Here is a 72,089-nt window from a genome sequence, read left to right as displayed (position 1 = left end):
GTGTCACAAATCACCAAAACAAATTGGAAGCTCTTGAGAGAATAAGAACACTTGTAGAAATCAGCTCACTCTTATGCTCACACACACTAGTGCCAATTCTAGAACCAAGGACTACTTTATATAGTATGGAGGATTAGGGATAAACCCTAATACCCCTGACTCTTCATTTACTTAGGATCCATGGGTTAAAAGCTCCATGGATTATCCATGGACTCCATATACTCTTAGCCCACCCTGAATAAATCTTAGCCCAATCCATGTATAAATAAGAGTCCATATTTAATTAGCTCCATTTTGATCACTAAATTAATTCTAAATTAATTCTTGATCAATACTAATTAAATAATTATGATATCATATTAATATATTATAACCAATAATATATTAATATATTATAAACATCTTATTCTCAAAAGTATATCCAAACAAGTTGTTAGGTGGAGTGCAACCCAAATGGACCATGCCGGGTCGGGTCAAGCTAATACCAAATATAGTTACGGACTTAGACACCGTATCCAACATTCTCCCACTTGGATAAGTCTGATAACTATAGTTGCAAGTATAACTTCAGGAACCAACCAACAATCGTAGCTCTTTAAAACTCTGTTGAACTATGAAGCGGCATTTTAGATAAGTGATCACATATTCCTCTGTTCCCAAGATATCAGCTGGAAAAACACATGGAACATGGTCTGACTTATTGTCCAACATTTGTTTCTCGATCTCTGATTTGTCTGACATAGAACTAAATTGAACACATCAATTAGGTTCTGACCGGGCCCGACACATAAGTCAAAACCTAATCATCAAGGGGCCTAGATATCGCTTCTATTACTAGAAGGAACAGATAAACTTCGAATCATATGCTTGTACTAACTACTTGTTGAATTATGCACAAAAGCACATTTTATGACATCAAGTTACTGATGTGTTTTCGTACAATCAATGGATAACCAACTCATAGTCAAGAACTCATATCTCTAGGTTTGAAGACATATATGATGTTATCGTCTCGCGATCACTCAAGATAAATTCCATGAAGTGATACTAGCGAGTGTGGGTTTAATCCAATACTCAGGACTTATGAGCACTTATGAATGTTGTGGCAACCATTTCTATGTCTAATGCACCTTAGACAAATCTTACAAGACAAATTCATGACAGTCTTGATTCATATCTAGCTACTTCCGACATATGAACGACTGTGGAGAGTTTGAATAAAATAATTATTATGGAAGTCAAAACATGCAAAATCGAAACAATAATAAACCATCAACATAGGATAGTTACACTTTACTCATAAATAAATAACAACTTTTATTTAATCATCAAATGTCAATTACATTTTACAAGTTTCAGAAATCTAATTATTAAAATTAATATTGTCCCTCAGCCCGATGCTTCTTGCATGCTGCAAATGCCTAACCCTAGTCAGTCCCTTCGTGAGGGGATATGCAGGGTTCTCTTCTGACGATACCCTCTTTGCCACGAGGAGTCCTTCTTCTATCTTGTGTCTTATGAAGTGGTATTTTCTGTCAATGTGTCTGGATTTACCGTGATCTTTTGGCTCCTTGGCTAAGTCAACCACACTATTGCTATCACAGAAAATCTCCATAGGCTCTTGTATAGCTGGCATAACTCCAAGGTCTCCAATGAAGTTCTTCAGCCATATCGCCTCCTTCGCCGCTTCACTCGCTGTTATGTACTCTGATTCACAAGTAGAATCAGCTACTGCCTCCTGTTTGGAACTTTTCCAAGTAATTGCTCCTCCATTTAGGGTAAAGACCCAGCCTGACTGAGAGTGGAAATTATCCCTGTTAGTCTGAAAGCTAGCATCACTATACCCAATTACTCTCAAGTCATCACTCCCACCAAGGGTAAGGACCCAATCCTTAGTCCTCTGTAGGTACTTGAGAATATTCTTTACCACAGTCCAGTGTGCCATGCCCGGATTTCCCTGAAATCTGCTAACCATGCTCAAAGCAAAGGCTACATCAGGGCGAGTACAAGTCATAGCATACATGATCGAGCCAACAGCGGAAGCATATGGAAATCGACTCATCTACGCTATCTGAGCCTCTGTACTCGGACTTTGAGTCTTACTCAGCTTGGTATTGTGTTGGATCGGCAAGTCCCCTTTCTTGGAATTCTGCATATTGAATCTTTTCAACACCTTATCCTAGTAGGTACTCTAACTAAGTCCAATTCGTCTCTTACTCTTGTCTCTCATTATCCTTATACCTAGGATATAGGCAGCTTCTCCAAGGTCCTTCATAGAGAAACACTTCCCAAGCCAGGACTTAACCTCCTGCAAAGTTAGGATGTCATTTCCTACGAGTTGTATGTCATCCACATACAACACCAGAAAGCTAACTACACTCCCACTAGCCCTAACATACACACAGGACTCATCTTCGCTCCTCGAAAAGCCAAACTATTTGACTTTTTCATCGAAGCAAAGATTCCATCTACAAGATGCTTGTTTCAATCCATAAATGGATTTATCAAGCTTACACACCCTATTAGGGTACGTTGCATCAACAAAACCCTCTGGATGATCCATGTAAACATCCTCAGCCAACTTTCCATTAAGGAAAGTGGTTTTGACATCCATTTGCCATATTTCATAATCATGGAATGCAGCTATGGCCATCAAAACTCTAATAGACTTAATCTTTGCTACTGGTGAAAAGGTCTCATCATAGTAAACTCTCGGAATTTGAGTAAAGCCCTTTGCCACCAGTCTTGCTTTGTAGGTGTGTACCTTCCCATCCATGTCGGTCTTCTTTTTGAAGATCCATTTGCACGCAACTGTCTTACGACCTGGTACATTGTCAACCAAGTTCCATACTTGATTATCATACATGGACTGAATCTCGCTGTCCATAGCCTCCTTCCATTTAGCAGACTCAGGGCTTGCCATGGCTTCCCTATAATTATTAGGTTCATCCAAATCTATTAGTATACTATCACTAATAAATGTATCACCTTCAGTGGTAATGTGATAACCATAATAAAATTCAGGTGTGTTCCTAACTCTAGTGGAATGCCTCATAGGTACGGACTCATCTATCGTCTCAACAACAGTTTCCTCCTCAGGTTGGTTGATATTGTTTGAGGTTCCTTCACCACTTGACTCTTGAATCTCTTCAAGGTCAATTTGCCTCCCATTGTTTCCTTGGCTTATGAATTCTCTCTTACGAAAGACTCCCCTTCATGCTACAAAGACCACATTTTCACTAGGCCTGTAGAAAAGGTAACCAAAGGATCTTTATGGATAGCCGATGAAAATACACCTCTCACTTCGACGTTCAAACTTGTCATGAGACTCGCGCCTCACAAAAGCTTCGCAACCCCAAATCTTGATGTGGTCTAGATTGGGAACTTTCCCAGTCCACATTTCGTGAGGTGTTTTGGTAACCTTCTTAGTAGGGACTAGATTGAGGATATGGGCGGTAGTCTCTAAGGCATACCCCCATAATGAGATTGGTAATGAAGCTCGACTCGTCATGGAACGAACCATGTCCAATAAGGTCCGATTGCGCCTCTTGGAAAAACCATTTAGCTGTTGTGAGACTATCCCACATTCCTTAAGATAGTCAAGGAACTCAATACTAAGATACTTTCCACCTCGATCGGATCGGAGCATCTTAATCTTCCTGCCCAACTGATTCTCGACTTCCTGCTTAAACTCTTTGAACTTTTCAAAGGTTTCTGACTTATGCTTTATTAAATAGATATATCCATATCTGCTATAATCATCAGTAAAAGTCACATAGTACCGATTAGCATCCCTTATGGCTGATTTGAAGGGTCCACACACATCTGTGTGTATGAGGTCCAACAAACCCTCACCCCTCTCACAAGTACCAGTGAAAGGTGACTTTGTCATTTTTCCAAGTAAACAAGACTCGCAACTATCATCCCACTTTAGGTTAAATGATTCCAAAACTCCAGCCTTCTGGAGTTGGCCTATGCGCTTCTTGTTAACATGTCCAAGACGACAATGCCACAAGGATGCTTTATCTAAGATCATCAAAGAATCAATATGATATACATTATTTCCTAAGTTTTCTACAATTGACACAGTTTCATATACACCATCACAAGTTAATGCTTTAAAATAAAACACATCATTATAAAAAGCATCAATAGCACCAATTTTATTATCAAATGAAAAGGTGAAGCCTTGTTTGTACAAACTATGAAGGGACATAATATTTCTTACCATTTCTGACGAGTAACAACACTTATTCAAATCTAAAGTTAACCCATTATTAAGCAATAAAGAATAAACTCCAATCTTGGTCACAGGTGATGCTTTCCTATTGCCCCTGATTAGGTTTATCTTCTTCACTACTTCTTAGGCCCTGCAAATCAGTACAAACGTGAATACCACAACATGTATCAAGCACGCAAGAGTTAGCATGTAATGAGTTACCAGACAATATAGTATAAATACCTGCATGGGTGGGTTTAACTTTCCCATCCTTCACATCCTACAAGTATTTGGGGCAGCTTCGCTTCCAGTGCCCCTTTTCATGGCAGTACAAGCATTGTGCTTCCTTTGGGTTTGAAGAAGGAGGAATGAGACCTTTCTTGGTCCCACTTGAGGAGGAGCCATCAAGGGACTTTCCCGTGGTACCCTTCAAAGGGTTCTTCCTCTTCTTCCCCTTTCCCAGCCCAATTTCCAGAACAAGGGCTTCTATAGGAGTAGGAGTAGAAGTAACATCTGACTTAGCTTTAAGGCCACTTTCAGCGATCCTTAATAGTCCTTGAAGTTTGCTAAGTGTAACTTCCTCCTTTTTCATATGATAAGTCATACGAAACTGATCATAACTTGGAGGTAAGGAATGGAGAATGATATGAATCGCCAAGTCCTTAGGGAAGTCCACATTCAGCTTTAGCAACCGGTCCACGAACCTTTGCATTTTTTGCAAGTGACCAGTGATGGGTTCACCATCCTTCATCCTGGCGGTTATCATGGAGGAGATGATTTCATACCTCTCTTGACGCTCTCTTTGATGGTACCTATCCATCAAATCCAGGTGCATCTCATAGGGGTAGAAATCTTCATAGGATTTCTGGAGTTCAGGAGTCATGGTAGCCAACATGATGCAGGACACTTTGGTAGCATCCCTCTCATGTGCAGTGTACTCTATAACCTCCTTAGGAGTAGCAGCGGACTCATTGATAACCTTAAGCACCTTATCAAGGACATATTCCTTGTTCTCATAGCGGGTAATCATCCTGATTTTTCTAATCCATTCATTGAAGTTAGACCCATCAAAAGTGACTTTCCCACACAAGTTCATGAGGGAAAAGGAGCCTGTAGGGTTTGAGCCAGTAGTGGTGTTGGAAGACATCTGAAAGAAAGAAGGACAAGTTTAATTAGATGAAGAATCCTTAATAAGTCACCCAACTTAAATATTAAGGCTAGGACCCCACAAAATATTTCATAACTTGGAAGAGGGATGCCGTAATCCAAGCGATGAAATATTTGAAGGTAGGTAAATGACGATTTACCAATTTCCATCATTATAAACGAAATAAATTATTAAGTTTTAATTGGATTTGAAACTGCTAGATCTTTGAGATACATTGAACTTTCAATGGCATGTTTGAATCTCGATTGTCCCCTCTCAAGTTTGTGATTGGGATGTCGAGGATCACAAACAAGGTGTGAATAACCATGCAAATTGACTTGGTACCCTTAATTTTAACACCTAATCGATGTGCCGGTTAACCACACGCACTCCACCGATCTATGATAAAACATAAGTCACCCTTTTCCACTCTTACTAGTCCTTGTTAGTGTGTCGGTTAACCACACATGCTCCACTAACGGCTTGGTAAGGTACAAAGTGTAATTTTATGGGTTAGCACCTATTTCACATTTTCCTAAAGTAACTAAGATTGGGAATTAACAAAGTTTTAGTTACTTTTTTATTTCATTATACTTTTAATGAGGATTAAGGTCCTATCCTACCCGTTTGGCTAACGACCCTCCACCAATCAAGGAAGCGGTGGGTGAGATTGGACACCCATTAAGCTGCCATTTTATAGGCAACATCCTTATACCCCCCCCCCCCCCTTATATACCGACTTCGTGAATGAGGCCTACTTGCGGTAAGACTGACTTATTCTTATACATATATATAATAATTAAACTTATAATATTATAGAAGTATAAGGGTTGAATTTTCAACTTTTAAAATTCCAAGGATCTATTTGGAATTAAATTATTAATGTATGAGACTTTACAAATTCCAATACTTGAGGGCAAGTATTGAAACTATTCAAGACTTTTCATTTCATAACTTATGAGTTTAAATGGTCCATAAAAAGAAGAGTCTTCATTTTATGTAACCTCTTATTCTTTAATGACATTTTTAAAGAAGTGACTTTTGGTTATCCATAACTTGACGATAAGTTATGGATTCCATCGTTAGCCATTAAGATCAAGAATTACACTACAAGGAAATTACACATAATTCCTATGATTTTCTAAAACTCTCAAGAACATGAACACTCATATCAAAATTTCAAGAACCATATTAACACATATAAAACATGGATTTTTGATATTAGCCATTGTAAATGGATTAGCATAAACATTACACCATCTAAAATAAGTTTTAAAACACCAAAACAGTTTAGGTTAATGTTTCTAGTCCATTTCCAGCAGCAAAAGTCGAAAAACTGCATTCTAGGGCTCCTACTCGTTGAGTGCAAGAATCTACTCGACGAGTAGGATGAGTTTGGTCATGGACTCGGCGAGTTCAAGCGTCAGAGTGCAAAATTTTCAAATTTTTCAACAAGTTTGCATCAAGAAAACAAGCCTAGGCTCTAATACCATTGTTGGGTTTTGACCATACTAACACTCCTATGGTGTACATGCAACCCTAGAAACCTTGGATCTATGTTTTCTCTAAAATACATGCAAATTTGATTTCTAAGGTTCACAACCTATCTAGCATGTTATGGGCTACTAGTAATACAAAACTTTAGTAGAATAACATACCTTTATTTTGTGGATGATTGCATGGAGTTTATGAGCCTAGCACCAATAGTGTGGATGCCTCAAGTGGTATCACAAATCACCAAAAGAAATTGGAAGCTCTTGAGAGAATAAGAACACTTGTAGAAATCGGCTCACTCTTATGCTCACACACACTAGTGCCAATTCTAGAACCAAGGACTCCTTTATATAGTATGGAGGATTAGGGTTAAACCCTAATACCCATGCCTCTTCATTTACCTAGGATCCATGGGTTAAAAGCTCAATGGATTATCCATGGACTCCATATACACTTAGCCCATCCTAAATAAATCTTAGCTTAATCCATATATATATAAATAAGAGTCCATATTTAATTAGCTCCATTTTGATCACTAAATTAATTCTAAATTAATTCTTGATCAATAATAATTAAATAGTTATGATATCATATTAATATATTATAACCAATAATATATTAATATATCATAAACATCTTATTCTCAAAAGTATATCCAAACAAGTTGTTAGGTGAAGTGCAACCCAAATGGACCATGCCGGGTCGTGTCCATCTAATACCAAATATAGTTACGGACTTAGACACCTTATTCAACAGAACTATGGAGCCTAACCATGAAGGGCTCCGACATAGTTTCCTATACCGCCAGATTCAGCGAGCTAGTGGCCCTATGTTCCAACATGGTTGTAACGACAAAATTTTCAAAACAATTTTTCATTTTTAAATCATATTTTCAATCACCTGAAACAATATTCAACAACCTTATCCAATTCCATCATAATAACAATCCCATAATCTCAAATGATCTCAAATACATAAATCCTCTCAGTGTGTATGAATCATGCCGGATCCTTCCCGCGATCCTCAATGGTACCTGAAATACATAACACAACACTATAAGCATAAATGCTTAGTGAGTTCCCCAAAATACGCATACAGTACATACGCCATTCCAGGCCATAACTCTATGGGACCTTCCGGTCCAAGTGTCTCAGGGGACTTCCGTCCCAAATCCCGGTAGACCTTCCGGTCCTACCCGTATCGACCTTCCGGTCTGTAACCTCCTGACCTTCCGGTCCATGTCCTCTCGACCTTCCAATCCATATCATCTTGACCTTCCGTTCTTTATCATACATAGCATACATATCACATATCAGCAGATAACACATATATCTCATAGCATATAAGACCTTCCGGTCACACATAGGTACCCTTCCAGGTACAGTATAGTGAGAAGACTCACCTCGGGTGACTCGGTAAATTCCCGGTCTATCCTCCGCCTAATCATATGGAATAAGCACTCTGATCAACACAGCTCTCAAGGGGAGACTAGATCCCTCTCTTAGCACTCTCAGAAGGGTAAAAGACCATTTTACCCCTCTCAAGGCTCATAAACCTTAAAGTTGACCAAACCCTAAAAGTCAACTCTCCGGGTTACGCTGCGTGTACCAAACCTGTATGTTTGGGCGTACCCGACAACCTCACAGAAATGGGGAACGCGACTCCTTACGCCGCACGTACTGGGATTACGCCCCGCGTAACTCCTAGTTTCAAACTCCTTAGCTCTTGGGGTCTTAAACAGTTAAGACACACGTCTAACTTTTAGATATGACCATTTCTAAGCCTCTTAATCCATAAAGTTGGTGACTTTAATCCATTGTATGGCTGGACAACTCACTAATACCCATAACATTCCATTTCCAACCCTAGAAAAGCTCATAACTCAAGCATGACCCCATAACAACCACCAAGTTGTGATTTTTATGGATCTATAACACAAATATCACTAGAATGGGACAGATCTAGGTCCATGGAGTCCCTTACACTCATAAAGTCTCCACCTTTGGGACTTTTAACCCTAGAAATGGTCCATGCAACAACAAACTAAAATAAAAGAGGAAAGTTTTGAACTTTATACCTCTAGATGAAGCTTCTTCCTATGAAGATCTCAGATCCAAACTTGCACTTCAAGCCCTAGCCTCCACAAGCTCCTCTCCTTCTTCTTCAGTAACACACCAAGGCGCTTTTAGCTCAAAACACTCATACACAAGCTTAAGGACGAAGGAAGGCTCTATTAGGGCTTCACTCTCTGATATGGTAGCTGAGGAATAAGCCTTAGCATCCTTTATATAGTGCACAAGCCAAATATTAGGGTTTGGATTTGGGCCCTCTACGCCCAACATAACCCTGGGTACGCCCAGCGTACCCAGGCGAGTATGTGTCCAAATTAAGCGCATGAGTACACGCAACGTACTCCATAGTACGCCCAACGTACTCATTTGCCACAAAATTCACTCAAGGGCTAAACTTGACAACTTTGAAAAAAGAGAAGGGTTAAATAGCTTACCTGAATTTCGAGATGTTATAATTCTCCCCCACTAGAAGCACACTTCGCCCTCGAAGTCTCATGCCAAAAACAACTCCGGATACTGCTCCCGCATCTCTAACTCTGGCTCCCAAGTCAGCTTGTACACCCTCCTATGCTGCCACTGGACCTGCACCAGAGGCACCTCCTTGTTTCTCAGAACCTTAACCTTCCAATCCAAGATCACGATCGGTCTCTCATCATAATTTAGACTCGCGTCCACGTGGATATCCTCCAACAACACCACTACCGACTCGTCGGCTATACACTTCCTCAGCTGAGACACGTGGAAGGTATCATGAATCTAGCTCAACTCCGCAGGTAGCTCCAAACGATATGCTACCCTTCCCAACCTCACGATCACCCTAAACGGTCTAATGTACCGGGGCCCCAACTTGCCCCTTTTCTTGAATCGCATCACTCCTTTCCAAGGAGACACCTTTAGGAGTACAAAATCTCCAACATGAAACTCAAGCTCGGATCGTTGCCTATCCGCGTAACTCTTCTGGCGACTCTGGGCCATTAGCAACCTCTGTCTAACCTGTTGTATCTGCTCCGTCGTCTGAAGGACTATCTCAGTGCTGCCCATCACTCGCTGCCCTACCTCTCCCCAACAGATGGGAGTCTGACACCTCCTCCCAGACAACAACTCGAAGGGAGGCATACTAATGCTCGAATGATGGTTGTTGTTATAAGAAAACTCAGCCAATGGCAGATACGTGTCCCAGCTCCATCCGAAGTACAACACACATGCCCGAAGCATATCCTCGAGTGTCTAAATTGTCCGCTCACTCTGACCGTCCGTCTGAGGGTGGTAAGCGTTACTTAAATGCAACCTGATGCCCAACTCCTCGTGGAACATCTTCCAGAACCTGGAAGTGAAACGTACATCCCGGTCTGATACAATCGAGATCAGCACTCCATGTCGTGATACCACCTCCCTCACATATAACTCTGCCAACCTCTCAGAAGAAGAGCTCTCACTGATAGCAAGAAAGTGAGTGCTCTTCGTTAGCCGGTCGACGGTCACCCAAATTGCGTCGACACCCCTCGCGGTCCTCGGCAACTTGGTGATGAAATCCATAGAAATATGTTCCCACTTCCATTAGGGAGCCTCAAGTGGCTGCAACATGCCATGAGGTCGTTGGTGCTCGACCTTAACCCTGCGACAGGTTAAGCACCTCTCAACAAATCATGCTACATCCCTCTTCATACATGGCCACCAATAATCCTTCATCAAATCCAAATACATCTTAGTGGCCCCGGGATGGATCGAAAATCTCGATCTATGCGCCTCCTCCATCAAAGTGGTGCGTGCCCCGCCTGCATACGACCCCCAAATCCGACCCTGAAGGGTCATAAGCTTGCGACTATCGGTAATGAACTCCGGGACCTACCCAATCACCCGCTCTCTCTTACGGTTCTCCGGTCTCATGGCCTCTGCCTGAGCCTCCCGAATGGTGTCCAACACCGGATTCATCACTGTCAACCGCGTACAAATGTCTCGAATTGGGGCGCTCTCCGTCCTACGGATCAGGGCATCAGCTACGACATTAGCCTTGCCCAAGTGGTACAGGATCTCACAATCGTAGTCCTTTACCACGTCCAACCATCTCCTCTGGCGCATATTCAAATTGGGCTGGTCCATCAAGTACTTCAAACTCTTGTGGTCCGTGTAGATGGTACACCGAACCCCATACAAATAGTGATGCCAAATCTTGAGGGCGAGCACCACTGCCCCCAACTCCAAGTCATGGGTGGGATACCTCGTCTCATGAGGCTTCAGCTGCCTCGATGCATACGCTATCACATGCCCCCTTCTGCATAAGTACTGCACCCAACCCCGATATTGATGCGTCACAATACACCACAAAATCCTCCATCCCTTCCGGGAGGGCTAGCACCAGGGCTTTGCACAATCTCTGGAAAAGTGCCTCAAACGAGGTCTGCTGCTCCAGACCCCATTAAAAAGCAACACCCTTCCGGGTCAACCTGGTGAGAGGCACGACAATCATGGAAAAATCCCTGATAAATCTCCGATAATAGCCGGCCAATCCTAGAAAATTTCTGATCTCTGTGGGTGATCTCGGCACCTCCCATCTCATAACCGCCTCAATCTTGGCCGGATCGACCAATATCCCATCCTGGTTAACGAGGTGTCCAAAGAACTGGACCTCTCATAAACAAAAATCACACTTGGAGAATTTGGCGAAAAGCCTCTCCGACCTCAATACCCCGAGAATCTCTCTCAGATGCTCCTCGTGCTGCTCTCTAGATCTCGAATACACCAAAATATCATCACTGAACACGATCACCAACCGATCCAACATCGGCCTATACACCCTGTTCATGAGATCCATGAATGCTGTCGATGCATTGGTGAGCCCAAAAGGCATTACCACGAACTCGTAATGCCCATAACAAGTTCTGAACAACGTCTTCTGGATATCTTCATCTCGAACTCTCATCTGATTATATCCCGACCACAGGTCTATCTTGGAGAACCAAGACGCCCCCTGCAACTGATCAAACAGATCGTCAATCCTCAGTAATGGATAACGGTTATTGACCGTCAACTTGTTCAACTCCCGGTAATCAATGCACATCTGGTGTGAACCATCCTTTTTCTTAACAAAAAGGATCGGCGCTCCCCATGGTGAGCTACTCGGTCTAATAAACCCCTTCCCCGGTAGCTCCTGAAGCTGCGAGGATAACTCCTGCATGTCTGGCAGCGCAAGACGATAAGGCGCCTTGGCGATAGGTGTTGCCCCCGGAACCAAATCGATACGGAACTATACCTGCCTCTCGAGAGTCACACCCGGAAAATCCTCAGGAAAAACAGTTGGGAAATCGCACACTATCGGAACCTCATCAATCGAACTTAGCCTCCCAGCGGCCACTCGTACGTCCATCACATAGGCTACAAACCCGTTGTAGCCCTGTTGCAAACTCCGCATCGCTCTGGCAGCCGAACAAAACGCTGACCCACATCGGGTACCCTTGCCATACACCGTAAGTACTCCCCACTAGGGTCTCATATCATCACCAACTGACGCTCATAGTCTATAACAGCCCCATATCGGCTCAACCAATCCATGCCCACTATGACACACACGTCCCCCATCGCAATCGGGACCAGATCTATCGGGAACTCCACACCAAAGATCTCGAGTATACATCCTCGAATCACATCCGTAGCATACATTTCTCGCTCGTTAGCTATAGAAACTCACAGAGGTCGACTCAGCTCCTCTCGTCAGATACTGATGTGCTGACTAAATGCCAAGGAAACAAATGAGCGACTCGCACCCGGGTTAAATAACACCAAAGCAGGGTACAGAATTCACAAGAAAAGTACCTATGCATATCATAATATAAGCACAACACCTCAAACTCAACATAAATAAATGAAAGAATACATACCAACCACGACATCAGGCGCTGCACGGACCTCCTCCGCTGTCAACTGGAAGGCTCTCCCGCAAGCTTTCGGTGCCTCGGCCTTCACTGGCCGAACCTCAGTAGCTTGCACAGCAGCCGGGGCAGATCCCTGCTGCGCTCCCTATGCTGTCCCCCGCAACTACGGACACTCGGCCTTCTGATGGCCCGTCTGGTTGCAATCAAAGCAAACCATGAATCCCTTGAGGCAATCCTTAGCTATATGCCCCTACTTTCCACATTTGTAGCAAGCACCTGATCGACAAACCCCGTCGTGTCCCTTGCCGCACTTTCCGCAAGTGCGGCCCTTCTGGACTCCAGATCTAGAATCAGTGGGCTTTGTGTGACATCCCCATTTTCACGGCCAGAAAAGACCGATTTGTTTATGCTTTGTTTTATAAATCAGAGTGATCGTTTAAAGAAAACGGTTGCGGAATTTGTTCCCAAAATAAAATATGATAACCATTTATCAAAACGTTTCTCAAAGAGAATGTATTTTCATTAAATAATAAAACCTCGGGATGTCATGTTCCGATACAGACCAAAAGCATAAACAATAATAAATAGACCTTACAACAGTTATTCATAACTACTGGCCTATAATCCAAAATCTCTCGTCAAGTCCACCAACTTATACTCTTGTGCCATTACCTGTAATGCAAAGAAAACTGAGTGGGTCAGGCTTGGGAGCCTGGTGAGCATATAGGGTTTTCAACCCACAATAATACAATTATTATATTCAACCATCAAACAATCAACTCAATTATTCATCCCTATTATGTTTCTTAGGATTTTACCCTAGGAATTCAACTACTCGTCATTCCTTCATTCCTAAGGATTGACCTAAGGGATTTACACAAACTTCCATTGCTACATAAGGCGCATCTGCCAACATTATCCTTTAAGCGCCTCTGCCAGGATTACGTCATACACTATGAGGCGCGATTGCCAGGTTTATGACATTCTCTTTTAGGCGCATCCGCCGACATTATCTTATAAGCGCATCTGCCAAGATTACCCTATAAGCGCATCCGCTATTATTATGACAATCTTTATTTTTGCGCATCTGCCAACAATATCCTATGAGCGCATCTGCTAGGATCACTCTATAAGCGCATCTGCTTTTATTATGACAATCTCTATTTGGCGCATCTGCCGACATTATCCTATAAGCGCATCTGCTAGGATTACGACATTCACTACTTGGTGCATCTACCGATATTATTCTACAGCACATCTGCTAGTCTTATGACATTCTTTAATTGGTGCATCTACCAATATCATTCTTAATCCTCTTTCATACCTCATCATTTCATCACATACCAACTATCTCATCTACCCATGTTCTACCCAACATATTTGTAGATCTAGAATACACATACAGTTTATCTCATTTTAAAACTATATAAAACATTCGTGCCATACTCATCTCAAATAAACAACAATATATAAACACATAGCACGTATTTTATACCAAATACTTCATATTTATGTGTTAGAAGAAAGTAACCATACACTCTGCCAAACGTACACTTAATACATTCAAACAATACTTGTATTATACCCGTGTTTATGAAAGGGACTATACATCCATCCATATAAACAACTTTATATTATCCACGTAGCACGTATTTCAACGAAAATACTTAATAATTATGCGTTAGAAGAAAAATAACTACACCCTCACACTTATAAACAACAATACTCTTAATACACTCAAACCAAACTCGTATTATTATTGTGTTTATGAAAGGTAGTATACACTCACTTGATCAGAAGATGATCGGACAGCACTACGACTTGCAGAAGTAGTAATCCACAGCAGATCTGGAAGATCTTCTCGAAAATCGAACTTCTCGCGGGCAGAGCTTCGACTCGGGAACCGCACTTTTCGGGATCTTCGGGATCTCGGGACTTGCCTCGGGGCTAGAGTATAATACCGGGGCTTCGGGATAGCTTCGGCACGAAAAACGATGCAAAAGACTAGAGAGAGGAGAAGAAAATGAACAACAAAGAAGGCTGTCTTCGGATCCTTTATATAGAGGCTGGAGCCTCGGAGTACGCGGGGCGTACAGGCGTACGCAGCGCGTACGCGTCCGAAATCGTCATTGCATGCGTCATCCGAAGTGTCGACACTATGCTGAGTACGCGGTAGCGTAACCTCGTACGCGGGGCGTACTCCGGATCACACCGGTGACTCGGCTTCGGATAATGCTTCCGATTTTGAATTAAAAATAAATATAAAATGATTAATAAACTTCGGAAATTCATAACTTCTTCATACGAACTCCGTTTTCGACGTTCTTTATATCCACGCGAAGGTGAGACCACGCTCTACAACTTTCGTTTAGACTCCGTCGGCTAATTTTGACTTTATTTTTATTAATTATTTTTAATAGGCCGCGACATAAACTTTCGTTATAAATTCATAACTTCTTCGTTTGACGTCCGTTCTCGCCTAACTTTTTATCGCTTCGATACCAACAATGAGATCTTCGATTCTCATTTAGATTGCTTCGGCTAAATACCGCTCTAACGTAAATTCACTTTTTACGTTGCATTGCGTCGTGCCGGTTCTGTCGCGAAACTTCGACGGGCCATAACTTCTTCGTTATAACTCGGATTTTGGCGTTCTTTATATGCACGGAAACCTTGTGACATATACTACAACTTGGTTAAGATTAATCCTTCTAGATAATCTTCCATCAAAAAGTCATTTTTGACGCTTATTGTTTCTAAATTGACTAGCCCTGATCTACGGGCGTTACAATTATCTCCCCCTTAGGATGATTACGTCCCGGAATCATCAACGAAATAGGATTCGCATACTGACTCCATAAGTTATCTTTCCATTCTAAGTAATAACCTTGATGCTCAACCCTGTATCTGCTCTTCGTACTATCTTGGACTTTCAATCATAACCTTCGAGTTACAAAATAAGTCCTTATTGCGAACTCTTTCTTCTTCTTAGGATAAATATATTCCTTTATCCAATGTAACAAACCGATGGGTCGTGCTCTATTGACCTCTCATCGCACGATGCGACGCTTAGACTCGGTCTTTAATAAAGTTAAATTCCAGAATGGAATATACCTTCCTTCATATTCTAATGCGATATAATCACATTTCAGCATGTAGCATTTTTGCCTACAAACTTCTTTTAACAACGAGAGCGACACTATCAATCGCATTAACTTCAACCTTCTGACTTAAGTCAGATGTTACATCTAACTCGGTCCTCTAGACCACGTACATACTCCTCGCCGTCGAACTCAAATTAAACATGACCACTAGGGTCGGAACAAGAACCATCTTACTAGTCATCACCGAAACAATGGTAATGACATACCAGAATAAAATGGAATCAATCACTAGTTTCTTGGTAACCTTGCGACTTTCCCTGATCCAAGTGCGAGTCCTGTGCTTCCGGTAGTATATGCATCTACTACCTTTCACACCTACTCATACTCGTCCCAAGTATTGCCTCGTAGTCGACCAAGTCACCATGCAAGAAAATCAGACAATCATTCAACACATCAGTTAACAAAACTAGGGTTTGTATTAATTCCTTGAAACGGTTACACAAAAGTTCAAGTTCACCCTATACTATGCCTCTAATAGGCTACACCACATGTTACTTTTCATAACGCTACTTTATAACTTGATCTTTAGATATAAGATCCTTATTCCTGATTCCTTGCATTGCCATCTGCTTCATCAAGGATCATTTGAAATGCTCTTGCCTTTAGCTTTGGCGGCGCCTCTAGCCTTGCTGTTTGATTTTTTCCTTGGGCAGTCTTGCTTGAAGTGCCCCTCTTCGTTACATTCGTAACACACCTTTTTGTTGAAAATACATTCATCGGCGTAATGCCCATGCTTTCCACACTTGAAACATGTCACTTCCACGCCACATTTTCCTGAGTGCTTCTTCTTGCACTTATCGCACCATCGTGCCTCATCCCTTCCTCCTCCTCCAGACTTCGAGGATTTTCTTTTCTCATTAGAACCTGAAGTTCCTTCTAACTTTCTCTTCTCACCAACTTCAACCTTACTGTCAGTCCTCCCCTTGATCATATTCTCAACAGACTTGGCAGCCCAAATAGCTGCCTCTAGAGTAGGTGCCTGACGCACTGGCACCGCATACTCCCAAGGGAGTCCCTTGGCATACCGATCGACTTTTGTCAGTTCGTCTGGAACGATGCGTAAAGCAAACTCCATCTTGTCTGTGAAAGCATTAGTGTATTCATCCACTGACATGCTGCCTTTCTTCAATATCAGAAACTTATTCTCCAACTCCAATAGATTTTGAGCAGAGCAGAACTTGCGCTTGAATTGCACCAAGAACTCTGCCCAGGTCAGTTGCAGTGGCTCATTAGGACTTAGGATCTTCCCCAAAGTGTTCCACCAACGAACAGCCCCACCCCTGAACTGACGCACTGCATAGGTAGTCTGCAACTTGCCTCTGCAGCCACAAGTCATGAAGGCTAGCTCCATTTCCGATATCCAATCCATAACTCCGATCGGATCTTCCTTTCCAGTGAAGGTCGATGGTTTGCAAGTCAGAAAATCCTTATACTTGCATCCCATTCCATCGTTCCTTCCATTCTGGTTGTTTTGCCTAACTATCGGTGGGTTGGCTTGACCAACAGACCCACTGAAGTTTCCACCTTCCGAGTGCCCTTCATTTAATTCAGGCTCTTCCAATCGAATTGACAGTTCTTCACGATTCTGCTGAAGCAACCGTCTAGTCTCATCCATCTGACGATCCAACATCGTCTGAATCATCATTTGCACACCAGCCATGGTTATTGGCTCAGGTGCTGCTGCTACGACAGGTATTTGCTCAATCACTGGTGGTTGATTCCTGTTTTCATCAGCATTTCCAACTCCACTTCTTGTTCTCACCATTTTTGATCTACACACCAAATAAGGTGAAATTATATCCTCAATCACGATAGATATTCACATCGCCCTTATCACTCCGAAACGTTTACATGCTAGTTCTAATATCGTAGACGTACGCTTAGAATCCTAAACACATAAGGTTTCCAGATCCGATCGGCAACAGACCATAGATCCGAACAAATAATAGCATCAATTTAGCTATCACACAAAACATTTAGCACATAAAAGCATTTTAGGCATCATTCCTAAAATGAACTAGTGCTTGTGTCAATTTAGGTGTACTACCTAACATATTTTAGACACACTCCTCACAATCATTACTTAGCATTCTAAGTTTAAGTCTAGAAATTTCCTACAAATTCCTAGTTCGCTTAAACTAATGCTCTGATACCAACTGTGACATCCCCATTTTCACGGCCAGAAAAGACCGATTTGTTTATGCTTTGTTTTATAAATCAGAGTGATCGTTTAAAGAAAACGGTTGCGGAATTTGTTCCCAAAATAAAATATGATAACCATTTATCAAAACGTTTCTCAAAGAGAATGTATTTTCATTAAATAATAAAACCTCGGGATGTCATGTTCCGATACAGACCAAAAGCATAAACAATAATAAATAGACCTTACAACAGTTATTCATAACTACTGGCCTATAATCCAAAATCTCTCGTCAAGTCCACCAACTTATACTCTTGTGCCATTACCTGTAATGCAAAGAAAACTGAGTGGGTCAGGCTTGGGAGCCTGGTGAGCATATAGGGTTTTCAACCCACAATAATACAATTATTATATTCAACCATCAAACAATCAACTCAATTATTCATCCCTATTATGTTTCTTAGGATTTTACCCTAGGAATTCAACTACTCGTCATTCCTTCATTCCTAAGGATTGACCTAAGGGATTTACACAAACTTCCATTGCTACATAAGGCGCATCTGCCAACATTATCCTTTAAGCGCCTCTGCCAGGATTACGTCATACACTATGAGGCGCGATTGCCAGGTTTATGACATTCTCTTTTAGGCGCATCCGCCGACATTATCTTATAAGCGCATCTGCCAAGATTACCCTATAAGCGCATCCGCTATTATTATGACAATCTTTATTTTTGCGCATCTGCCAACAATATCCTATGAGCGCATCTGCTAGGATCACTCTATAAGCGCATCTGCTTTTATTATGACAATCTCTATTTGGCGCATCTGCCGACATTATCCTATAAGCGCATCTGCTAGGATTACGACATTCACTACTTGGTGCATCTACCGATATTATTCTACAGCACATCTGCTAGTCTTATGACATTCTTTAATTGGTGCATCTACCAATATCATTCTTAATCCTCTTTCATACCTCATCATTTCATCACATACCAACTATCTCATCTACCCATGTTCTACCCAACATATTTGTAGATCTAGAATACACATACAGTTTATCTCATTTTAAAACTATATAAAACATTCGTGCCATACTCATCTCAAATAAACAACAATATATAAACACATAGCACGTATTTTATACCAAATACTTCATATTTATGTGTTAGAAGAAAGTAACCATACACTCTGCCAAACGTACACTTAATACATTCAAACAATACTTGTATTATACCCGTGTTTATGAAAGGGACTATACATCCATCCATATAAACAACTTTATATTATCCACGTAGCACGTATTTCAACGAAAATACTTAATAATTATGCGTTAGAAGAAAAATAACTACACCCTCACACTTATAAACAACAATACTCTTAATACACTCAAACCAAACTCGTATTATTATTGTGTTTATGAAAGGTAGTATACACTCACTTGATCAGAAGATGATCGGACAGCACTACGACTTGCAGAAGTAGTAATCCACAGCAGATCTGGAAGATCTTCTCGAAAATCGAACTTCTCGCGGGCAGAGCTTCGACTCGGGAACCGCACTTTTCGGGATCTTCGGGATCTCGGGACTTGCCTCGGGGCTAGAGTATAATACCGGGGCTTCGGGATAGCTTCGGCACGAAAAACGATGCAAAAGACTAGAGAGAGGAGAAGAAAATGAACAACAAAGAAGGCTGTCTTCGGATCCTTTATATAGAGGCTGGAGCCTCGGAGTACGCGGGGCGTACAGGCGTACGCAGCGCGTACGCGTCCGAAATCGTCATTGCATGCGTCATCCGAAGTGTCGACACTATGCTGAGTACGCGGTAGCGTAACCTCGTACGCGGGGCGTACTCCGGATCACACCGGTGACTCGGCTTCGGATAATGCTTCCGATTTTGAATTAAAAATAAATATAAAATGATTAATAAACTTCGGAAATTCATAACTTCTTCATACGAACTCCGTTTTCGACGTTCTTTATATCCACGCGAAGGTGAGACCACGCTCTACAACTTTCGTTTAGACTCCGTCGGCTAATTTTGACTTTATTTTTATTAATTATTTTTAATAGGCCGCGACATAAACTTTCGTTATAAATTCATAACTTCTTCGTTTGACGTCCGTTCTCGCCTAACTTTTTATCGCTTCGATACCAACAATGAGATCTTCGATTCTCATTTAGATTGCTTCGGCTAAATACCGCTCTAACGTAAATTCACTTTTTACGTTGCATTGCGTCGTGCCGGTTCTGTCGCGAAACTTCGACGGGCCATAACTTCTTCGTTATAACTCGGATTTTGGCGTTCTTTATATGCACGGAAACCTTGTGACATATACTACAACTTGGTTAAGATTAATCCTTCTAGATAATCTTCCATCAAAAAGTCATTTTTGACGCTTATTGTTTCTAAATTGACTAGCCCTGATCTACGGGCGTTACACTTTGCCCGCATGGCTGTCGGCTGAGACTGTGCCGGCCGCCGATCCATCCCCTGAGACTCAACCTCCTCCCTGGCCTGGGTCTCCAACTCAATCTCCCTCTTCCGGGCATTTGCCTGAAGCTCAAAAAATGTCCGGTAAGTTGAGTTCGACACGAAATCCCGAATATCCTTCCTCAGAATGCTCAAGTATCGGCTCATGCGTGCCTGCTCGGTAGACACCTGCTCATGGTAGAACATCTCCCTCTCATGAAACTTCCTGGTAATCACAGTGACCGAATCAGTACCCTCCTTGAGGGTCAAGAACTCCTGAGCCAACCGCTCCATCTCCAATGGGGGAACATACTCGTCTCTAAACATGGTGGTGAACCTCTCCCAGGTCACCTCATAAATCTCCGCAAGAGTGAAGCTCTCCGTTACGAACTTCCACTAATCCTTCGATCCTAAGCGAAGCTAGTTCAGCGCGAACCGTATCCGCAGATGCTCCAGACATGAACACATGTAGAAGCATCCCTTGATATTATAAATCTATCTTATCACAGCTATCGGATACTGCATCCCATCAAACTCTGGTGGCTTCGTGTTGCTGAACTCCCGAAACAACAACGAGTCACCTCCCTGAGGCCTGGCAGCAGCAACAGCTGCAGTAGCTGCAGCAACCGCAGCCTCAGTCACTGTTGTGTACCATTCATCTAAAGTCTCAATCAATGTGGTCTTCATAGACCCAAACATCTCTGGAATCTTGGATCGGATGGCAGCAGCCACCTCCTCATGAATCAACATGCGGATCTCCAAATCGCTAACACCACTACTTTCAGGTGTGTGGCGTGTCCCAACCATGATGTCTCTTTGAAATACAAAATAAAATATCAAAGACCCTCTCGATCATACTCACACTTGATAACACATCCCTACTTGTTCCCTAGTACCCTAAGGATTCTTACTTGGACTGCACACTGATACGGTGTCTTCAGTAGTATGGTCCCTTATACTACCGTCCACACCGCATCAGTATTCACCCCAAGTCTTCTTCCTTGGATCTCAGTTCACAATTACTCTACATCTTGCTAGAATAGGTTACCCTTCGGTAAACCTCTCATAAGCTCCTCACTGCTACCTACTCACATTCAAGCATCTAATAGCAGCATAAATCTTCCTAGGCTAAGGCATCACAAATCAGGCCACTCTAGTCCTAATATGAATACCTAGCCCACTCTAGCATGCATATCATATTATAACATATCTCATAACACATAATAAAAGGGTATTTTGGGAAATCACCGTTCGGGTGCTGACTAATCGTACACACTGCTCCGCTCTGCCTTTTTCCAAAATCCTTTACTTTCTTAGAAAAATTGTTTATTTTATGAAAAAATTTCTCAAATCCTCTATTTGAGTTCAGATACATCCGAAGTTGCACCTGAATCCCTCAAACCAAGGATATGATACCAACTTGTAACGACAAAATTTTCTAAACAATTTTTCATTTTTAAATCATATTTTCAATCACCCAAAACAATATTCAACAACCGTATCCAATGCCATCATAATAAACAATCCCAGAATCTCAAAAGATCTCAAATACATAAATCCTCTCAGTGTGTACGGATCATGTCGGCGCCTTCCCGTGATCCTCACTGGTACCTGAAACACATAACACAACACTGTAAGCATAAATGCTTAGTGAGTTCCCCAAAATACCACATATAGCACATACGCCTTTCCAGGCCATAACTCTGTGGGACCTTCTGGTCCAAGTGTCTCAGGGGACTTCCGTCCCAAATCCCAGTAGACCTTCCGGTTCTACCCATATTGACCTTCTGGTCCGTAACCCCCTGACCTTCCGGTCCATGTCCTCTCGACCTTCCGGTCCATATCATCTTGACCATCCGGTCCTTATGATACAAAGCATACATATCACATATTAGCAGATAGCACATATATCTCATAGCATATAAGATCTTCCGGTCACACATAGGTACCCTTCCAGGTACAGTATTGTGAGAAGACTCACCTCGGGTGACTCGGTAATCTCAAACTCGGTAAATTCCCGGTCTAGCCTCCGCCTAACCACATGGAATAAGCACTCTGATCAACACAACTCTCAAGGCGAGACTAGATCCCTCTCTTAGCACTCTCAGAAGGGTAAAAGACCATTTTACCCCTCTCAAGGCTCATAAACCTTAAAGTTGACCAAACCCTAAAAGTCAAAAAAAGTCAACTCTCCGGGTTACGCTGCGCGTACCAAACCTGTACGTTTGGGCGTACCCGACGACCTCACAGAAACGGGGAACGCGACTCCTTACGCCGCGCGTATTGGGATTACGCCCCGCGTAACTCCTAGTTTCAGACTCCTTAGCTCTTGGGGTCTTAAACAGTTAAGATACACGTCCAACTTTTAGATCTGACCATTTCTAAGCCTCTTAATCCATAAAGTCTGTGACTTTAAGCCTTTGCATGGCTGGACAAGTCACTAATACCCATAACATTCCATTTCCAACCCTAGAAAAGCTCATAACTCAAGCATGACTCCATAACAACCGACCAAGTTGGGATTTTTATGAATATATAACACAAATATCACTGGAATGGGACAGATCTAGGTCCATGGAGTCCCTTACACTCATAAAGGCTCCACCTTTGGGACTTTTAACCCTAGAAATGGTCCATGCAACAACAAACCAAAGTAAAGAGGAAAGTTTTGAACTTTATACCTATAGATGAAGCTTCTTCCTCTGAAGATCTCAGATCTAAACTTGCACTTCAAGCCCTAGCCTCCACAAGCTCCTCACCTTCTTATTCACTAACACACCAAGACACTTTTAGCTCAAAACACTCACACACAAGCTTAAGGACGAAGGAAGGCTCTTTTAGGGTTTCACTCTCTGATATGGTGGCTGAGGAATAAGCCTTAGCATCCTTTATATAGTGCACAAGCCAAATATTAGGGTTTGCATCTGGGCCCTCTACGTCCAGCGTAACCCTGGGTACGCCCAACGTACCCAGGCGAGACCACGTCCAAATTAAGCACATGAGTACGCGCGGCGTACTCCCCAGTACGCCCATCATACTTATTTGCCACAAAATTCACTCAAGGGCTAAACTTGACAACTTTGATAAAAGAGAAGGGTTAAATAGCTTACCAGAATTTTGGGATGTTACAATGGTACACACGGAGGGAAAGAAAATAGAGAGGTACATATGGGGGCTGATGCCTCCATTTCAGGGGAATGTTTTAGCTTCAAACCCCACTACATTTGATAGTGCCAAGCGATTGGCACAAAGGCTCATTGACCATGGGGTCCTTACTCCATCGTCAACAACAAAAACCCTAGCCATCTCAGAACCCTCCAAAGCCGCTCCCAACAAGCAGAAGTTCTGGGATGAAAAGAAGAAGCATAATGCTGCCAAAAAGCAGCGGGTCGTCGCCGTTCATGCTGCGATAGCACCTGCCGCTGCTGCTCCGGTAAAGTAGTACGCTGGAAGTTTTCCCAAGTGCAACAAATGCAACTTCCACCACACAGGAGCCTGCCGGGAAATGCAGTGTGCTAACTGCAACAGGAAGGGGCACACTGCCCATTTCTGCAAAGCTCCGGCGAGGCCAATCAACCAAGTCCCCGACGCTGGTGTGGGTCGGGCTTGCTACGGTTGTGGCGAGGTGGGCCACCACAAGAGGAACTGCCCGAAGGCCGGGAATGCCGGTGGAGTGGGAAGATTTTTGGCCGTATGCCACGAGGAAGTGGTTGCCGACCCCACAGTGGTCACTGGTACGTTTCTCCTCGATAACTCATATGCATGCATTCTGTTTGATAGTGGAGTGGAGAGGACTTTCGTGAACTAAAAAATTTGCTAAATTAAGTAAGCAAAAATTACAAACACTTAAAGAACCATTCACTGTAGAAATAGCTAACGGAAAGACTGAGAGCACTAGCAGTATATACATAGGATGTACCCTAACTCTATATAGCCATTCATTTTCAATCGACCTTATGCCGGTCTCAATTAAAAGTTTCGACGTCATTATCGACATGGATTGGTTGAGTCTGCATCGTGCCGACATCATGTGTTATGAAAAGGTTGTCCGCTTTAATCTGCCGTCTGGCAAAACTCTAGTAGTCTACGGCGACAAACCCGGAATGAACCTCCGTATCATCTCGAGTATTAAAGCCCAGAAATACTTGCGAAAGGAATGTCGCGCATTCCTTGCTCATGTTGCGATGTGAGCCAAGAGATGAAGGACATTAAGAACATTCTGGTAGTACGCGATTTTCCCGACATCTTTCCAGAAGAACTACCAGGATTACCTCCACAACATCAAGTCAAGTTCAGAATCGACTTAATTCTTGGGGCTATCCCCGTAGCCAAATCTCCCTATCATCTAGCACCCGCAGAGATGCAAGAACTGTCCGGTCAACTTAACGAACTGCTCAATAAGGGCTTTATTAGACCCAACTTCTCACCCTAAGGAGCACCAGTCTTGTTCTTCAAGAAGAAAGACGGATTGTTTCGTATGTGCATCGACTATAGGGAGCTCAACAAGCTAACCGTTAAGAATCATTACCCTCTGCCTTGTATAGACGATTTGTTCGACCAACTCCAAGGGGCAAATTACTTTTTATCCGGGTATCACCAGTTGAGAGTGCTAGAGGAGGATCTCTCGAAGACAGCCTTCTGAACTCGTTACGGACACTACGAGTTTGTAGTGATGCCATTCAAATTGACCAATGCGCCCGCATTATTCATGGACTTAATGAATAGGGTATGTCGTCCTTACTTGGATCAGTTCGTCATTGTCTTCATAGATGACATACTTATCTACTCTCGTAGTAACGAAGAGCATAGTAAGCATCTACGTCAAATCTTGGAAACATTACAATCAGAGAAGCTCTACGCGAAGTTCTCTAAATGCGAGTTTTGGATTCGAAGAGTCGAATTCCTGGGTCACGTTGTTAGTGAAGAAGGAATTCATGTGGACCCTTCCAAAATAAAAGCCATTGAGAACTGGTCGGCACAGAAGACACCTACAGAAATTCGTCAATTTCTAGGCCTCACTGGCTACAATCGTAGGTTCATTCAGAACTTCTCCCGAATTGTGAAACCTCTTACGACTTTGACCCAGAAGGGCGTGGCCTTTGATTGGGAAGAGATGCAAGAGACAGCGTTCCAAACGCTGAAACGAGCCTTATGCACCACATCAATAGTATCCCTCCCAGAAGGAATAGAAGACTTCGTGTTCTACTATGATGCATCAAATCAAGGGCTTGGTATTGTTCTAATGCAAAGAGGTAAGGTCATTGCCTACGCCTCAAGGCAGGTGAAGACACACGAGGTCAACTACACCACACATGATCTTGAGTTAGGAGCAGTTGTGTTTGCTCTTAAGATCTAGAGACACTATCTGTACGGTACGAAAAGCACTATCTTTACCGACCACAAAAGCCTACAACATATATTCGACCAGAAGGAGCTCAACATGAGACAACGACGGTGGGTCGAGCTACTTACGAATGTGAAATTCGTTATCATCTCGGCAAGGCCAACGTAGTAGTTGACGCCCTAAGTCGGAAAGAATACTCTGGCCGTAGAGTCAAATCATTGACTATGACTATCCATTACAAATTAAGGAGGCACAGATCGACGTTTTGAAATTTGAAAATGTGGCAAGTGAATCCCTGAGAGTGATGGATAAGAACTTGGAAGTCAAAAGTGGCGGAGCTTTATATTTCATGGATCGGATCTGGACACCGAAACACAGTGGCTTTAGAGACTTAGTCATGACCGATGCGCACAATACTCGATATTCCGACCACCCAAGTTTAGATAAGATGTATCTGGATCTTAAAAAGTTATAATTATGGTCTAACATGAAAGCAGAGATTGCTACCTTCGTGAGTAAATGCCTACTTGCGCAAAGGTTAAGATCGAATACCAGAAACCATCAGGTTTACTTCAGCAACCGGAGATACCTAAATGGAAGAGGGAGCGGATCACAATGGACTTCATAACCAAGTTGCCCAAGACAACGGGTGGTCTGGATACCATATGGGTGATCGTTGAAATGTTAACCAAGTCCGCACACTTCCTGCCTATCAAAGAGACTGACAAGATGGAGAAGCTAATAAGAACATACATTAGAGAGATCGTACAATTGCATGGTGTTCCCATATCCATTATCTCCGATAGAGATAGTAGATTCACTTCAAGGTTTTGGCAATCGCTAAAAAGTTCCCTAGGAACTAGGCTGGACATGAGTACAGCCTACCATCCACAAACCGACGGACAAAATGCGAGAACTATTCAAACCTCGGAAGATATGTTGCGAGCCTGTGTGATCGACTTTAGGAAGGCATGGGATACTCATTTACCCCTTGTCGAGTTTCCCTACAAAAGTACTTATCACACGAGCATAAAGGCTACTCCATTTGAAGCCCTATATGGCCGAAAGTGCAGATCCCCTCTTATATAAATAATATTTTTATTTTAGATTACGATCTTGATAGAAACTACGCACTCACCTGAGAAAAGTGTCTGGTGATTGGTGAATCGGGTAGAGCTTCACCTTACACCATTTTTCCAAAAGACCTAGATGTACATAACGTTAAGTTTTAGTCTATTATCCTAAGGGTTTAGATTCCTCAATAGTCCTAAAGTCTACTTCAAAATCTAAACAAGGAATAACCATGTAGGATTATATTAGAGGTAGGGTCTGTTTAGTATACATAGTATACTGTTTGGAAATCCCACTTCAAATAACTCACTAAATCCAGCCTAGACATTACTCATGTAAGTATATCAAGCAGTATAACGGCTTGGAATCATTGGTAAATCTTACTTATAAGTTCCTAGTAATGAATTATAACTGATTATAAATTGCATGGTGGCAGAGTAAGTGTATCTCACTTACAAAGTACTATAGATGAGTATCGACAACTAGTCGGGCAGAATACTGACTCGGGATCTCCTACCCGAAGGCTACTGATATGTGCATAATTAGTTAATTATTTAGTATACATTTTTATTCATTTTTAACTAATTATGTGAATAATATGGACAAAAGGTACTTAATATTGTTTAAATTTTGTTTTCAGTCCAAAAGACATGCTTGGGAGTGAAAGGGAGCAAGGGAAAGCAATTAAAGACCAAAGAATGAAGATTGAGGAACAAAAGTCCATCTACTCGGCGAGTACACGAGTCTACTCGGCGAGTCCAGCTGAATATTCCAGAAGATAGCCACGGCTCCTGATCTAAGACGGATAACAACGAGTCTACTCGGCGAGTTGGGTCTGCTACTCGCCGAGTACCCCCTGCTTTGAGATATCTATAAAAATCGAACCTTTATCCGAGGGGACTACACTTTTGGCGATTTTTGAAGATCCTTCTGCGATTGAGAGCACTGGAAGACGCTGAGGAATTCTAATCTCCAACCTTTTGAAGAATTGAAGCAACTAGGTTAATCATTCCACTTAGCTTTAGGATTTGATGATGTCTAATCTAGTTAAACTTATTTTTGTGTGTGATTTTACTGCAACTATGAACTAATTTCGTTTTTGTTTCTGTTTGGGGAATACCAAGGAACTCCTATGGTTTAATTCTTAGTTTTGATTAATTGTTTATTGGTGATCTATTAAATTAAGTTTGTTAAAGACCCTTATGCATTAATCACGATTATTTTCTGTTAATTGGAAGACAATTAAGCTGCATGAACATCTCTTAGTTGTTAACCTCATATGTCTATGTGAACACCAATTCATATGCTTAGGAATAATGATTATGAAACTAAGATTAATAAGACAATAATTAGATTAATGTGTGAGCTTGTTTGAGAAACCATCAAACAAGAGGTTAATTGATTCACCACTACAAATCTTATTTAATCCAAATCATTAATCTAGGGAATTAATTAGTTTAAACATTTGATCACCGCTTAAATTAGTTAATTGTCTAAGGGCTAGGAGTAATGAACATGAACCTAACCACTTTAATTGGTAGCCAATAACAATTAATCTATCATAAATACAAATAACCATAGGAGTGAATTGGTTAAACCTAAATAGAAACATCTTTATCAAATTTGGTGAATTAGTTGCTTGTTTTAGTCATTTAGTTAATTAAGTGTTGCTTAAGTTTCTAGTCTTGTAAAACTAGAAGAAAAACCTTTTACTTTCATTAATTGTTTTAGTTAAAATTAGTTGTTAGTTTAATTTTCCGTTCCCTGAGTTCGACACCTTACTTACTAAACTATACCACTAAAAGACAGGTTCACTGCCTTTGTGTGCTAAATATATTAATAAAAGTAGGGAATAAAACAAGTGCATTTTACACACATCAAGTTTTTGGCGCCGTTGCCGGGGAACGGTTCTAAATAATTAATCTAATTTCTAATTTTTTTCGATCCTTTGTGTGAGTTTACTTGCATAAAGTTACTTTATTGCAGTTAGTAGTCAGTAATTAGGTTTTAGTATCTGTTTTAGTTTTAATATTAAGTTTATAATTTTTTCAAAAACACACTGGTACTCGCCGAGTGTAGTCTCACCTACTCGGCGAGTAGCAGCGTAATCAGCAGTTAAATTTTCTATTTCTTTTAGTACAATTTTTTTTGTTCTTTTTACGCTTTTATTCTGTTTATTTCAGGACTTTCATGACCAAAGGATCAAACACCCCGCTGGTACCCCCGTTTGAAGATCCCGAAACCGCATTGAAAAGAAACAAGGGAAAGGACGTCGAGAGTTCAAATACACCAAAGAAGTCACCCTTGTCCAATTTGAAGACTGTTTTTGGGAAAAAGAAGAGCAGCAAATCAGGAGCATCCAGCGCTTCCTTAGTAATCGACGAACCGGCTAAGGAGGATATCGAGTATGAGACCGAGGAAGAAGAGGACTCGACATACGAGCACGAAACCGAGTCCGAGGAAGAGTTAGCTGTCACAATGGCTAACATTGATGAAATCCCCATGGGAGAATGGAAGAAGAGGATGCGGGACGACACTGGCCCGGGACTTGTGCAACCCGCAATTCCCGCGACTGCTACCTTCAAGCTAAAGGGTCATATCCTAGCTTTACTTAAGGAAATACCTTTTTATGGAAAAGACCATGAAGATGCCTACAAACATTTGGATGAAGTCAATGATGTAGCTGATTATTTCAATGTTCCAAATGTGCCCCGCGAGACTCAACTACTTCATATGCTTCCGGTGACATTCAAAGGTGCTGCAAAAGACTGGCTCAAGTCACTCCCCCCCGAATCAGTCACCACTAGGGCCAAGATGAAAGAAGAATTCATTGGTCACTTTTGCCCACCTTCCAAGATAGCCAAGTTTAAGAAGGCCATTGCTAACTTTGAACAACAAGCTGGAGAGTCGCTATATGAAGCATGGGAGAGGTACAAGAGCTTACTAAGAAACTGCCCACACCATGACCTTAACAGCCAGCAAGAAGTATCCATCTTCTATGATGGAGTCAATGTCACAACCAGGCAGTTACTAGACTCGCAAGGCCCACTCACAAAGAAGCCACCCCCGGTGATCAAAGAATTGATTGAAGAATTCTCTAAACACTCTAGAGAATACCACAACCCTAGGCATGATGTCACTAAGGGAGCCGCTTATGCAGCTACTGAAGACTTATGCGCGGTCATGGTGTAATAGCCCGGAATTCCAGGTATTGTTATATTTATGATTTTGGGTATTTTAAGAGGGGACTCGGCGAGTTGGAGCTCAAACTCGCCGAGTAGGATCGCGGATCTGGTCGCGGGTTCGGGACTGGACTCGGCGAGTCCGCGCTGTTTAGCGAAACCCTAACTTCCCAGGTTTGGGACATATATAAGGGGCCTTATGGTCGTCATTGTTCACCCTAGTCCTTTGAGTGAAACCCTAATTCGATTGTGAGCATCTGGAGCAAGGTAGAAGACCATTATTGATCTTGGAAGTATTATTTTGCAAGGAGGAGGAGGCTTGGTTAAGGGAACAACAGGAGAAGCCATATTCTGAGGGTTGGGGACACAGAGCAACGTTATTCAGGTAATATTTTCGAGTTGTTCCCTTCTATGTTGATGTGTATATGGATTTAGGGTTTATGGAACCCTTTTGTGGCTAGATTGAGTGTTTCCTTAGTCCCCCAAGCGATTGGAACCCTATATTAGGACCCTTGGAAGTCCAGAATGTCCCATACCTGAGCTTTTCGGGAATCAATGGAGGTTTTGGATTGGAATCCTTATGCCTTAGGTCTAAAACGTCAATTATGAGTCATGGGGTGTATTATGAGCACCGAAATAAGGACTTTACGTGATGAACCAGTCTAGGAAGGCCAGACCTATGAATTGCCGGAGCAGATCTGACGTTAGAAAGCAGTTTGAGCGGTTGCATGGCATGGACTCGCCAAGTCCGATGAACAGACTCGGCGAGTAGCTTGAAGATTGCCTTAGAATGGTCCTGTCCGGGTTATGGGTTGGATCGGTGAGTCAGGGCGAGTTAGAGAGGGTTAACAGGTGGTCTGAGTCGAACTGGGACTCGCCGAGTTGTTCTTCAGACTCGGCGAGTTGAGTCGGGGTGGCCCCGCGATTCTTCCAGGAGGAACTCGTCGAGTCAGGGGGATACTCGACGTGTAGAAAAGGGAATCTTAGAGAATCGGTGAGAACGTCTAGACTCGCCGAATCGCCCTAGCGCTCGCCGAGTCCGGTCAAAGTTGACCGTTGACCGTTGACCGTTGACCAGAGTGGACCTGTGTTGACTTCTTAGGGATAGTCAACATTAGAGATATAAAGTGTTAACTAGGGACGTATGATGTTATAGGAGGATTAGAGCTCGGAGAATCGGGCACGAGGGATTCCCAGGATTGTGAGATATCGAGACGCGCGAGGTGAGTCTTCTCACTATACTTTACCTTGAGTAGGTAACCAGAGTTATATGATAGAGTATTTGTATGCTATGTATGTTATGTGTTGCACTGCATTCTTCTATGTGATTTATGCTATGCTTGTTTACAGAGTTAGAACCTGAGGGTTCACAGAGTATGGGTGCACGGACCCACAGAGTTATAGCCTCGAGTGGCTAATATGTGTTATGTGGTATTTTGGGGAACTCACTAAGCTTTATGCTTACAGTGTTGGTGTTATTTGTTTCAGGTACTAGTGAGGATCACGGGAAGGCGCCGGCCTGATCAGTGCACACACGCGGGATTCTATATTGTGTGATCTTGGGGTTTTTATATGTTATGAAATGAATTACAAACAATGATGTTTTTATGAATATTAAATAAAGTTTGTCTTTATAAAATGCGAAAAAATTATTTTTAAATTCTTGGTGTTACACATGGCTATGCTAAAAACAATGGATAGGAGGATGGATAAGATGGATCAAACAATCCATGCTATTCGGGTGGGTTGTGAAAACTGCAATGGGCCTCACCTCACTAGAGACTGTGATTTAGATGAGAATGGCAACAAGAAGGCGCAAGTGTGTTATTCAAGTGGAGACCGATACGATGAAGACTGGCGCAAACAAAAGAAAGATTGGCTCCCTTATAAAGAGTACAAGAAAGCCAAGGAGGAAAGGTTTAGGCAAAAAGGGAGAGGGTTCTACCAAAAGGAGGAGCCGGTGCAAGAAAGGAAGCCCAGCTTGGAAGAAATGCTCACAAAATTTGTAGCTGCTTCAGAAAAAAGACATAGTGACCATGATGCTGCAATTCAAGAAACAAGGACCATGCTAAGGAACCAGCAAGCATCTATCCACAATATAGAGACACAGCTTGGGCAACTTGCTCAACAAATCAACCAAAGGTCACCGGGCGAACTTCCTAGAAAAACTGAAAATAACCCACGAGGCGCACAAATAAACATTGTCACAACAAGAAGTGGGAAGATAATCACTCCCCTGGCACCTATTCAGACTGAGTTATCCAAGAAATTACAGAAGGAGGAGGCAAAAAAAGCAAGCAGAAAACCAAGAAATGCACTCTGACAGTCTTACTCGCCGAGTACAACGTATGGACTCGGCGAGTACATCACAAAATCCCACCGCACAGGTTCCTGAAAAACTTTACCAGCCTCCCATGCCATACCCAGCCCGAGCTAAGAAGGAGAAGCAGGAAGAGGAGTATCAGAAGTTTCTAGATCATATCAAGACTCTTCAAATCAACATACCCATCATTGAAGCCGTCATGCAAATGCCCAAGTATGCAAAGTTCCTTAAGGAACTTCTCACCAATAGAAGGAAGATGGAAGAAGTGAAGAAGGTGGTACTCAATGAAAACTGCTCGGCTGCTATGCTAAATAAGCTACCAAAGAAGAAAGGTGATCTGGGGAGTTTGACCTTACCTTGCTAATTTGGCAACTTGACCATCATTCATGTCTTAGCCGATTCGGGAGCAAGTGTGAATCTAATGCCATATTCGTTCTTTAAGAAGCTGGATCTCCCGGAACCAAGGCCAATTCGCATGGCAATACACTTGGCCAACAAAACAGTCACCTTCCCAAGAGGCATATGCGAAGACATACTAGTCAAGGTGGACAAATTTGTCTTTCCTGCCGATTTTATCATTCTAAACATGGAGGCGGATCCACAAGTGCCAATCATCCTTGGAAGACCCTTCCTCAACACGGCAAGTGCTATAGTAGACATGAGGGACTCAAAGCTCACCTTGCGGGTAGGAGAAGATTCAGTCACATTCGGAGTGGACCAAGCCATGAAGTATTCAAGGAACAGTGACGACACGGCATTCTCAATCGATATGTTAGATGAATTACTGGAGGAAGGCATAACTGAAGATTCCATCAAGTTCACAGCTGAGGATGAAGAATTTGATCCAGAAAAAGACTTGATGGAAATTGAAAGACTGCTGGAAGAAGCCGACTACAAAGAATTGGTAAAGAACACAAACAGTTCTACTCGCCGAGTAGGACCGATATCCTCGCTGAGTACCTCTGAAGAAAAGGCAGAAGTCGTGAATACGGCCACAAACTCGCCGAGTACCCTACCTGCACTCGGCGAGTCCAACAGTCAGAGCCAAAAATCGGAGCTTAAAACTTTACCAGAACATTTGGAGTATGCTTTTCTCGAAGAAGGCAACCAAAAGCCAGTAATTATAGCCTCTGACCTGACCAATTCTGAAAAAGAAGAACTCGTGCAAGTGTTGAAGAAGCAGAAACGGGCCATAGCATGGAGCATCACCGACATCAAGGGAATAAGTCCATCCTATTGCTCCCACAAGATCAACCTGGAAGAAGGAGCAAAGCCGGTTGTACAACACCAAAGAAGACTTAACCCGAATATGCAAGAAGTAGTCAAGAAGGAAGTGGTCAAGCTTTTAGATGCGGGAATTATATATTCCATTTCTGACAGTCCATGGGTGAGTCCGGTCCAAGTGGTGCCCAAGAAAGGAGGGGTGACGGTCATAACCAATGAAAAGAATGAACTAATTCTGACACGAACGGTAACCGGTTGGAGAGTGTGCATCGATTATCGAAAGCTAAACGATGCCACTCGTAAAGACCATTTTCCCTTACCTTTTATTGATCAAATGCTAGAAAGATTATCAGGCCATAGCTATTATTGCTTTCTAGATGGATTTTCGGTTTATTTTCAAATACCCATAGACCCAATGGACCAAGAAAAGACCACATTCACTTGCCCAAGTGGGACTTTCGCTTATAGACGCATGCCTTTTGGGTTATGCAATGCACCCGCGACTTTTCAAAGGTGTATGACAGCTATATTCCACGATATGGTGGAAAAATTCATGGAAGTTTTTATGGACGATTTTTCCGTTTTTGGATCATCTTTCCATGATTGTCTCACTAATCTTGATTTAATGCTTGCTAGGTGTGAAAAAACCGATTTGGTCCTCAATTGGGAGAAATGTCATTTTATGGTCAAGGAGGGTATAGTGTTGGGCCACAAAATTTCCAAAATGGGAATTAAAGTGGATAGGGCAAAGATAGACACTATTGCCAAATTACCCCCACCAACCAATGTGAAGGGCATTAGGAGTTTTCTAGGACACGCGGGTTTTTACCGGCGTTTCATAAAGGATTTTTCAAAAATAACTAGACCTCTAACACAATTACTACTAAAAGATGCACCATTTAATTTCACTAAAGAATGTTTAGAGGCATTTGAATTTTTAAAGGAAAAACTAACTAATGCCCCGATCATTATTGCACCAAATTGGAACTTACCTTTTGAGATTATGTGTGATGCTAGTGACTATGCATTAGGAGCTATCCTTGGTCAAAGGGTTGATAAGCACTTTCAACCCATATATTATGCTAGCAAGACTCTAAACCCAGCCAAGGAAAATTACACCACCACTGAAAAAGAATTACTAGCTGTGGTGTACGCATTTGACAAATTCCGCCCTTATTTAGTTTTATCTAAAACTACTATTTTTACTGACCACTCGGCTATCAAGTATTTGTTCTCCAAACAGGATGCCAAGCCAAGACTGATACGATGGGTGCTACTTCTTCAAGAATTTGACATAGAGATACGAGACAAGAAGGGAATGGAGAATGTGGCAGCTGACCACTTGTCAAGGCTTGATAACCCGCAATTGGAAGAAGATAAAGTTGGAGACGACTTCCCAGACGAGTACATCATGGTGACAGTGGGAGAAGAGCCATGGTTCGCGGACATAGCTAATTACTTAGCCACAAATTACATCTCGAAAGACTTTAGCAGTCAACAAAAGAAGAAATTCTTTGCTGAATTAAAATATTACTTTTGGGATGAGCCATACCTCTTCCGAAGCTGTGCGGATGGGATCATACGAAGATGCATATTCGGGAAGGAAAGCCAGAAAATACTAGAGCATTGTCATAGCGGGCCCACGGGTGGACATCATGGAGCACATTACACGGCGAAGAAGATCTTTGACATTGGGTTTTATTGGCCCAAAATTTTTAAAGATGCAACCCAATTTGTCAAAGAATGTGATGCTTGTCAAAGGGTGGGAAACATTTCATCTCGAAATGAAATGCCACAACATAGCATCCAAGTATGCGAGGTGTTCGACGTGTGGGGAATTGACTTCATGGGACCATTTCCCATGTCCAAAGGAAACAAATACATACTAGTGGCGGTGGATTACGTATCCAAATGGGCGGAAGCACAAGCATTACCAACAAATGACGGACGGGTGGTAGTACGGTTTTTAAAGAAACTATTCTCACGATTTGGAGTCCCGAAAGCCCTTATAAGTAACCGAGGCACACATTTTGCCAATGATCAATTGGAAAAGGTGTTAAAGAAATATGGGGTCACCCATAAGTTTTCCACATCATACCATCCACAAACTAGTGGACAAACCGAAGTGACAAATCGAGCCTTAAAGCGAATTTTGGAGAAATCGGTGGGGAGAAATCGCAAGGAATGGTCGGATAAGCTAGATGATGCACTTTGGGCCTTTGGTACAGCTTTCAAAACACCTATTGGTACCACACCATATAAGTTAGTTTATGGAAAGCAATGTCATTTACCGGTGGAGCTAGAACACAAGGCGTTTTGGGCTTTGAAGAGGTGTAATTTTAACATAGAGGAATTAAAGAGCAACTGGTTAATGCAAATGAATGCTCTTGAAGAACTAAGGAATGATGCATACTCCAGCTCATGGCTATATAAAGAGAAGACCAAGATGTGGCATGATAAGAGGATCAAAGATAAACAAATTCATGAAGGCCAAAAAGTGTTGCTCTTCAACTCAAGACTAAAGCTTTTCTCGGGAAAACTCAAGTCAAGGTGGGATGGGCCTTTTATAGTGAAGAGGGTGTTTCCACATGGTGCTACAGAGCTATTATCAAGAGATGGCACGCCTTTCAAGGTCAATGGTCATAGGGTTAAAAAAATATGAAGAAGGAGTACCCCGGAATGAAGGAATGGAAAAGTTGCTGTTGCTGGAAAAGATTGCAGCCACGTAGAAGGGGAGGAGTCCAGCTAACGACTCCCTAAAAAGAAGCGCTTCTCGGGAGGCAACCCGAGTTTCAAGTTTGCATTCTCTTTCCTTTTCTTTTACTTTATTTTTTCTTTCTTTTCTTCATTTATTTTAAGAACATAACTGCTTGAGGACAAGCAATGCTTAGAGTGTGGGGTGGATGGTTTAAAAAAGGAGAAAATACATAAATTTTTCAAAATTGTCACAAAATTTTCAAACTGCAAGGTTTACTCGCTGAGTAGGCACGTATACTCGGCGAGTACCTACCCGAGTAACCCGAAAAAACACGGACTTGCATATGTACTCGGCGAGTAGGTCCTTTCTACTCGGCGAGTAGCCGATTTACACGGGTGAATTATAAGTCTGTAAAAAGAGGGTTTTTCACCCATTACACCTCATACTCACCGTGCACAGCATATCCTCGAGCAGCAGGCGATTTTCGCGATTCCAGTTCTCCGATTTTCTACTCGATTTGCATCATTCAACCAAAAAGGTAACATCTTTACACTATAAAATCCTTAAAGGTTCGATCTTTATCATGGATTTGCCCCGATTTTATTTGATTTCGGATTTGGGGGTTTCCTCAAGTTCTGGGGTTTCGAATTAGCCATGAATTACGTGATATTAGGACGAATTTCTTTATGATTTGTGGTTAGATAGGCTATTACAACAAACCCCTGTGAAAAAAATTGGATTATTAACCGCTATACACAGGTCCGAGACAATCCAGTCCCACAGTTCATGTTACTCGCCGAGTAGGTTGTGTACTCGGCGAGTAGATGACTATTCAGACCCACTTTCTTGTTTTTAATTACTGGGTATTGTTTGCTGGTATGTTTGTTGGTGTTTGTATGCAGGAACCATGTTCAGAAGGGGGCAGTCTTCACGCGAGGGAAGTCAAAGTGATATTCCATGGCTTTCCTTTCAACACATAACTTCCAAGTCATCCCAAACCAGGGCTAGAAACAGGTTGGAAGCCCTCAAGCAAAAGGAAATTCATCTCCCAAATGCGGTTGACTGGGGTTGGCTGGGCAATGTCGGGTTGGAGGAGGAGCTTACACCGTATTTGGTGAAAGAGTGTAGTTTGGGGTACACCACCATCACGTGTGATGGGTGGTTACAATTGTTCAAAATTCAGGAGTCCGTGTATGTTGAGTTGTGCTGGGAGTTTTTTGCTACCATCTCATTCCGAGGTGGTAGTGACTACTACAATCCCAACATAATCTCTTTTTCTTTGGGTGGAGAGCTGCGACAGTGCAGCGTTGCTGAGTTCTCGTGGAGGTTTGGAATTTATGATCAAAGCATGATGTTGACGGAAGATTTTGAAACATTCCTGGAAAACAGCCACAAAGAACTTCCCGAGGCAGTGGTGGCCTCAACATGGTGGAACACGATCGCCAACCGAGTTTATATTCCTTCCACCGCCCAAGAAGGCCACATCCGCTCACCGATCCACCGCCTTATTCACCGATTTGTTGCCAGCACCATCAACCAAAGGAAGGATTGGGACAAGGTCCCAACCCTTGACATCTTCTATTTATGGAGCATCATTACTCCCGAAGCCTTTTGCAACCTCCCGTACTGCATTGCCAAATTCCTTGCCGAAGGAGCGGTCAAGGAGAAAGTCAATTCAAAAATCAATAGAGGAATGTTTATCACTCGACTGGCCAAGTCATTTGGGATACTTGATCTGCCGCAAGCTAGGGCGCTCACGGTTATCCACCCTCCACCATTCAACACGCATTATATCGGAGGGCGAGGATAGTCGAGAAGTTTGGTGACTCATTCACCATCCCACATGAAGACGAGCCGACGATTCCGGAGGAGCCGGGGAGGCGGGTCTGACAGCGTAGCGAGCGGGTGCGAGAAGACCCACCGGTTATTCCGGTGGAGGAGGATAATGACGGATGGAATCAATTAGAGCACCGCCGCTACCTAGATGGCATTGCGCAAGGGGTGAACTACAATAACCAATCTCTTGAATACCTTTTTCAACAAATGAATTTTGCCCCAAGACCCGGTCCAGGATATCCATATATCATGAATTGGGATGAGCGGATGAGGAAGAGAGCCGGAGAAGGAGGAAGTGGCACGGGAGGAGCCGATATGGAGGATGAATGATGAAGAATTGTTTTCTTTTAAATTTTTTTTATGATGTTTTAATTATGTTATGGACAAATGTTAAAACACTTGGATGATGTTTGGTGGTTTGATTATTAGTGTCACTTTTAGTTGTTTAATTTTTTTTTCAGGATAGAAGATTAGGAGGCATGCTAATTTGAGGGTCAAGAAGGGATTAAAAGATTTTTAAGAAAAAAAAATGGAGTGTTGTCCTTAGGATTGAGTCCGTGCAAGTTGAGAGTAATGGAGTGTGCTATTACTGAAGAAATTAGAAGAGAGGGTCAGTTTGCATTTCCGAACCAGAGTCGAATGGAGCATCAGCTATATTAATTTTGGAACTGACAGTTCTACTCGCCGAGTGCACAAATTCTACTCGGCGAGTACATGAGTTATTGCACGATACCGTTCTAAGACAAGAGCTACTCGCCGAGTCCACGATACTACTCGCCGAGTAGGCTGCCAATTTTCGAATTCCAGAACTGCTTTGGGCACTTTCACTGCAACATTTACCCACTTTTTGGGAGGAATTGTCTCTGGAGATATTCTAAAGAAGCTTGTTCCTTAAAATTTTCGAGCTGTCAACCACACGAGACGCATGACACCCGAGCCATGGATGAGCTGTTCCCATGGTGAAAGTCAAGAGAAGAAGGAGCTGAAGAAAAGAGTATCAACCTATCGACTGCTACCCAGGGGAGTTTGTTCCAATTCTCTCTATATTTGCATTTTTATTTTTGCATAATATGCAATGAGGGCATTGCATAAAATAAGTATGGGGTAGGGGGTTGGTCACATAAGTAGAAAACTTAGAATCTTAATTTAGGCTAATTTTAAAAATTTTGTTGCATACCAAAAATATTACTTAGAACTTAATTTAGAAAATTTTGGTAAAAGTAAAATTAGGATTCCATGTTAGAATTGTGTTGATAATTGCATGATAACCCAAATGTTTAGTTGAGCCTATATACGTTCTAGTGCATTCGTGGCTTCCTTATTCCAGTGAAATCATGGGACAAAAACACGACCCCGCTCGGCTCGAGGGATGCAATATGTTTAGCAGCCTAAACCTGAAATGTATCCAGGAAGATTGTTATCGTTAGCCAATAAAGGTTGAGATTGAGCGCCCCTTCTTAAGCATGTAGGGATTTGAGTGAAAAAAGTGGGGTACATGTAAAAAAAAAAAAAAAAAAAAAAAAAAAAAAAAAAAAAAAGAGGATTACAAGAAAAGTTTGAAGAATTTTTGGAGCATCAAAGTCAAATATGAAATTAGAAGATCAAAAATTCCAAGAAATTCAAAAAGTTGAAGATACCAAAAATCAAACAATAAAGGTGGTGAATTCAAAGAGATCAAAGATCAAATTACCAAAGGAAGTGAAGAATTCCAAAAGAGTTCCATAGTGGTATCGAAAAAGTTGTAATTCTAGATTATGTATGCTTGGGTTGCTCAATTAAAAATATCTTGAGGGTAAGAGGTTTTCTGAGGATGGATTCGGAGGGTTGCATAAAATGAGCATAGTTCGGGATGAGTGGGCAAGTGTTTATGAGGATTGTGAGTATTTGGAGTATGGGAGGTCCTTAGGAAAAATTTTAGACACAAATGCACGCGTTGCGGTCTCGGCATAATGGTTGGGTTAGATTGGAGTTGTCATATGTGATTCTAATATGTTTTAAATTTTTAGTTTTGCTTGGGGGCAAGCAAAAGTCAAGTGTGGGGTATTTTGATATGTGCATAATTAGTTAATTATTTAGTATACATTTTTATTCATTTTAAACTAATTATGTGAATAATATGGACAAAAGGTACTTAATATTGTTTAAATTTTGTTTTCAGTCCAAAAGACATGCTTGGGAGTGAAAGGGAGCAAGGGAAAGCAATTAAAGACCAAAGAATGAAGATTGAGGAACAAAAGTCCATCTACTCGGCGAGTACACGAGTCTACTCGGCGAGTCCAGCTGAATATTCCAGAAGATAGCCACGGCTCCTGATCTAAGACGGATAACAACGAGTCTACTCGGCGAGTTGGGTCTGCTACTCGCCGAGTACCCCCTGCTTTGAGATATCTATAAAAATCGAACCTTTATCCGAGGGGACTACACTTTTGGCGATTTTTGAAGATCCTTCTGCGATTGAGAGCACTGGAAGACGCTGAGGAATTCTAATCTCCAACCTTTTGAAGAATTGAAGCAACTAGGTTAATCATTCCACTTAGCTTTAGGATTTGATGATGTCTAATCTAGTTAAACTTATTTTTGTGTGTGATTTTACTGCAACTATGAACTAATTTCGTTTTTGTTTCTGTTTGGGGAATACCAAGGAACTCCTATGGTTTAATTCTTAGTTTTGATTAATTGTTTATTGGTGATCTATTAAATTAAGTTTGTTAAAGACCCTTATGCATTAATCACGATTATTTTCTGTTAATTGGAAGACAATTAAGCTGCATGAACATCTCTTAGTTGTTAACCTCATATGTCTATGTGAACACCAATTCATATGCTTAGGAATAATGATTATGAAACTAAGATTAATAAGACAATAATTAGATTAATGTGTGAGCTTGTTTGAGAAACCATCAAACAAGAGGTTAATTGATTCACCACTACAAATCTTATTTAATCCAAATCATTAATCTAGGGAATTAATTAGTTTAAACATTTGATCACCGCTTAAATTAGTTAATTGTCTAAGGGCTAGGAGTAATGAACATGAACCTAACCACTTTAATTGGTAGCCAATAACAATTAATCTATCATAAATACAAATAACCATAGGAGTGAATTGGTTAAACCTAAATAGAAACATCTTTATCAAATTTGGTGAATTAGTTGTTTGTTTTAGTCATTTAGTTAATTAAGTGTTGCTTAAGTTTCTAGTCTTGTAAAACTAGAAGAAAAACCTTTTACTTTCATTAATTGTTTTAGTTAAAATTAGTTGTTAGTTTAATTTTCCGTTCCCTGAGTTCGACACCTTACTTACTAAACTATACCACTAAAAGACAGGTTCACTGCCTTTGTGTGCTAAATATATTAATAAAAGTAGGGAATAAAACAAGTGCATTCGAACTCCATTTTTGATGTTCATTATATCCTCGGAAAGCCCTCGACGAGATCTAAACCTTTTGTTTAGACTCTGTTAGCTAATTTTGACTTTATATTTTTAAGACAGACATAGATTGTTAAAGCTCGTATAAAACGTATAACTATCTCATTCGGTGTCCGTTTTTGTAGACTATGTTGTTTATTGTTGTACTTGTGCTATATATTCTGTTTAACTATAATTCATGAACTTAGTCGCATAGCTCGGCGTGTTGTGCCGTCTTGGTCGAGAGTGTGACACATTCACAGGGAAAGAAAGGTACATCACGACATACCCTTGAAGAAAGACGTTGGAGAACTCGATTTCCAAAATAGACATCGACACTAACATCCAAAAAATACATGAAACCAAATCCATGGAATCGAGTGAAAAATCATTCTTAAAAACCTTCACATGCTTCTTTAAACCTTCTTTAAATCCCAGTGTGTTTTCCTTCTTCACCGGTGAATAAGGAGAAAGATGGTGATGATGGTGATTTTGAATTGTGGTTTAGTAGTGGTTGTGATCTAACATATGAATGTGTAAATAAATATCTAGAAGATGAAGTTAAACACAAGGAAACCAACCAGAAACGTGAGTCAACATGGATGCGAATAGAAACAATTGTAGCCTCAAATGGAAATGAATCAAGGTTTGCTTCTTTTGTTGAATCGATAGTTGATGGTTGACTTTTGTGTTTGTCTCTCACCTGAATTTGGAACAGAGAACTAAGAATTGGAAATTGGGGATGATATTGTATGTTGATATAAATGTAGGGGGTACCCTTTTAGGGTTTTCTTGTTTATTGTTCTTTATGCTATTAGGTTGTGTTGGAAATCTTGTTGCATGTATTAATGGTTGGAGATGAAGAAAGGTTGATATTAAAGTGCTTTTTCAAGAGCATGAATAGACTTTAAGCCCTCAAAATACCAAAAGAAAAATAGATAAATAATATTTTAAAACAAACACGAAAAGTTCGTTGGGCTAATATAATATTTTCCTTTTTTGGAAACCTACTGTTTCGTAATGAATTCTGAAAGAAATTTTTTTTCCCTTAAGTATACAAGCTCCAAACCGTAGGTTTCCGGTGAAAGATAGATGAATTTTAAAACCAGAGGTTTTGATGGCTATTGTGGGCTATTTCTTTATTTTTGGCAAAAAAAAAAAGTGAGATCTCATTACGAAATCGGCTAGATTAGTCATTTTCTCCAAGATTTAATCAAGTTGACAAATGGTCCTTAGGCGAAATTTCACAAATGATTCTTTGTAGAAGTTTCACAAAACGTCAAAAATTGTCTTTATCCAAAACTCCTTGAACTTAACGGCTTCATATAACGGACATTCGTAGAAAAGACTACTACTAAACAATGTTTCGTAAAAAAAACATTTATACAAAATATTTTTCAATAAAAATGTTTTGAAAACAGAATTGAAACTATAAAGTGTAAAATTTTGTACTTTTTTATCTTTTTCACATTGACACAGTAATTTCATGGTCACGGGACTATAAATAGCCCCAGCCCCAAGATCCACATGCAATTTTCCGTCTATATTTCGGTGGCAAGGACGCGACTCTCTCTCGTTAGATTTGTTGGATCTCTTCCTACTCTTCAGGTATCTAACTTTAGATTTGTTCCGCACAATTTCGATGTTTTTTTTTTCTAAAAATGGAGGAATTAGGGTTTTGTTACAAACTTTTTTTGATACTCATGGTGATGAGAAAGTGAGTAATTATCCGATTTTATATTAAGTTTACAAACTCAGTGCGTTGTGTGATAGAGACATGGATAGTAAGGAGCAAAGCGAGAGATTGACGAACATTCAAGCTGAATTCGCCGATTACTTGAAAGCAAAGTACTTCTCGGATAAAGATATCTATGGAGGTAAAATTCAGAACTTCTGATTTCATTGCAATCTAATTGACTCACGCAAACTTTATGTATGATTTTTTTTTCTTTCTCATTTCATAGACTGGATTATAGATTTCTTCATCTGCATGAATAGAAAGTGAATTCGATATGGAATAAAAATGAACTTGATTATCTCCAATGTTTGTTTTGTCAAAGTGAAAATAGTAAACAGACTTTGCTTTTGGTGGATGTTTGCTAAATTGTGTTGGCAAATTGAGAAATATGATGTTTATTGTAATCTGATTATATTGTGGTCCTGAAATTTGCAACAATATTTGTTTATGACTGATGTTATTTGCTTTCCTTTTGGGCAATATGCTGGATGGAGTTGTCTGAGCAACAGTTAACCCAAAATTACATAACATCAAATGCACAAGTAAACATTGTGATTAAAATAATAAAAACGATTATGATTATCTTTCATCTTTTTTATACCTAAATCACCTAGCATAATACTAGTGATATATAAGTTCATGATTATGAGGGCATTAAATAAAGATAATTGTGTCTACCGACCATATAATATAATTGGATTGTAAAATGATAAAATTTTAATTCAGGTAAAATTTTTGAGAGAAGACGATAGACGGAATGACCATTCACTACATTGTTTTTTCTTTTTGACTTAATCTGGTAAGCTATATATGGACGTTTCTTTCCGAATTAATACAGAAACAACGATTTAATAAAGAAAGTCGGAGAAGTAATTTCATTTTCTCACATATTTTTTATTTTTTCTCAGTGAGGATGTGATTAGATCTTATCAGGATCCTGTTGGTTACTGGAATGAGAAGTACGCACCGCGTACAGAGCCTTCAACGGAAACAACAGCAACAACAACAACAACAACCAACCTTTCGGACGGAAACCACTCCTCTACAGATAGTTCTTAATATCAATATGTCTTTAAATCATATGCATATTTAGGCAGTTTTTAAAGTTGCACAATGGATTTGTGGGATAAAGTAAAAGTTGATGGTGGTATTTTAGACCGGCTAATGCTCTGGATTTTTCACCCTAGCTCACTAAAGTTTTTTTTTTTCAAACTCACTTTTCTTGCTTAAAAGCTACCGTTATGACCTGTTAATAGCTACTGTTATGACTTGTTATAGCTTTTTTTTCAGAGCTTAAGGGGGTAACGGTTGAAAAGACTACGACTGTAGTATGTCATATTGGTTCCCAAAATGAACTAAAGATGACAAATTGTATAAACTAGCTCTAAAAAAATTAAAATATTTTTCTTGTGATATTTTTGTTTTTTTTTTTTTTTTGTAAAACAACATCTTCATCGTTGGAAGTGATGCTATTTTGCAAAATGATGTTCACCACTAAAAAAGAATGATGTTATCTCACAAAAAATGAATTTAAACAAATAATTAAATAAATAACAAATCAGTAAAGTGTTTTTGTGTAAGCATTTTTGGTAATGACTTGGTAGGTCTAAGGTGATTCAAAGTGCTAGCTTTTGTCAAATTTTATGAATATATTGCAAGTAATATTTGATTAAATGGTGGTCATTTTATTATATTCTTTATCTGTTTTGTTAAATTTGGTGATTATCCTTAAAAACATTAAAACGGAACACTTCCATTTTAGCCTATATAGTTTATACTAATTTATAGCATTACAGAAAACCATAGAATCATATTAAAAGCCATAAGCCCATAACCGAGTCTTGATAGATTGGATAAAATGGAACGTTAATTTTTTAAAGGAGTATTCCTGTTTAGAATAGGTTCTTGAAAAGATGCTTCACAATGTGGTGAAGATACAAAGACTTTCTTGCTTTTAATAAAAGACAGCGTTAAATATCATATTCTTACAAATGTATATTTGCTACTTGAAATCATTTAATGGAAAAAAACATATAACAAATGAGAAGAACCAAACTCTCTTACAACGCTGATGAATCATAATCATGCCTAGCTAGCCCTAGAAATATCAACGCTCGTTTAATTCAGTCACAATCAGAGTAACAATTCAAGATCGTAGAGCATGTAGATCTAATGAAGACTTCTATTATAACATTGTACAAGAATATGTTCGGTTTTCTGACTTAAATGGAATCATTGACCTTGTTAGAATCATGGTGTACAAAACAAAATGTGTTTCCTATACTTGGTGTATCAACTATTGAGATTGGCATTGTTGTTTCCTATTACATAAGCGACAGTTGAGATATGTTTTTGGGCAATAAAATTTGTGAATAAGTTCGATGATCATTTTTGAATACTTCTCTTGCGTCATCGAAAAAAGAAAAACTATAAAAGGTTACAAATGAAGTTATATTTGATTGTTTCCAAAAATAAAAAATCTTAGAGGACAATTATGGTATGTTATTGACATTTTTTCTTGTAATTTAATATTTTTTATCTACTGATATTTAAAATCATTTTAACTTGACTTGAAAAAATGTCATAGAATTATAATTTTTTTGTATCCCAATCTATATCCAGCAGATCATGGATCTGCCACTACACCAAGGTGTACACATATATATAACAACTTAAGAACTGAAGAACCGAGATGAGACTATTGGCAATTGCATACCTATCTATTAATGATGAATTATGAAACATTTTGCCCTAATGCATAAGGTTGCATGCTTGTTCATATAATAGTTGAAGTGGTAAAAGGCAAGGTTTTAAATTTCAACAAGAGAGAAATCATAAGTTGCTAAAAATGTATATGCCAAAAGAATATGAAATAAATTTGTCGAATGATTATGTGAATCTAAATCTATAGTTGAAATATCCGGCTTCAAACTTCAATCCAAGCATATAAATCTCAATCAAAACTAAAAAATTCTAGAAAATCATATACAAACTACTGCTAAAAGGTAAATGAAATAAATTTCTCTTTTCCATATGTGGTTAACAATTACTTAATCTAACCATAAAAACAAATCATGACATCTGAACCTAAGAAATCATTCTAAATTTACCAACAAGTTAACATATACCAAGTAGTTAAATTAAAAAATTTCAAGGAAAGTTGTTTGATTTAACTTAAATGAGAACAATACATGAATGGACAATGAATGATATTTAAGGAGAAAAGAAACACTTCTTGATTTTTTTGAAGTAAGAACGAGAAGAAGATTAGCAGATTCCTCATTGAAAACAACCGCATAAAGAAAAGTCAAAGAAAATGACCGTTATACAATTTAACACCATATAAAAGTCATTATGTTATATAATTTTTCCATGCAATTGTGTTCTATAGTAATCGGCCCATACTCTCTTAGGGTGTGTAAGTGGACCTTGGAGGAAGATGCTAATAATTATTTTACCAAAACTTAACAAGTTCTTGAGCATCATAAACAAAGTTTATAATAAGAAACACAATATTTTGATATATATCACCATAAAATACAAAGAGTTCAAGAATATAATATTTCTTCCAATCAACAATTACATATTGTGAATAAACCCTATATAACACCCGAGACTCTTCTAGCTTCCAAAGTCCTTCAGCTCTGTGACCTTAGTTGTAGACCTCCTATGTGTAACATCACAAAAATCAAGACAAAATTTTCATTTTTAAAAACCATCCCCAAATCCATAAGTTTACAAAACAAGTTCCCAAAAATCATTATCATGAATCAGAGTATCTTAAAATCATCAAAACACATAAAATCCTGGATGATGTGAACGATCAAGACTTTGCCTTTCCCTTGTCCTCTGAAGTACCTAAAACCATAAAATTTAAACTGTAAGCCAAAGCGTAGTGCGTTCCCCCAAAATACAACCACACAACATATAACAACATGCATACTAGGTCCATAGTCATCAGATTGGATTACCCCTGAGCGAATAGCAAGAGTCTGGTTTGCCCACCTGGCCCACAACTCATGTTAGGATTGCTCTCATGCCCACAACATAAGTCTCTCTTACCTTTCCGGCCCACAACTTATGTCTAGCTTGCTCCTAGGTTTGTTGGCTTCTGCACAGAGTTGTATTGCCTCAACCCAACCACGCTATGCCAACATATGCAACAGATAAAACACATAACAAACAGATAATCATGCAAATCTAACAGATCACAACAACATAGAAACATCCTATACTAGGACACATAGCCTAGTGGGTCGATATTGGAGCCTTCGACCCACAAGTGCAGTAAGGAAAACTCACCTAACAGACTGAAAAAATAGTTGAATAGATCACTGCTCCAAATGTTGCCTCTATAGATCATTTATACAATTAACATGGACCCTAATTCAAACTACTATACAAATTAGCCAAAATGCCCTTAAGTCAAACTTGGTCAAAGTCAATGGTCAAGAGTCAACCTTCAGTTGGTCACCATGTCGTGGCTGTCCTTGGCCACGTTGTGGCCGCTAATCGAAAAAAAAAAAAAGACGAGCCTTAGCCAGTCGCTACGCCGGATGACCTAAGGCCAAGCCTTGGGCACTAGGCTCCTAACAACTTAATGGGTTAAGTCGATTTCTTCGATTCTAAGGGTTCCAAAGCTCAGATCTGGTCCATTCTATGGTCTAAGTGGATAAAGTTTCCAAATTTATCCCTTTAGACTCTCTAAAAGACAGATCTCACTTCTATGTCTAAAAAGGGGCAAAACATGACTTGGCTTCAACCAATAAGCACTTAATCTTGAAGACCTCTAGTCCAACACTTCTATAAAGGCTTCTAACATCATAAATAACATAAAAATTCTTGCTTTCCATACATGCATGTATAATGCATGTCTTGAACTCCCATTAGGTAAAAAAAAAGAAGGTTTGTGGCCAAAAATCCATGCATGACACCAAAACTCATTACTAGTCCAGATCCAAAGCAACAAATACCCTTAATGGCCTGGAAAATCATAAAGTTGCTGACTTTATGAGATCTCACCACTCCAACCAACAAGAGAATGAAGATTTAGGGATAAAACTCAAGATCTAGCAACCTATCATGATAAAAATTGAGTCTTTGACACTTATAAAGGTCCAAAAGAGTGCTATAATAAAGGATGAGGACTTGGTTGTTGAATCTTAGCTCACTTCTTCTTCTTCTTCCTTCAATGGCTTCAAAGGATACTAAATAGGACTTAAATAAAGGAGGAAGGGTTTCTCAAGTCTCGAGGAGGCTGATGGAGGCTCAGGGTGAGAAAACCCTAGCATCCTCATTCCTTTAAATAGGTTATGTCAATTGCCAGCTGTCATGCTATGGCCATATACTACCACGTCGTGGTGGCTTAAATGAACCCGCAATCTTATCTTGATTTGTCACATTATGGTGCCTCCACTATGCCGTGGCAAACCCTAAAATGCCAAAAACTGAAAATGTAAATTACCTTGGGATCTGAGTGTTACAACTCTCCCCCAATTGAATCAAACTTTATCCTCGAAGTCCACCACCGCAAATAACCGGGGTAACGCTCTCTCATTCCGTCCTACGGCTCCCACGTCTATCAAGAACCCTTTCGGAGCTACCACTGTACCTGGACCAGGTTCACCACTTTGTTGCATAGACACTTTATTTTTCTATCAAGGATCGTAATCAGTCTCTTCAAATAGTTTAGGCGCTTATTAGATTGAATGTCATCCAAAATCACCACAAACTCATCAGCTACACACTTCCAAACCGTAGTTTTCCGATGAAAGATAGATGATTTTTAAAACCTAAGGTTTTGATGGCTATTGTTGGCTACTTCTTAATTTTTGGATAAAGAGTGAGAACTCATTATGAAATCAGCTAGAGTAGTCATTTTATCCAAGATTTAATAAAGTTAACAAATGGTGCTTAGGTGAAATTTCACAAAAGATCCTTAGTAGAAGTTTCATAACGTCATAAATTGTTTTTATCCATGTAACACCCCGATTCTCAGGTAATGATTTATGTATGAATCTTTTGGGTTTTTGGGTCTACTCGACGAGTTGGCCGCCCTACTCGTTGAGTAGTAGCAGGTTGGTCCATGTGTTTTAGTGATCTACTCGGCGAGTCTAAGAGCGGACTCGACGAGTAGGAGTTGGCAGATAAAACCCAAGATTTCGTGGCATTTCACCCTATTTAAAGGATCATTGGCCTCCCCCAGCCTCCCTTTTACTGCTTCTTGTCCCTCTCAAACCCTAAATCGATCGCGTGTGTTCTTTTGGTGTGTTCAAGCTTGGAGGAGGAATTTTGGAGGAGGAAACACTTGGGGAAAACTAGCAAGTAGAAGCAAGAACTCGTGGGATTCAAGATCTACATCAGTGAACATTATCTTAAAGGTATTAGATTGTTTTCCTTGGCTCATGTTCATCTAAAATCTCTTTTGGATGGGTTTTATGAAAGGCTTCTTATGTTTGAGCTAAGATCTGAAGTTGTAACTTCAGATCTGGACTCCCTTTGGCCTCTAGATCCATAAAGTTATCAGCCTTGCCTAGTATGAGCCTTCCCTCAAGTGTGAGACTTCATTGCAAGCTTAGTTTTGTCATTTAAGGGCTTTAAAGCCTTGCATGCAAATAAATTTTCCAACTTTACGTGATAAGCATGCCTAAGGAGGTTGGATCTGCAATCAGGAACCTTTGCATGGCTTAAAAAGCATCTGTATGGATGAAGGATAGAAAGGACTCGGCGAGCCGCATGCTCGACTCGGCGAGTCATATGAAGATGGTCCTAAACTCGACGAGTTGGAAGAACAACTCGGAGAGTCCGATGAAGATTGTCGTAGAATCGGTGAGTCAGTAGAGTGACTCAGCGAGTCAGCTAGGGTTTTTCCAACCATTGGGTGCATGTGAACTTGTCAGGTTATGCGGGGGAAGACTCGACGAGTGACCATAGAGCTTTGACCACAAACCTTAGGAACTCGACGAGTCACTCTGGTGACTCGGCGAGCGGACAAGTATTACAAGGAACACAGCGAGTAGATGAGGGTACTCGACGAGTTAAGGTCAACATGGACTGTTGACCTTGACTTTGACCATGGGTTGACCAGTTGACTTCTGGAGGACATTTTGGAAAGACTAGAAATTTACAAGTATGGTTTACAATGGATATAGGAGGTGGAGTTAGTGGCAGTGATCCGAGGATTTGAGCTTATTTTATGAGTCGATAGTTGCGAGGTAAGTTACCTCATTATACTAAGGGGTCTAAGGCACCAAGGTCGGCCCATTGGATATGTTATTCTAGCAGTGTTAGTATGTTGAGTATAAAGTTAGTTTTGCATGCTAGTGGTTATGCCAGTAGGTAGATTTGTAGGACTACCTGTGATGTTATATGATTATTTGCATACTCAGTGGTTATGCTATATGTTGATATGTTATGTGGGAGGGGTTGAGGTGAGACTACTTCTTGCGGTAACCAACAAACCCGGGAGCATTCCAATTACGGGATAAGGGAGACTTGAATTGTGGGCTTGATGGCAAGCCAGATGTGAGTTGTGGGCCCGTAAGGCAATCCAGACTCACACTGCAGGCCCAGGGGTAATCCAGTCTGTAAAGTTGTGGACCCATTGCATGTTGTTTTGTTTAGTTTGTTATGCTATGATATTGTTGACAGGGTTATGTGGATTCTATGTGCATCAGTATTTTAGGGGATCTCACTAAGCTTTCGGGCTTACAGTTTCAGTTTATTGTTTCAGGTACATCTGGAGATCACGGCAAGGTGAAAGCATGATCGTACAGCTCCTCCTGTTTTGTTTATGGTTCTGGGAAAACTCTGATATTGAACTATTTTGAAAACAAGAATGTAATAACTGTTGCTTTTGAATGTTTTGAAAAGTTTTTAATTGGCTTGAATATTTTTGGGATATTACAAGTTGGTATCGGAGCCTTGGTTTGAGTGAATTGGAGGAACATTCGTGTGAATCCATTCTCAAATCAAGGAAAGATTTTCAAAATGGTTTTCAATATAAGTAAAGGAGGATGCAGGGTGTACGATCAGTCGGAGCCAGTAAGTAGACCCAAAAATACCATACAGTTATTTGATATTGTGATATGTTAGAACAGCATGCTAGTGCTAGGCTACGGATATTTTGGAATTGCATGATAGAATTTCCTGATTGCATGATGTCTGCTAGCCTAGGGTTTCCTTTATATGAGATTGACATCATTATTGTAGTTGCTTAGTGCATGCATCACGGTTATACATAATTAAGATCTTATAGCCTGAGAATGTTTGATTTGGCCTTATGTTCTTTTCTTGTTTGATTGGGAGCTTGGGGTAGGATTGGATATTCGAAAGTCTATAGGTCCAGAGTTATGTATGACTAGCATACACTAGTGCTGCAGGGTTGGTGGAAGTTTCATGGATGGGTGGGTTGTGAGAGGCCGGGAGGCCAATTATGTGATATTTAGCATTCCTCTAGGAGTGAGGACTGAGCGCTCTTTATGATTATGTGTATGGTTAGGGCGTTGTGATGATACTTGAGACAAATATGGGTAGGTGTAGAAGGTAGTATGGGCTCGTACTACTGAAAGCACATGACCCATACGCGTAGCAAGGAAGTCACAACCCCTAGGGTTGGGTTAGGAATTGGTTCCCTGTTTTATGTGGTCACCTGATATCTTTTTGTTATATTTTCAGTATGGTGGTTACGAGATGCTTTACGACTGGATCAGGATCAGGATCGGGAGACGGAGGCCAGGAGGGGCCAACAGCACCTGAGCCTATGGTGCAGATGGGTACAGATGAGTTGGATGCCAGGATCCGAGAGATACTGCATGATGAGGTTGCTGCTATGTTCCGGGCACAGCTGCCGGAGATGTTTGGGTCGATTAAGACCGCCATGGTTGAGTACTTTGATGTGCGCTATCCAGCCCTTAAGGAGATAGTTGTCGCATCAGTTGCATCAGTTGTATTTGCGGCAGGAGAGGAGCCAGTAGGGGCTTCTAGTATCGGGACTTCGATAATACGAATCCCCCTACTTTTGATGGGACACAGGATCTCATCAAGGCTATGAGGTGGATCTCATATGTGGAGGGGTGTTTCTTTACCTGCTCATGTCCTACTGACCAAAAGGTCAGGTGTGCTCTGAACCTGCTAAGGTCCAAGGCCAAGGACTGGTGAAGATTGGCGACTGCAACGCCCACTGATGATCAGAGAGCTGATATTACCTGGGAGCAGTTGAGGGATCTATTCTGCTCCCGGTACATTCATCGGGTCGATCAGGGACGATTGTCACAGGAATTTTTGAGTTTGAGGCAGGATGGGGAGTCGGTGATGGAGATCACTCGCATGTTTACCAAGAGGGCGATGGTCTGCCCAGAGTTTGCTTTTGAGCAGGCTTAGATGACCCGATATCTGAGCATGCTCATGACTGACATTCGTCAGTTTGTGTCTACCCAGCGATGTGATACTCTTTTGGAGTTGCAGGAGGCCGCTAGACTGCGTGAGTTAGAGATTGATCTGCAGTTGAGGGAGCAGCGGCAGGCCCAGACACATTCGCAGTCGGCGCCTAAGCGGTCTAAGACCGCTGATTCTATGGTCGGGAGATCAGTAGAGTCGCATTTGTGGGAAGTGTGGCAAGGGTCACTCTGGAGTATGCGAGCTGGTAGTGGGTGCCACAGGTGTGGCAAGGAGGGGCATTATGCGAAGGATTGTCGTTAGGCCGCCCCAGTTCCGAGTATGAGGTTATGCTACCACTATGATCAGGTTGGCCATGTGAAGGCCAACTGCCCATTGCTAGCCGCTAAGCCAGCACAGGTTCTAGCGCCAGCTACATTGAGGATTGCTGATGGGATGCCAGTTAAGGTCGAGCCTCCGAAGGCTCAGGGGCGTGCCTTCCTGCTTACGGCAGAAGAGGCTAGGCAGCACCAGATGTGGTTGCTAGTATGTTTATATCCTTTATCTCATTTATTATATCTGTGTTATGCTTATCTATTGTACCTGTGATTAGGTACGTTTTTAGTGAACTCCTTGCCCGCTTTGGTTTTATTTGACTTGGGGGCGTGTCAGTCTTTCGTATCTCAGTTGGTTAGTAGGGAGTTTGGTGTACCAGAGGGTGAGTTGGAGTGTCCGTTGAGAGTCTCTATCGCCAACGAACATGGGGTTTTTGCTTCTTCGTTCTACCGAGGGTGCAAGTTGGAGATTTTCGGAGTGTCCTTTCCAATAGATTTGATTTCGATTCCCATGGGGGAGGTGTGTGTAATAGTGGGCATGGATTGGATTAGTCGATTCGATGCTATGATTGACTATGGTAGTTCGAACCCCAAGTGGGGGATAACTGGTTGTATATGGTGAGGGCACCAGAATGGGGTCAGGGTTCTATTTAGCTGCCAGGGCTCGGTAGTACATTCAGCACGAGTGTGCGGATTTTCTGGCATATGTGGCGGATACGCAAGACAGGGATCAGAATTCAGTTTCTGAGGTTCCGGTAGTCAGAGAGTTTGCAGACGTGTTTTCGGAGGAGTTGTCAGGGGATACCTCCGGAGAGGCAGGTTGAGTTTAGGATCGACCTGGTGCCTAGCGCGACCCCTATCGCCAAGGCGTTGTACCGGTTGGCACCGCCATAGATGCAGGAGCTATCGTCATAACTGCAGGAAATGTTGGGCAAGAAGTTCATACGACTTAGCAGTTCTCCATGGGGAGCATCAATCCTCTTCGTCAAGAAGGACGGTTCGCACCGGATGTGCAATTATTATAGGGAGTTGAACAAGTTGACAATGAAGAACCGTTATCCACTCCCGAGCATAAATTATCTCTTTGATCAGTTGCAGGGTGCATCTTCGTTCTCCAAGATTGATTTGAGGTTAGGGTATCATCAGGTCCGGGTCCGGGTCATTACGAGTTCATGGTGATGCCGTTTGGGCTCACCAACACGCCAGCAGTATTCATGAACCTGATAAATCGGGTTTACAGGCCGATGCTTGATAGCTCGGTCATCATGTTCATAGATGACATCTTGGTGTATTCCAAGACCCGTGAGCAACATGAGGAGCACCTCAGGGAGTTGTTGGGAGTCCTAAGACAAGAACGGTTGCATGCTAAGTTCTTGAAGTGCAAGTTTTGGTTACGAGAGGTCCATTTCCTTGTACATCTCGTCAACAAGGAGGGAATTTTGATCGATCCGGCCAAAATCGAGGCGGTCATGCAGTGGGAAGTGCCGAGGTCTCCATCGGATATCAGAAATTTCCTGGGATTAGCAGGGTACTGTTGGGTTTTGAGCATTCTAACACTCCTATAGTGTACATGCAACCCTATAAACCTTGGATCTATGTTTTCTCTAAAAATACATGCAAATAAGAATTTCCAAGGTGTACATCCTAACTAGCATGGCATGGGGAACTTGAATCATAAAAATACTAGTAGAATGACATACTTTTAGTAGTGGTTGATTCCTTGGAGTTTGAGAGCCTAGCACCAATAGTGTGGAGCCTCAAATGGAAATCACAAATCACCACAAACTTTAGAAAACTCTTGAGAGAATAATTCACACTCTTGAATTTGGCCACCACTCTTGTACACACACAACTAGTGTCAAATCAAGTGCCAAGGACTCCTTTATATAGCGTGGAGGATTAGGGTTACATCCATGTAAACCATAATACTCATGACTCTTCCTTTCCAAGGATCCATGGGTTAAAAGCTCCATGGACCATCCATGGACTCCCATGCAAGCCTAGCCCATTCCAAATGAGTATTAGCCCACAATATATAAATACAAGAGCCCATATTTAATTAGTCACCTTTTTATCACTAAATTAATTCTAAATTATTTATGATCAATACTAATTAAATAATATGATTTAATATTAATATATTATAACTTATAATATATTAACAAATCATAAACATATTATTCTCAAAAGATTATCCAAATCGTTCGGGTGAAGTGCAACCCAAATGGACCATGTCGGGTCGGGTCAAGTGCATCTCAAATATTGTTATGGACTTAGACACCTTATCCAACAGGTACTACCGAAGATTCATTCGAGATTCCTCCAAGATTTCAGTATCCCTCACTCGTCTAACGAGGAAGGGGGTGGATTTTCGGTGGGGCCCTAAGCAGCAAAGGGCATTTGAGACCCTCTGTCATCGGTTGTGTGAGGCTCCAGTCTTGACACTCCCAGAGGGAGTTAAAGATTTTGTGGTATTATGTGATGCATCCATGGGGGCAGTCCTCATGCAAAGAGGACGGGTGATAGCCTACGCGTCGCGACAATTGAAGCCGCGTGAGATGAGGTATCCTACTCATGATTTAGAGCTGGGAGCGGTGGTGTTCTCTCTCAAGATATGGAGACATTACCTATATGGGGTCTGTTGTACCATATACACGGATCACAAGAGCTTGAGACACATCATCGACCAGCCGAACCTGAACATCATGCAGCGCAGGTGGCTGGATGTAGTCAAGGACTACGACTGATCCTTTACCACCCTGGTAAAGCGAACGTCGTGGCAGATGCTTTGAGCCACAAGGCAACTTGGTCTTCCACCCCAGTAGTGTGTATGAGGATAGTAGTGGATTCTCCGCTTATGAGCTTGATCTGGGATGCTCAGGTCGAGAGCATGCGACCGGAGAACTGGAAGTTGGAGAGGATCAAGGGTGAGAATACCCAGTTCGTGCAGGATAGTCGGGGATTACTGACCCGATGTGGTCGGTTATGGGTTCCGATGTCTAGTGGGGTCATACAAACAGTCATGGAGGAGGCTCATAAGCCTCACTTATCTATTCACCCGGGGGCTACCAAGATGTACTGAGACCTAAGTTTGAGTTGTTGGTGGCCATGTATGAAGCGAGAAATCGCTTGGTATGTTGAGAGGTGCTTGACCTGCAGGATGGTCAAGGCCGAGCATCATAGGTCGCATGGTATGTTGCAGCCTCTAGAGATTCCCATGTGGAAATGGGAGCAGATCACGATGGATTTTATTACCAAACTGTCGAGCACGGCGACAGGGTTTGATGCTATATGGGTCATCGTAGATCGATTGACCAAGAGTGCCCATTTCTAGGCTATTTAGGAGAGTTCTTCGGCCAAGAAGTTGGCCACCATGTACGTCCGCGAGACCGTCGCTCACCATGGAGTTCCGGTCTTCGTTGTTTCCGACCGGGATGTAAGGTTTACCTCCCGTTTCTGGCAGAAGTTCCACAAGGGACTAGGCACGCGATTGCATTTTAGTACAACCTTTCATCCGCAGACAGATGGCCAGATTGAACGGACCATTCAGACCCTTGAGGATATGTTGAGGGTGTGTGTAACCGACTTTGGTGGGAGTTGGGATTCCCATCTGCCCCTTGCGGAGTTCACCTACAACAACAGCTATCACTTCAGCATTGGCGCCCTGCCTTTGGAGTTGTTGTATGCTCGGAGATGTTGTACCCCAGTTTGTTGGGGTGAGGTCGGACACAGGGTGATGGGATGGCCAGAGGTAGTCATGCAGACTACCGAGAAGATTCAACAAATTAGGCAGAGACTTCAGACCACTCAGAGTCGACAAAAGAGTTACGCTGATCAGAGTTATAGTTTCAGGTGGATGATATGGTACTCCTGAAGGTCTCGCCCTGGAAGGGTGTGATTCGATTCAGGAAGAGGGGGAAATTGGGTCTCGGATACATTGGGTCATTCAGGGTCATTGCCAGGGTTGGCAAAGTGGCGTACAGGCTAGATCTCCCAGAGGAGCTTGGTTGGATCCACAACACTTTCCACGTTTCGCAGTTGCGAAAGTGCATTGGGGATCAAGAGGCAGTGGTGTCGTTGGATAATATTCATGTTGATGAACGACTGAATTACGTGGAGAGGCCTGTGGCCATACTTGAGAGGACGATGAAAGTTCTGCGGAATAAGGAGATAGCTTTGGTAAAAGTGCAGTAGGAACATCGGAGGGGATCCGAGTAAACATGGGAGCCAGAGGCAGAGATGCGAGAGCATTACCCGACGTTGTTTACCCCAGCAGACTTCGAGGGTGAAGTCTCGTTCAAGTGGGGGAGAATTGTAACTCTCCGATTCTCGGGTATTGATTTATGTATGAATCTTTTTGGTTTTTGTGTCTACTCGACGAGTTAGTCGCCCTACTCATCGAGTAGTAGCGGGTTGGTCCGCATGTTTTAGTGATCTACTCGGCGAGTCCAAGAGCGGACTCGATGAGTAGGAGCTAGCAGATGAAACCCTAGATTTCAGGGCATTTCACCCTATTTAAATGATCATTGGCCTCCCTCAGCCTACCCTTTACTACTTCTTGTCCCTCTCAAACCCTAAACCGAGTGTGTGTGTTCTTTTGGTGTGTTCAAGCTTGGAGGAGGAATTTTGGAGGAGGAAACACTTAGGGAAAACAAGCAAGTAGAAGCAAGAACTCATGGGATTCAAGATCTACATCAGTGAACATTCTCTTTAAGGTATTAAATTGTTTTCCTTGGCTCATGTTCATCTAAAATCTCTTTTGCATGGGTTTTATGAAAGGCTTCTTATGTTTGAGCTAAGATCTGAAGTTGTAACTTCAGATCTAGACTCCTTTGGCCTCTAGATCCATAAAGTTATCAGCATTGCCTAGTATGAGCCTTCCCTCAAGTGTGAGACTTCATTGCAAGCTTAGTTTTGTCATTTAAGGGCTTTAAAGCCTTGCATGCACGTAAAGTTTGCAACTTTATGTGATAAGCATGCCTAAGGAGGTTGGATCTACAATCTGGAACCTTTGTATGGCTTAAAAAGCATTCGTATGGATGAATGATAGAAGGGACTCGGCGAGCCACATGCTCGACTCGGCGAGTCATATGAAGATGGTCCTGAACTCGACGAGTTGGAAGAACAACTCGGCGAGTCCGATGAAGATTGTCGTAGAATCAGCGAGTCAGTAGAGTGACTCGGCGAGTCAGCTAAGGTTTTTCCAACCATTAGGTGCGTGTGAACTTGTCGGGTTATGCGGGGGAAGACTCGACGAGTGGCCATAGAGCTTCGACCATGAACCTTAGGAACTCAACGATTCACTCTGGTGACTCGGCGAGCGGACAAGTATTACAAGGAACACGGCGAGTAGATGAGGGTACTCGACGAGTTAAGGTCAACATGGATTGTTGACCTTGACTTTGACCATGGGTTGACCAGTTGACTTCTGGAGGACATTTTGGAAAGACTGGAAATTTACAAGTACGGTTTACAATGGATATATGTGGTGGACTTAGTGGCAGTGATCCGAGGATTTGAGCTTATTTTATGAGTTGACAGTTGCGAGCAAGGTTGTAAAAATCGCTCGGCGGTAGCTCGGTGGTCGAATGGCGATAGGCGATTAATCAGACTCGGTGGGGATTAATCGGCGATTAATCGGGGACCCTAAATTATTTAAAAAATTAAGTATTTGAAAATTTTAAATTTTAAAATTTTGAATTTTTAAAAATTTTAGTATAATATTTTAAAATTTGAAAGCTTAAAAATTTTAAAATTTTAAATTTTGGTGTAATATTAGAAAAATATTTTTTTTTTGAATTTTTTAAATATTTTCCGCCTATGACCGCCGAGGACCGCCAAGGCCGCCTAGGACCGCCAAGTCCGAGTTATGATACTGAATTAATGAGTGCGATTGTACAAATGCTTTTATAAAAATACTACTTCTATTTTTAAAGTATTTTTGAAAAGTTACGTCAGAGAAGTTTTGTCCCGTTGTATTTATAGTTTGTATATCTTACGTGGTTCGATATACTTAGTTCACTATAAACAAAGCTCTAATACCAATCTGTCACACCCCCAAACCTGAACGGCGGAATCATTCGGGGGCGGAGGACGTCATGCTCAGTATCATAACCATAGTGAAGAAAGTAAACACAACCATCATAAATATAATTTAAAAGGTTCCATCGTTGCAAAAATACATGTTTCCAAATAAATTACATATGATGTCAAAATAGTTCAAAAGAAATTTGCGCCTTAGCATCTTGCCTTCAAAAATCTTGTGGTTACCTGTATTACTGAATACCTGAGAATACAAGTTGTTTTTGAAAGAGTATCAGCATTAAAGTTGGTGACTCCATAAGCAATTTATGAATGAAGAATGGATGTTGTTCATTAAAGTTTGTTACAAGTTTGTTTCCAGAAAATCCAATATTTTCTAAAAGGTTTATTGTAGTCTTAACTGATCCAAGACTTGGTATATGTAAGTAAATCGTCATACTTATGTGTGGTTTTATATTTAAATAAAACTCCTTTTTGTGAAATCATTAAATTCCCGTGAACAGTATGTTTTGTTAATCTTCCATGTGAGTTGTTATAACCATGCTAAGACTCGAAGACCTCGTACTCGACGTTCTTCAAGCGTCGGAATGTTATGACACTTGTCACCCCAGACATGTCGGTCTAGCTGTTACAAGCAGCTTAGGTGCGAGTTTGTCAGACCCAATATAGATCTATACACAACTGTCACGCTTTCCCTACAAGAGATTTTGGCTATAACTACAGGACTTTTCTGTTGTACTTAAGAGTACCCTGAAGGTGAATGTCTCACAAATTTATTCATTAACATGTTGACGTAGTTTGTAAAGAAGACCCATTTTGTAAATCGATTGTGTTACTGTTTCTTTTGTTAAACGAAGTGTCCAAACTATACCTATTATAGTTTATCAGTTGTGTGTTATGATTTAAACAAACCTTGATATGTATGACTTTGTATTTCAACGAAAATGAAATTGAAACTACTAAGTGTAAAGCTTTCACACCTCGCTCAGCAAGTTACAAGGTGTGAATAACTCTTAAACTTGTGTTTGACAGTTTTACCCTTAACTGTCACTGTTTTAGAATATTTATAGAAAAATTATCATAAGTCGAAAACTAAATCCGTAAACTCTGAGAGTTTGTAAAAAGAGTCTACTGTGTTCATAAATTTTCCTATAATTTTTGGTAGTCTCAACTAGTGTGAAGATGTTCATCTTCACAACTTGGTCTGATTTCGTTGCTGTAGTGATAGGCAGTTTTGTAAAAATCACCATAAATTATAGAAAAATCGTATGAAGATGTGCAACTAGTCATTTTAAAGGTATAAACCTGAACTATTTGCATAATAAACATTTTTGAAAAATATTAAGTTTAAGTTGGGTAAAACAATTCGTAAACAGGTCACAATTTTTCTGTTGTAAGCTGTCAAGTTAAGTTTTAAATATGTTTTGGTGTTTTAACTTGTATCCCCCCCCCCCCTGAAAACTAAAGAAAACTGGAAAATATAGGGGTATGAACTCACCTTGAGTGATTTCTTGAAGAGTGGAAGGTTGAAGACGAGGAGTATCAAGTCAAGAACACTTGATGAACACGTGAAGGTTTGGATGATCCTAAGAACGATTTTTGGTGTTAAAATGTGTGTAGATGATCCAAGAGTGTTATGAAAACATGGAATAACACTTGAGTCTATATGAAATACTTACCAAAAAGTGAAGTAATAGCTCAAGAACACTTCCAAAAAGTGGCTGGAAGTAGAGAGAAACTAAGCTTCCTTGTGGGGTAAGAAAAGTATAAAAGTGTGGAAATGATCAAAGTAAATCAAGAGATCTTCCAAGGACTTCTTTATATAGATGTGGCTGGAGCAACTTGCAAGGTTGAAGGGATGTTTGCCTTGGTTTGTGTGATGTGGATAGTGTTGGACTAATAAGGAAGTGACACATGGAAGGCAAGTGGGCACACTTGACCCACTTGAGCTGTAAAATATCCTTAGATATTTTTGTTAATGAAATAATGATTTTAAATTAATAAATCCTTGGGAAATAAATAAAATATGAGTTTTGGAGGTTTAAAATGGTAAAAATATAAATTTTGTGAAAAAATCCCGTCAAAAACGGGATTAGGAGGCGAAAGTAGTCGAAAACCGAAAGAACAAAGCGAACCTGCGAGGGGTTCGGTCCTTAGGGGGTGAGAACTGAGAGAAGGGAGAAGGGACTGAAGGTAGGTTCGGTCCGAGGAGAGCATTTCGGTTCTGAGAGGCTTCGGCTCTAAGAGGTTCCCTCTAAGAGGGTTCGGTTCCTAAGAAGGGTTTCGACCCTATTTAGCTAATTTTCAAGTTAACTTCCAGTTTCAAGCGGGTTTTGGCCAAGTTAAGGGTCGGGATGACCCGGTTGACTATAAAAAGTTTAGAGAGATTTTGAGAGAGATTTGGGAGAGATTTAATTTTAGCCATTATTATTGCATCACCTTGCAACGCAAGTTTCGTGAACCTCGTTATGCTTCGTTTATGATTGTTTTAAGTCCCTGAAAGGGTTCTTAGTCGTGTTTTGATGCGTTTAACTCCCTTTTTATGTTTATACATTGCTAAACACATAAATTCTCCGAGGCACTTGGATTCTTGACATACAAATGCACATTTTTATACATAAAATAACTTTTATCATAGAAGTACAAGTTAAGTTTGACCGGTTTGACTTTGACTTTGACTTGAATTTGATGGTTGTCACAGCTTCAATCTTCAAAGAACTAGCTCTTTTCCCTTCCGGAATCACCTTTCTACTTAAGGCGTCGGCTACGATATTTGCTTTCCTTGAGTGGTAAAGTATCTCACAATCATAGTCTTGAGTAGCTCCATCCATCGGTGTTGTCTCATATTCAATTCTTTCTGAGAAAATAGATATTGAATGCTTTTATGATCCATATAGAGTTTGCATTTGGTTCCATAAAGATAGTGTCTCCAAATCTTTAAGACAAAAACCACTGCTTCAAGCTCTAAATCATGATTCGGATAATTCTGCTCGTGGGTCTTCAATTATCTTGAGACATAAGCTGCTACTTTGTCCCTTTGGGTAAGGACACATCCCAATCTAATCTTAAAAGCATCACTAAAAACTGGAAAGTTATGAGTTCCTTCTGGTAGGATGAAGATTCGTGCTTCACACAACCTCTTCTTCAATTCACCAAAAGCTTTTTTTTTTTGCTTCTCGCTCCAAGTATAGGCAACTCCATTTTGGGTCAAGGTTGTCAATGGAGTTCTAATAGAAGAAAATTTTTTAATGGATCTTAGATAGTAACCCACCAATCCCAGAAAACTATGAATCTCAGTGGGATTCTTTAGCGTCTCCCATTTCATCACAACTTCTATCTTTGTTGGTTCAACCATAATGCCTTCTTGATTAACTATATGACCCAAGAATTGTATCACCCGTACCCAAAAGTCACACTTGGAGAACTTTACATAAAGCTTCTCCCTCTTAAGGACTTCCGGTACTTCTCGGAGATGCTTACCATGATCTTCATTACTGTTGGAGTAAATCAAGATATCATCAATGAACACTATTACTGATTTATTGAGAAAAGGTTTACAAACTCGATGCATTAGATGCATGAATGCTACTGGAGCATTTGTTAGTCAAAAGGACATAACAAGGAATTCATAGTGCCTATATCTTATTCTAAAGGTTGTCTTCTCAATATCTTACTCCCTAATCTTCAACTAGTGACAGCATGACCAGAGATCAATTTTGGAGAAAACGATTGCTTCCTGCAATTGATCAAACAAGTTGCCTATCCTAGGTAAAGGATACCTATTTTTAACGTAGCTTTGTTTAGCTCCCTATAGTCAATGCACATTCTCATAGTACAATCATTATTCTATACGAACAGTACAAGAGCTCCCCAAGGTGATGAACTATGTCTTATAAAACCTTTGTCCAACAACTCCTGGAGTTGTGTCATTAAATCCTTCATTTATGTAGGTGCTAAACGATACGGTGCTTTTGCAATTGGCGTCATGCCTGGAAATAAGTCGATCATGAACTCTACATGTATCTCTCTTGTGGTAATCCTGGTAATTCATCTAGAAATACCTAAGGAAAATCTCGCACAACAGGTATATCACTGTAACAATTTTGAAAATTGTTACCGAACGTTAATCGCCAAAAGTAACAAACATCAAGTATAATAGAGTTAATACGTAATATTTATTAAATTATGATAAAAATACAAAATTTCATATAAAAATATATAGGAAAAATCAATCGAATCCTTCGTAAACTGTAAAAATTAATGCGCCGAAGCATATATATATATATATATATATATTCTGAAAGTACACGTCAACGTGATCCCGAAAATATAAATTTTGTAGAAATCCGAATTCGTATGAATTAATTATGCATTTTAGAAGATATAAAAATCAATCGCGCACACAAAGTTACAAAGACGAAAACTACAAAGAGATTGGTTGACTTTTAGAGAAAGTCACCAACTAGACAATCACAGTACATGTTAAAGTAGGAATTATGAGGTACGGAACGCCTAAAACGAATATCACGTGTGAGAGTTATGATTTTTAATAAAATTATAACGGAAATAAAAACACGTCGAAAAATGAAAGTCAAAACTAGAAAAAACAACCAAAAGGAAAGTTGTATAGAATGACATGCTATAAATAGCTGGTCTCTACAGTTCTTTTTCTCACACCATTCTCGATTCTCTCTCTCTCTAAAAACGCCTCGTGTGTCATCACCTCGATCGCTTCTCGAAGTGATAACATGTGGTTTCTAACCTAAAACAACGGTTTTACATATACAAGTGAGTTCTCGGCCCCATTTTCAACTCTTTTCAAGGGGAATATATGTCTACAATGCAACTTTACATAGTTATAACTAATTTTAGTTAGATAATTATGCTCATAACATTAGAATAATATTATGCCTGGTGCCCAAACTCTTTAACTAATATTATGTCTTTTTGTTATACTAAACCACAATGATAGATGGAATCATACCTAGTTGTTATGCTGCCCAGTTGCAAGAAACACCGATACTCTTGTAGTTACTATAGCCAAATCTCTAACGTAACTTATTACCTAGTATTTATTCTGGCCAAATCTCTCGCATAGCATTTCACCTAGTCATCATAATGGCCAACTCTCTAGGAAAACATTATACCTAGTCGTTATTCTGTCAAATACTCATAGATAATATTCACACAATGTAACGCCTCGAGGTATTAATTATTTAAACTTTTTTTAAACTATTGTTGGGCTTAATATGGAATGAAAAGAATATTGTTTTTGGTTTATGCATTTGGGCCAAGTATTAGGCATCCCATAAGACGTATGTTGGGCATAGCCTGGACGTACGCGGGGCGTAATGGCCTTTAATGGAAGCGGGGACGCGCACACTTACGTGCAACGTAAGTTAGCAGATAAGAAAACTATAATTTAAGGGTTTAAGACCTATATAAACCCCATGATAGCCTCCCTATGGATTATTACCAGCCTCCTCGCCCCCATAAAAACCCTAATACGTCCTTACTTTCTCTTTTGTGTGATTTTGCTCCTTATGAGAGTTTTTAGTGAGAAAGAAGTTGTGAAGAAGGAAAGCAAAGGTTGGAGAAGAATATTGAGCTCAGAGATATGGACTAGGCTCACTCTTTGTCACCAAGAAGGTATAAAGCACTAAACTTTCTTCCCATATGCTAGATCTAGAGTTATTGAAGTTTTAGACCTTTTTAGGTCCAAAGGTTGGACCTTGATCATGGAGTTTTGTTTTTTAGCTTGGGAGTGCCATCCTTTGAGCTCAAAGCACCTCATTAGACATAAAGTTTTGATCTTGGAGGTTTGCATGAGGCCATGCATGAGATCTAGTCTTTTCTTTGAGGTTAGGATATTGCTTTTTGAAGTTTGAGCCTTTATGAGTTACCCAAGCCATCAAGTAAGCAACTTTATGGATTAGGACAGAGAATAAGACATGGATCTGAATTTATAGCTTATGAATCGAAGTATTAAGCACTTAATAAGAAGGTGGCTTAATTGGGTTGTACGTTGGGTGTACAAGGAGGTACGCACGGCGTACAAGCCAGCAGCCAGTACGCCCAGCGTACTTTGGGGTACACCCCACATATGCGATCAGTTTGGGCTTCGAGCTTTTGGGCCTCGGTGTGGGATGTGCTTTGGATTTAGAATCTTTGGGCCTTAGGAGTCATCAGGAGTCATATTATGGGTCAAGGGCATTTTTGGGCTTAAGTAGGCCCAATGTAGAATAATTGGGCCATTAGTGGGCCTTTTATGGGCCAGAAGGGTACTTAGAAGGAATTAAAGGGGTTGGTCTATGATTATAACCCACAACATAGCAGGGGTAAAATAGTCATTCTACCCATAGAAAGGTCCTCATTTTGATTAAGTCTTTGATTTGTCATGATAGTCGGAGAGCAGCCGGGACAGCAGTCAGGGATCTTTCACAAGGGTTTTCAGCAGTCAGTTCTCCGAGGTGAGTCCTCTTCTAGTATAAGCGGGTCTACGGCCACAATGTCGGCCCGTTTATATAGCAGTAGCCTGGATGCTTGATGTCTTCGAGATTCAAGCATGTGTTGTTATATGTATTGTGTCGGGAAAGCCGATACAATATGTGATTATGCTAAATGCTTATGAAATGTTATATCCAGTTCATTCCGGAATTCGGTCCGATGTCGAGCGGGGCCTAATGCAGTGGGCGGGGCCCAAGTTACTCCGGACTTCGTTCCGATGCCGAGCGGGTCCCAATGCAGTGGGCGGGGCCCAAGTGACTCCGGACTTCGATCCAATGCCGTGCGGGGCCCAAGTTATTCCGGACTTCGCTCTGATGTCGGGCGGGGCCCGATGCAATGGGCAAGGCCCAGTAATTGTTGTATGTGTTTATTATGTTGATGTATGGTATGTGGTAGTTTGGGGGAGCTCACGAAGCTTTGTGCTTACAGTTTCAGTTTTGGTTTCAGGTACTTCCGCTAGCAAGGGGAAGAGCTCGGGTTGATGGCATGGCACACACCACAGTTGCAGTTTATCCCTGGGAGTTTTATTCATATAATTTGATATGAGATTAACTTCAGTTTTGAATTAATACATTTACTATGACATTTTGAGACATTCGATCCATAGTTATTTATATAATGGCTAATGATGTGGTTTTTAGTAATATTAAAACAAAAAATTTTGGGTTGTTACAAGTTGGTATTAGAGCCTTGGTTTGATAAATTCAGGCACGCTTTCGAGTGTTTCTGAACTCAAACTAAGGAAATGGTAAAAGATTTTCAAAAGAGAAACATTTTCGAAAAAAAAAAAAAAAAAAAAAACTTAGAATGAACTGCATGCTAGAATAGGACTAAGGATCTAGGAGGATGCCTTATGTGCCTGCTATATGTGTTTCAGCGTTATGAGAATTGCATGCTAGTGTTGAGTAGACCGTAGTAGGATAGCCTGTTTAGGTTATGCCTAATAGTATGAGCTTAGCAGTGTATGCTAGTGCAGATTAGTTAGTATGATAGCCAGAGTGGTATATGCTTGATTATGTACTCAATGCCCGAATGTTGCTTGCTTTGTGCTTTTAGGAGTTCTAGTTGTCTTTCACTATCTAGTAAATGGATATGTTAAGTTACATATTGCAAGGACTAAATAATTTTAGAAGGTTAGGTCTAGTTCTATTTCGCAGCTCTTGTTTGAGTCCAACCGTTATACGGTAGGATCTCTCATTCGAAGAATTATCTAGACTATGTAATATGTAATAGTATTCGCGAGCAAGTTAGGGGAATAAAGCAGGGACTTCTTATGCAGCTGATAGCGGAGAGTAGGTTGGTGGTTACCCTAGGGTAAGCCTAGGATGAGATTAGCAAGAGATCAGCAGTAGTAGTAGAAGGGACTTGGTGGAGTCGAGGCAATACTTGAGGAAAGTACGGATAGATGTGGAAGGTAGTATGGGCCCGTACTACTGAAAGCAGAGGATCCATACTTGAATCAAGGAAGGTCGAGGTGAGACCAGGAAACCTGTATTGGTAGTGATCCCTTGAGATATATATATATATGTGTTTCTGACGTTTGATGTGATGTGTTTTAGAACGGTGGTTTTACGCCCTAGACCAGCAGTCGGCAGTTCAGGTGCCAGTGAGGGATCAGGATCAAGCTTGGGGACCAAGCATTTGCATGAGCAGACGAGGGAGTTTCTGTCCTCAAAGATTACTCGTATCATACTTGAGCAAAATCCTATGATCTTTGGTACGATCAAGGAGGGTATTTTGGAGCTGATGGACGAGAGGTTGAGCACATTCCAGGCTAAGGTGGTGACCATGATGGGGTCACGCACACTCACTTTCAGGGAGTTCAGAGCTTGTTGAGCTCCTGACTACCATGGTGTGCGAGATCCCATTGCGAGTACTAGATGGTTGGCAGATGTCGCCAGTGCATTCCGCACCAGCAGATGTCCCGAGGGGGACAAGGTCAGATTAGCATCCTGTCTTCTGAAGGACAAAGCACGCGATTGGTGGGAAGAGATTGGGCATGTCATCGGGGATGATTCAGCACTTGATGCGATGACTTGGGCTGATTTTACTACCAGGTTCAGAGCCGAGTTTGCACCGGTTATTGAGGTGCAGTAGTTAGCCAGGGAGTTTCAGGATCTTACTCAGACTATAGAGACAGTGGCGTAGATTACCACCAAGTTCAGGGAGAGGGATCTTCTTGTTCCTCAGTACGCAGCTGATGAGGAAATGAAGAAGGCCCGTTATCACGAGATGTTGCGGAGTGATATCCGCCAGTTTGTGAGCCGGTAGAGCTGTAAAACGTTGGATGACATGATTGCTAGGGCTCGGGAAAGAGAGATTGATTTAGAGATGGAGAAGAAAAGGAAGCCAGAGGCGGAATCTGGTATTGGGAGTTCAGGAAAAAGGCCCAAGGTATCGGATCATAGGTCCAGGGGACCGCAAAGCCACGGTCGGTGTGGCAAGTGTGGGAAATTGCACGATGGGGTGTGCAAGGCAGGGAGTCCTGGTTGCTTCAAGTGCGGTCGGACCAGACAAATGAGCAGAGATTGTACAGCTACCAGTACCACCTCAGCATCTGATCTGATTTGCTTCCATTGCAATCAGAAGGGACATAAAAAGTCCCAGTGTCTGAGTTTGACAGCAGTAGGGAAGGTGGTAGCACCTGCCCCTGCAACGTTGAGGATTACAGACGGCCGCCAGGGCCGGAGTGAGGCGCCAGTGGCGAAGAGTAGAGCTTTTCAGATGACTGCAGAGGGGCTCGATCGACTCCTGATGTGGTGATGGGTATGTATTTTTCCTTCATCTCTTTATTAATTTTGATTGTCTCTTATGGTTATATGTTTTTTATAGGGTCGTTCTTAGTGAACGGCATATCAGCTACAGTATTTTTTATTCGGGGGCTACACGATCATTTGTTTCACTTGTGCTTAGCAAGAGGTTCAACAGAGCTCCAAGGGAGCTGGATTGTCCACTTGAGGTTGAGATAGTTGATGACAGGACCGTCAGATTCGCGAGGGTACATAGGGCTTGCTCACTGCAGTTATTTGATGAGCAGTTTTCAGTGGACTTAGTTCCCATTCCCCTGCGAGGGAATAAGGTTATAGTGGGTATGGATTGGTTGAGCCCCAATGGCGTAGTGATTGATTGTGAGCTACAGTTAGTGAGGGTCCGCACCCCTGTTGGGGGAGAGTTAGTGATTCAGGGCGAGAGGCCACAGCGCGGACCAGTTCTTTGCTCGGCAGCGAGAGCTTGACGCTACTTCCGGCAGGGTTGCGCGGGGTATGTCGCCTATGTTTTGGATGCCCGGGAGAAGGGAAATGCGACTGTTGACGATGTACCACTGGTATGTGAGTACTCGGATGTATTTCCAGAGGATCTGCCTGGGATACCTCCGGAGAGACAGGTTGAGTTTCGGATTGACCTGGTTCCGGGTGTGGCTCCGATAGCCAAGGCGCCGTATCGGTTGGCTCCTCCAGAGATGCAGGAGTTGTCTACACAGCTGTAGGAGCTGCTAGACAAGGGTTTCATCAGACCGAGTAGTTCACCATGGGGAGCCTCGATCCTGTTTGTGAAGAAGAAGGATGGATCGCACCGTATGTGTATAGATTACTGGGAGCTGAACAAGGTAACGGTGAAGAACCGTTACCCACTCCCGAGGATAGATCATTTGTTCGATCAGCTTCAGGGAGCATCTTGGTTTTCTAAGATTGATCTACGCTCCGTTTATCATCAGATGCGGGTCAGAGGTGAGGATGTTCAAAAGACAGCTTTTAGAACCCGTTATGGTCACTATGAGTTTGTGGTGATGTTGTTTGGGCTCACCAATGCTCCAGCCACATTCATGGATCTCATGAACCGCGTATGCAGGCCAATGTTGGATCGGTCTGTGATAGTGTTCATTGACGATATCTTGGTTTATTCCAAGACTCAGGAGCAGCATGAGGAGCACCTGAGAGAGGTGCTAGAGACTTTGAGGAGGGAGAGACTTTTCGCGAAGTTCTCCAAGTGCGAGTTCTAGTTGCGCGAGGTGTAGTTCCTTGGACACCTCGTCAACCAGAAAGGGATATTGGTAGATCCGGCCAAGATAGAGGTTGTGATGCAGTGGGAGGTCCCAAGGTCTCCATCTGGGATTCGGAGCTTCCTAGGTTTGGCAGGATACTACAGGAGATTCATCAAGGACTTCTCCAAGATAGCAGTTCCACTCACCCGACTAACTAGGAAGTCGGTGGTGTTTCGCTGGGGACCTGAGCAGCAGGCAGCATTTAAGACCCTCAGGCAGCGATTGTGCGAAGCACCGATTCTCACCCTGCCAGAGGGAGTGGATGACTTTGTAGTCTACTGTGATGCCTCGATCATCGGTATGGGAGCAGTGTTGATGTGGCGATGGAATGTGATAGCTTATGACTCTAGACAGTTGAAGCCTCACAAGGCTAACTATCTGACGCACGATTTAGAGCTAGGGGCAGTGGTGTTTGCCCTCAAGATCTGGCGGCATTACCTCTATGGGGTCCATTGTACCATTTACACGGATCACAAGAGTCTGAGGTACCTCATGGACCAGCCGAATCTAAACATGAGGCAGCGTCGATGGTTAGATGTGGTAAAGGACTACGATTGTGAGATCATTTATCATCCGGGCAAGGCCAACGTTGTGGCCGACGCCCTGAGCCGCAAGGCGATGGCGGCATCGATTAGAGACATATGTCTGAGGATGACGGTGATTACTCCATTATTGGAGCAGATTAGAGAGGCACAGGTCGAGGGCCTGAAGGAGGAGAGGCAGAAGTGTGAGAGGATTGTGGGCCGAGTAGCTTCTTTCGATTATGACAGTAGAGGATTGTTGATCCTCCATGGGAGAGTTTGGGTGTCGTATTGGGGAGGAGTACGGCAGGTGTTGATGGATGAGGCCCACAAGTCCCGATTCTCCATCCATCCAGGGGCAACGAAGATGTATAGAGATCTTCGACCCGATTATTGGTGGCCCTGCATGAAACGGGACGTAGCCTGGTACGTAGAAAGGTGCCTGACCTACAGGAAGGTCAAGGCAGAACACCAGAGACCCCACGGCAAGATGCAGCCGTTAGCCATTCCTGTGTGGAAATGGGAGGATATCACTATGGATTTCATCACCAAGCTTCCCATGACCGCACTTGGAGTGGATTCGATTTGGGTCGTGGTGGATCGGCTGACCAAGAGTGCGCATTTCATATCGATCCAAGAGAGTATATCGGCGGAGAAGCTAGCCGATATTTATGTGCGCGAGATAGTAGCACGGCACGAAGTGCCTATATCAGTAGTATCAAATCAAGACATCCGGTTCACTTCCAGGTTTTGGAAGCGGTTTCATGACGAGATGGGGACTCGTCTTCATTTTAGCACCGCTTTCCACCCTCAGAAGGACGGGCAGAGCGAGAGGACGATTCAGAATCTTGAGGACATGCTTTGGGTATGTGTCCTAGATTTCGGTGGCAGTTGGGATACATATCTTCCATTAGCGGAATTTTTGTATAACAACAGTTACCACGCTAGCATTGACCGTGTGACAGCCCGAAATTTATTCCGTCGTTTTTAACCACACCTTCCGTTAATAAAACCCGCTTTATTAATTGTCCGTTAACCTTTTGGAAGAGATTAATTAATTTGGACTTTTATAATGACTTTGTAAGGGTTGAAACAAATTAGAAACACCCTCATAAATCCCTTGAAAAGTTTTAGTTTCAACCAAGTCAAAATACGACCATTTAATCGGGTGCGACCAAAAGCCCCGTTTAACGTCAGTATCGGGTAGATTTCCACTGAGCCCCAACTCAAACCCCTATATAAGGGTGAGTGGAGTCCATTTGAGACTTTCCACTCTCTCTTTACACTCTTTCTCTACAACTTGCTTTCGATCCAAAACGCCCGTTTCGAGCCCCAAACTAGTAAGTAATCTATCCTAACTTGTTGTGTAGCTTAGTTAACATGCAAATTCGTGTTTAAGACATCAAATAGGGGAAAATTCATGTGTTTACAGCCCAAGAACACTCTTGGACCGTGAATACCCATAAGTGGGGTTTTGAAGCCCCAAAACCCCTCTAAACTACCCCTAGGGCTTAGATATGACTTGTGGACTTACACCTTCAAGCTTAGGACACCAAAACCTTGAATTTTGGAGAGTAAACATGAGCTTATGGCCCAAGAACACTCTTGGACCGTAAACCCCTCTTCATAGGCCGTGAACACCCTTTAAGGTGTTAGAATTGCCCTCAAACACCTCCTATGGCTTGGGAAAATGTCTAGAAGCAACCCCCATTGAAGTAAAGGCATTAAACATCAATTAAACCAAGGATTTAGGAGCTTAGGGCCGTAAACCCCCCTAGGATTGGTCCATGGGCCGTAAACTCCCAAAAGGGGACCAAATGATGCCCTAACTTCTTCATTTGACTTGGAAAAATGCATAGAACT

At 41.4% G+C, this 72,089-nt stretch overlaps 1 long non-coding RNA gene and 1 other non-coding gene across 2 annotated transcripts; one reads left to right on the top strand and one right to left on the bottom strand.

Moving 5' to 3' along the window:
- Nucleotides 1-29,856: 29,856 nt before the first annotated feature.
- LOC111910878 (small nucleolar RNA R71) lies at nucleotides 29,857-29,963 on the bottom strand. The gene has a single exon (XR_002856673.1). It is a non-coding gene; the product is annotated as a small nucleolar RNA R71 (small nucleolar RNA).
- A 13,233-nt stretch (nucleotides 29,964-43,196) lies between these two features.
- On the top strand, nucleotides 43,197-43,850 carry LOC111910870 (uncharacterized). Its single transcript, XR_002856670.3, has 3 exons — nucleotides 43,197-43,274; nucleotides 43,440-43,543; nucleotides 43,631-43,850. It is a non-coding gene; the product is annotated as an uncharacterized LOC111910870 (long non-coding RNA).
- Nucleotides 43,851-72,089: the final 28,239 nt, after the last annotated feature.

The sequence above is a fragment of the Lactuca sativa genome, chromosome 4 (genome assembly GCF_002870075.4).
Source record: "Lactuca sativa cultivar Salinas chromosome 4, Lsat_Salinas_v11, whole genome shotgun sequence".
Taxonomy (NCBI): domain Eukaryota; kingdom Viridiplantae; phylum Streptophyta; class Magnoliopsida; order Asterales; family Asteraceae; genus Lactuca; species Lactuca sativa.
The sequence above is the reverse complement of the archived record's forward strand: the minus strand, read 5'-3'. Positions and strand labels throughout refer to the sequence as shown.